Consider the following 67,984-nt stretch of genomic DNA (forward strand, 5'->3'; position numbering starts at 1 on the left):
TATATTTCTTCTCTTAGTTTGAACATAATTATGTCAAAATCAACACTAACAAAGTTAATACAATCAGTAGAGCTAAAAATAGTTGGATGAAATTACAAACTAATGAACTTATTCATGAAGAATACCCCCCTTATGAATCTATAACCCTTTCACGCAAAGGATCGCAAATAGTTGCTTCTCCTCTTAAAAAAGTAAGTCTTAGTGATGATAATAAAAATATGGATAATATTATACAACAGAATAATTTTACTAATACATGTATAAAAATTCTTGGCGAAAAATTAGAAAGAATTGAAAATCAGATAAATCCATTAACAATAAAAAATCAAGAAAAAGAAATTGAAAGACCTTTATTTATGCCATATGAAACCCCTCCAAATTTACAAATTTCTTTAAAAAATGACAATACAGAATTATTAGAAGAAATTTCTAAAAGACTAGATACTTTAAAAATAAAGAATTATGCGTCAACCTCAAATCATAATAAAGAAATTTTAACCATAAAAAAATCACATACAGAAACAAAAAATACTGATACTGAATCTTACATTGATGAATTACAATCTCAATTCAAAATTTAGATCTAAATAGAATGACTTCTGGATATTATAATGGTCCAGGAAGAATGCCTAGGAATAATTACAAAGGAAAATATGTAACGCATACTTCTATAACTCGTAATTGGTATTCTAAACCCACACCTTCAGATATACAATTTGAAGAAAGAGAATTAGGAATAAGAGTTGCTTACATAGCTGATGCTTTGTATGAGTGGAATATAGATGGTTTATCAGAATATGAAATTTTGAATGTCTTACATGAAATGATGATGGTAGCAAATGTTTATAAAGGTGCTAATAGATCAGATCATCAAGTAGCAAGTAGTTTAATAACAGGATTTACAGGTCAATTAAAAGAATGGTGGGATAATACTTTAACAGAAGAACAAAGATTATATTTAAGAACAGCTTATAAAACTGATGTTGCTGGAAATATTATAACAAATGAGCATAATCAACCTGTAGAAGATGCTGTTAATACTTTAATATTTGCAATCATAAAACATTTCGTAGGAGATCCATCAGTATATAGAGAAAATATTTATGATAGTTTAGAACATTTAAAATGTCCTACTTTAACAGATTTTAGATGGTATAAGGATGTCTTTCTTTCAAGAGTATTAATCAGAAAGGATAATAGAGCCCCCTATTGGAAAGAAAAATTTATAGGAGGATTACCCAAATATTTTGCCCATAAGGTTAGAGAAAAATTAAATAATGATGGTCACAATGATTATACAAGTCTTACGTATGGAGAAATTATTAATGCAATAAAATATATAGGATTAAATTTGTGTAATGATTTAAGACTAACAAATCAATTAAAAAATGATATGAAATATGCCAAACAAGAATTAGGATCTTTTTGTGAACAATATGGTTTTCCCCCTTTGATAGCGCCATCCACTAAACATAAGCATAAAAATATAGTGACAAGAAAATGAAATCATATAAACCTTATAAGGAATATTATGAATCAAAAAACTCTAAAAGTTTTCGGCCAAATAAATTTAAGCATAATAAAAAATAACCTGTTTATTATAAATGTGGACAAACTGGTCATTATAAAAATAATTGCAAAGTAAAAGATAAAATTAAAGAACTTAATATCGATGATAAATTAAAATCTCTTTAAAAAGTTGTGCTCCTAATTCAGGACTTCCTATTTCATAATATTTCTAATCTTTATTCATACTTTGCTTGGATATACCATAATCTTTTTCAGGAATATAAATTAATTCAAGAAAGCTGTTCAAAGACCCTAAGAGTCTTTTAACCATAGACTTTCTTATATTCTATATCTTCTTCATTTGCAATTATCATCATTCTCTGAATCCATCTATCAAAATATTCAGTATATGAAGGATTATGGTAAAAAAAAAACTCATATTATTTTAATTTTGCAATAAGAACATCTTAGAGTAAAAATAAATTATCTTCTTAATATGATAAATATAACTTGAATTATTTTTATTTTTTTTAAAGTATGTGTGATTATAAGTGTGTATATACACGCTCGTAATTTTACTAATTTGTGTATGCACTTAATGAATTTATATACATATATATAAACTCAAGGTTATATTATTTAAGATTAACGTTAATTTATTTAATGAACTCAAATAATAAAATTTTAACGATACTTAATTAATTAATGATTAATATAGATTTATAAAAATGTAAACAATCATTATATTTACTTTACATAAGAAATAAATAAGTTAACTAAGCAGCTCGTAATAAGATCAAGCTCGACTCGTATTTGAAATAAAATTAAATATGTCAAATTTAAACAAAATATCTAGTTCGGTAATAAGTTTGAGTTCAACTCGTATTCGAAATAAAATTAAATAAGCCAAGTTTAAATATTCAATACTCAACTCGGCTCGGCTTGAATACAACTGGTGCGCTTGTTCTTTGTCTACTTTTTTAACAGATTTTTGCAATATCATTCTCAAATTATAAAAATTTGCAATATGTTTCTTTTACCACTTTAAAAATCTATAAAAATATATATTTATCTTTAATTAAAAATTAAAAAAACAAAAACAAAAAATGTAAAACAACAGGAAGAAAAGAAAAAGAAAAGAAAAGAAAAAAAAAAAAAACTAAACTAGACCCACAGCCACGAGTTTGGTGACCAAACCCAATTCGTCTCCGGCGAAGACTGGACCACCTGCTACATTAGACAATCCAATGGAGACCGATGTGGTTGTGGGTCACATATTCTGCACCGACTAAGGGATCGGCGTGATCGTGGGTCAGTGTATTAACCCACGACAATTTTCACCTTTTTCTCTCTTTTATATATATATATATATATATATATATATATATATATATATAAAAGGAGCTGAAAAATAAAAGGGATAATTGCACCGTTGGTCCCTGTGGTATGTCATAATTATTTTTCACTTCATATGGTTTAAAAAGTGCATGAGAGGTCCTTGTGATATGTAATAATTATAAATCGATCCCTGACGTCAAATTCTGTTTAAATTTTTAACAGATCCTGTCAAATGCCACGTCAGCGCCACGTGTCACCATCTTATTGGCGACACGTGGCGCTGACATGGACATCTTAATAAAATAATATAAATTTATTAATAAATAAATAAATAAACTTAAATTTTTAAAAAAACAAAAACAAAAAAAAAAAAAAAAAAATGGGGCAGGGGGGCAGCCACCCCCGGCGGCCACTGGGGGTGGAGCGCGGCCACCCCCTACCCCATTTTTTCTTTTTTTTTTTTTTTTTTTTTGTTTTTTTAAAAAATAAGTTTATTTATTTATTTTTTAATAAATTTATATTATTTTATTAAGATGTCCATGTCAGCGATACGTGGCGCTGATGTGGCATTTGACGGAATCTATTAAAAATTTAAACAGAATTTGACGTCAGGGATCGATTTGTAATTATTACATACCACAAGGACCTGCCATGCACTTTTTAAACCATAGGGAGTGAAAAATAATTATGGCATACCATAGAGACCAACGGTGCAATTATCCCAAAATAAAATACCCACATTTAAGCTCTTTCAACTACTATTCGTTGGCCAAAAAAAAGAGCCCTTCCATGCCCAGCTCTAAATCAGAAAGAATCTCAATTGTGTGCAATAGACATGTGTTTTTTAAACCTATACTCTGTTTGTTTGGACGTAAAATATTTTTTGAAAAATATTTTTTCAATATTTTCAGTGTTTGGTGCAATCGAAAATTATGGTCAGCAGAAATTATTTTCAGTTTGACTGAAAAACCCTCTTTAACGTATTATGAATTTAAACTCTTCATTCTTACACGTATGTTCGTGGGAATTCGCCATCGCCATTGGAGTTTGTTGACAGCCCGAATTTGCGCCAAAGGTTTTTGAATTTTAGGATCCGGGCACCAGATGGCAACATTCGCTGCTGGATTCCGATCACTATCATCTTATTGCGATTGTGTGTTTGGTAAAGGTTTTTTAGGTGAGTTTTAATTTGAATAGTAATAAAAAGTGAATGATATGATATAAAATATAATATATTTTTTTGAATTTTTTTGTAAGAAAAGAGAAAAATGTAGTTGAAAAGTAATTGACGTGACATAAAAATTGAAAATATTGTTAAAAAATGATTAATGTGGTATAAAAAGAAAAATGTTTTGAAGTTGATTTTTTTAAAAAAAATGAAAGTACTTGTCAAACAAGTTATTATGGTGTGGGGTGTGCTTCCATATCCCAAGTTACCTCTTAATCATGGGTATATTTGGCAAGTGAGTGTAAGTTGAATTTTTTTGGGGTAATAGTAAGAAGTAATAGATATGATATAAAATAAAAAGAATTTGTATAGAAAAGTAAAAAAGTTTTGTATTTTAGTGATTATTTTTATTTAAATAGTAAAACACATTATTTATGCAATATAAAGTTTAAATGTTTCGAAGTTGATTATTTTTTAAAAAAGTGAAAATAAAGTGGAAGAATTTTTCCACGCTTGCCAAATAAGCCCCATTTCGGCTTTCCCTGAAATGGTACGAATCTTTTTTGGACTCTAAGCACAATTTCAACGGTTGTTGGACCAGCAGGAGATCATTATTACAAGAAAAAGAGAACTATAATTTTTTATTTTTATTTTTTCATTTTTTATAGTCTTATTGTTCTCAATAGATGGATGAAGACTGGGGCAGTGACCAAATCAGATGTCCCTATGAGAAATATAGCAACAGAAAACCAGCAAGTAGTTGCACCCATGACAGCTATGAACATTGATGAGGACTGTTGAATGAAGTTTTTCCTGAATTATTGATCACTCCTTTGAATACTTCAGGAGTCCATAAGCCGCTCCATGATCAACTTCGAAACAGCCGGAGCATCAACCGTGACCGCAACCTTCACCGTGGGTTTATCAGTCCATTCAGTGACTTCACCAAACCTAGTTCATTGCAAAGAAAGTAGAACAAATGAGTCCAAGCATTCAGAATGATTGTATCACTGAACTCAAGGTCCAACTTATACAATATGGCCTTTTACAAACTAAATGAGAATTAACAGCAGTCTTCTTTTCCTTATTTTTTAAGTAGCAGAATGATTGGCCTTATACATTTGGTTAAAATACTCCCTACTTTTTTTTTGTTTCTTTATCATTTGTGTTAATAATTTCAGGATATCAAGAAACAATCTTCACTCTATACTGTTTTAATCATCCAATCCACGAGTATGTCAGCATCCCACATACTAAATCATTTCAGTCATGTGGTCTACAAAAGGCACTAAGTCAATCCAGCTGCTGATTGAAGTGGACGAAAGGTCCTACCTTTTCTGTTTGTTGTATAATATTGTTAGTCCCCTTGTGATGCCACAGGTCTGGACTCTAACGACACCCTCTGTGTAAGTGAAAAGTGAAGGATCAACAGCTGCAAGTAGGACTGCTGGATCATGAAGGTAAACTCCTACAACAATATGAAAACTGGCATCAGTCAGTAAATGATAACCTACCAACTTCTTGGCATCATTAACTCATTTGAAAATAAACAAACCTTTTGTGTTGTATGCAGCATGATGATAAGAGAAGTACACCTCTAGGATTTTGCACAAGTACTGAGCAAATTTTCCATCTGACCTTGCCAACTTTTCTCTATCAGCATCTATAATGTGTCAAAATTTATGAAAGTATGATTACAAAGTGAAAGAATAAAACAAATAGAATCATGTAAGAATTACAATTTTTAAGTGTTCATTTCATAATTCTAATTAGCAACTTGACGATCAAAGCTACAATATTTTTTTACTTTGTTAAGGGTAAGGGGAACAGAAAGAACCATCTGGACTAAAGGTTATAAATATGGTTTTTGAATAAAATTGCAACAATTGGAGATACACAGTCTCATGGAAGACAAGGCTCTAAATGTACCAACTGCTGAACAGAACTATTAGGATGTGAGTTAGAAGGCACTGATATGATTCTAATATATAGAAAATGGTTGATAAATCGTCGTATACACAAATTTGCCTAAGAGTACCTGACAAGACAACTTGATGAGTAACATTTATGCCCACAGCTAACACATCTGCTCCGCTTGTAAATACAATATCTGCAGCATCGGGATCGCCAAAAATCTGGTCACCATATATGCATTAGAAAGGGAGAGGGAGGGAAAGAAGGGCGGAGGCGCATGTGGGTGAAGGAAGGGACCAAGTCAAGGACAGCAGTAAAAGATCTATTCAAGTAAAAATAACACAGATAATAAGTTCCAAAGCTTCTTTTGAGATAATAGAGAAAAATACACATAACCCTCTCAAAGTACTACCTCATTGTCAACGTCCTCCCTAAACTACCAATTATGTCAATATCTCCCCCTAAACTACCAAAAAATGTCAATGTCCCCCTAATGACAAAATTACCCTTCATAAAATTATTAAAATACAATAAAAACTAAAAAAAATTATTAAAAAATAATATAAAATAACAAAAATTTATACAAAAATAAATAAAAATAATAAACTGTTTTTTTTTTTTAAAAAAAAAAATTGTTTTTATAATTTTCAGTTTTTTTTTTAAAAAAAATTTCTTTTCTCGTTTTTTCTTTTTTTTTTTCGTTTTTTTTTTTATTATTTTATTTTTTTTTATAGTTTTTTTTTTCGAATTTAGAGGATATTTTTGTCTTATTCAAAAAATTTTAAGGTCATTTTTGTCTTTTTGTTGATCTTACGAGGGACATTGACATTTTTTGGTAGTTTGAGGGGGGATATTGACACAATAGTTTGGAGGAGACATTGACAGTTGAATGGTAGTTTGAGGGAGATATGTATACTTTTCCCGAGATAATAAGTTCAAGAAGAGAGTAACTTATAAGAACATGATTTCTAAGATTCTGAGGACAAAGGTCTCTGCTCTTGATAAGTTCAAGAAGAGAGTAACTCATCAGATCAAGATTTATAAGATTCTAAGGAAAAAGGTATCCGCTTACTTTCCTGCCTCCTCTTCCTAAGTAGGGCAGAGAGAACTTTGAGCCATATAAAACTGGCATGACCATAACCTTATTTGTGGGTTTTGATGGCCATGCAAGTTTGACAGATCATTGAGCTACATACATTATGAGTTTATGAGTTGGAAATCAGAGCCAGAATACATAGACTTTGAGCAACTTACATTGGCCTCTGCTGCTGGATTCACATTCCCATTTACCGCAAAAGCACCACCAAGAAGAACAATTTGCTCAATGTTCTTTGAAAATGAAGGATCTTGTTGAATAGCCTATTCCAATAGGTAATCTGATTTAAAACATAATCGATAATATTCAATACTAGAGACCACACAAATCATCAGGATATCTAACTAATGCAATATTTGTAAGTGGGCCCAGTGCCACCACTGTAATTTTCCCAGGATAAAGGGATGCTTGCTCAATGAGAAAACTAGCTGCTGACTGCTCAATTGGCTTTCCTTTTGGTGGAGAGAAATTTTGGTTGCCAAGTCCATCCGTACCATGGACAAAATCAGCAATACGAAGTTTTGTACCTTTCTGCCAAACAAACAAAGATGAAATGAATTGGTGAACCAGAAAATTCAAGTCGTACATCACCTTCTACTTGTACTTGAATGTTTCGTGAGTAAAAATAGTGGCAGCAGAGTTGCAATTATGTGACCGAAATACTAAATCTACAACAGAAATTCTGCTTAGAACAAGTTTAGCTGCTATCATGTAAACTTGAAGTCAGCTTCTTCAGGGAGGTGACCAGCTGAAAATGATTTTTCCAATGGAGTATGATTTTTGTTGCAACAAATGAAGCGGAAACAAATCCTTCAAAGAAAAGGGATGACATATTACTGTAATCATTAGAATACAATCTAGACACGTATGACATGTGATAAAGCAGTATGAGTTAGACGAATAGATGCTTTCAGTCATCATGAGGCACATAAGTGAGAGTATTATAGGATAGCACGCATTTCCAATAGATTTCCCTATATATTTTCCAGATGCAAGAACAAACTGGTCTTCTAACTACTAAAATATTATTGTTAATCAAAAAATCATAGAGATATTCATTGTAAAATTTTGCAGATCCTTCGTCTCTTTAATAGTTACAATGAATTTACACAATCACATAAGAAAAAGAAAAGCCGCTCAAAGATGGAAGTCATGAAATTGTCAGAAGATACGAATAATCTGAGCCACTACTCCATAGGATAATGTTTTCAATCTGTACATACAGTAATTGTGACATGAGATCCTTCCGCCACCGGGATATCAGTTCTCCCTGCAACTTCAAGCTACATCATAAACATAAGGGAAGAGTTAACACAGTTAGCATCGAAAGAAAGAAAAAGCATATCCCACTCTGCTAATGAAATGGTACAAAGAAGAATCACACATATAGATTCAAAATGCCACAAATGGAATGAACCTCATTAACTATACCAAATGCAAGGCATTTCTCGTGGCCAGTGTCGTATAAACATTCCCATATATAGTTGTAAGCCCAATCACCTCCACCTCTGGCGACCGTAATGCCAGGAAAATGGCCATGGCATCATCTGCATGCATCACCAATTCACATAACGTCACAAAAAGTATTAACACAAAAAAGAACATGAATTTTTAATGAAACACATTAAACCAGTTGCAAATTTGCGAGGAGCAATTTCGTTTCCTGGGGCACCATATCGTTTAAAGTCCAAAACTTATCGGATTTCAGACCACTGTAATCTCAGAAATACGATTACAAAAAATTGAACCATCCAATGGGTAACCAAGGAGACAGAGGTAAATGATAAACAAAAGACCATAAATTTGAATGGATTATGGAACCCATTTAGCCAGTTGCAAAACTGAATGAAGCTATCTGATTTTCTGGGGTCCCAAATGATAAAAAGAGTCCGTGATTTGATTAGAATCCCAATTCATTTTCCGGCTGCTGCATTTTCTCAGTCAAAGAAACAGAGCACGCCTGACTTCTTTGATATGAAATCTTTGAATCAAGTGGGATCACCGTTTGATCTACTATCAAAATAGGCAGAAGAATCCATGAATCATAGAAATCTCGGACACCCAGATGATTTTTCTAATGTCCAGAAATTGTTCAAAGAAAACGGGATTCATTGAGAAAAGAAAAGGTGGCTTACCAATGCCAGGGTCGGTGTCGATGATGATCTTCTTTGGTTGAGCTGCCATGCCGTATGATACGAAATGGGTACTGCAACTACGGATTGACTGATTGATAAGAGTGGCCCTAGTGGGAAAGTGATCGGTGGGTGGCGGGAGCCAATGACAGTTTTTTAGTTTTTTATTTTTTATTCTTTATTCTTTATTCTTTATTCTTTGGTGATAAAGAATGAAATGCTTCACGTTGTGTCAGACACTGGTTCACATTCCTTAAACTTTTCTTTTCCATTTAAGCACTAATAAATCACTTTCTCATCCTTTAAATGCAGAGAAAAAGAGAAAGAGATATTTAAATATTGTTTCAAATAAATATTAAACGAATAAATTATATTAAAGTAATCTTAAGATAATTATTTTTGTTTCCTTAGATGTAAGGTAAGTATTTTCTTAGTTTAAGGAATTATAAGAAAATCTGATTTAGTAGGTTTTTTAGAATACTAGAAGCAACTTTCTTGTATCGCTTCGATTTTGAACAAGCAAAACCGTAAGCGGAAACCTCCGATTTTCACATGACGCTACCACATCAGAGTTACAATCTCGCAACGAAATATTTTTTTTCTTTATAGCACTAGGGATAAACCACATAATACTTATGAACTGACTGAATTACCTCGCAACTATATAGATAAGTATTTGTTTTAAAACACAAGACATGCTCACTCAAGGTGTACTAAATATGGGCCACAAACAGCACATAATTAAACATTGACAATAATATACCATACAAACAAACAAACAAACATGATTAGTTATAATGCTTGCTTCTCCCAAAGACAAGCATCAAGCTCCTAGCAGATGATTCAGAAACCATCAAAACTAGCGAAATGATCTTCGCCCTCATCTACATTTCTTGAATCAGGATTTTTGTAAAATATGGCGTTATCATATTTACACAGAAAAACAAACAAGTGAGACTCCAAGTTCCCATAAACTATAAATAAGTCACTAAATTAAATAAAAAGAGGTAAATGTGAAGAAAGAGAAAGAGAATGCATGTAATTTTCATATTATTTATGCAATATGTCACTCACTCTAGAGGACTTCAACCTATCGACTGATAGTGGACTACAACCCCATATTTACGGATAATAACCGACTCTAACCTTTCGTTATCACTTTATTATCAGTACTTGAGACTGTAACCACCGGCCCAAACATTATTATAGAGTTTTAGCACCGGGATTCTAACCACCAGCCTGTGGACTAGAACCCAAAAATGCATTAATATTTTTTATTATTTGTTCTGAAAAATATAAGATAATATGCAATATCATATCCATGCGCATATAATCAAGCATATAATGAATAAATCAACTAACAATTATAGTAATGAAACACAAAGTCATTTCACAGTAAATACTTCCATAGTTTCATAGATGCAGGAGGTCACAATCACTTCTTCTTGAGACTCAACGACCCTCATGGGATCACCTAATTCTTGGTGTTCTAGTGAGTGCTCGCTTATGCACGCTCTCACCATCTCAGTCTATGAATGGTTTTATCACCATTTGCAAAATAACACATCAACCAATATGCTTAATAAAACTAATACCCTGATTCTATAAGTAAATCCATACTTAAAGTTCACATTTATAAAAGCTTGGTAAAATAGCATAGCAAATGATATATTTAAAACTAGTATCCCGTCTTAGTAAGTAACTTCATACTTACAGTTCTCTCAAATGAAGTCCCCAACTCCAATTCTGCAAACAATCTATATTTACACGGTATTTCATAAATCAGCATAATCATCAAACAATATGGTCAAACATTAAATATAATGTTGTTCAAAGACCCTTATTTCCTTATATATGTTTACCGTTCATTTTACTTACTTTATTTATTACTAACTCATCTACTTGTCTCTACTCCATTTGTTCATAAGTTCATTGTTTAACAACTATATCATTATTATCTTCCTAGTTCATTTTATCTTTTACCTTTTTAATTACTCTGAAACATTCATTAGGATATCCTTAAAACTTGAACTCATAATTAGTGATGAGGCTAAGACCAATACCACCAAATATGAACATTGATGATTAAAATATATCATAAGGATAGTAAAAATAAAGACGATTACTCATGACGATTCAATACCATCATAAAGATAGTAAAAGTAAAGACGATCACTCATGATGATCCATGACCATCACGAGAACAGTTAAAGGAAGCATAGTTTCTCATGCTAAAGGTTACTCGATGAAAGTCTTAAGGACTAACACAGTCGACTAATTCCATTTTCCTCTACTTATTCTTAATCCACAAGCTTATTGGATCATTAGAACAATAATAGCAATAAAATAGAACATAAATTAAATATAAATGAACATAAATGAAATATGTAATATTTTCAAATTATAACTTCAACCAATTCTCTCATGAGTTGAAATTAACTTATAGATCTCTTGGTTAAAATAAAAGAAACATCATAAAGCATCAAAATACATACCTATAAGTGATTTGGAAGAAACCCCCAAAAATTCCTCTAGGTGGCCGAATGGTGTAGTTTTGGAGAAAGGTGATGCTTTGCTAACTTATTGGTATTATAGGCTATTGTTGGTAAAATAAACAACTCATTTCATTTATATCAATGTAACGTCCTACCCCAAATTCAAGGGTGGAGTGGGAAATTTACTCAATTAACCACAAAACGCTACTCCTAAATCTTTAAACAATCATCGCAGCGGAAAACTTAAATAACTTTTGTCTTTGAATTGATTACATGAACATTTCCAATAAACTAACAAGAGCTTCTAAATCATTACATCTCAAATTACAATTACAATGTACAAGTCACTACAATCTTCCACTTATTTATCTCGCAGCCTCTCTCTCTCTCTCTCTCTCTCTCTCTCTCTCTCTCTCTCTCTCTCTCTCTCTATTGTTTTCTCACCCTCTCGTTTTCTTTTATCTCTCTCTTTGTTTTGATTCAAGAATCGTAGGGTTTGGTTGTGGGAGATTTGATGATGGGCGACGACTAATTTGCTTGTGACAGATTTGATGATGGGTGATTGGCCGATAAGGACAAGGGTTTCAAGAGTTTAAGATATTCTTCCTTCTTTTGTCATGAAGCTCTCATCAATTTGGGTCAAATCTGTTTGGGGTTTTTCTTCTTTGCTACCAAAATGTAATTTCTCATTGATTAGTTTATCATTTTCATGCATAATTTTTCTTCGCTTTTACATCAACGAAATTTAGTGTATTTTTGTTCTTTTTATTTTAGGAAAAAATACACATAACCCCCTCAAATTATCACTCAATTGTCAATGTTCCTCATAAACTACCAATTATGTCAATGTCCCCCCCTAAACTACTAAAAAATGTTAATGCCCCCCTTAATGACAAAAATACCCTTCATAAAATTATTAAAATTAAAAAAAACAAAGAAATTATTAAAAAAATTATAAAACAACAAAAATTTATAAAAAAAAAAAACTGGTTTTTCTTCTTCTTCTTTTTTTTTTTTTTTAAAAAAATATATATATATAAAAAAAAATTATAAGAACATTTTTGTCTTATTGAAAAAAATTTAGGGCCATTTTTGTATTTTTGTTGGTCTTATAAGGACATTAATATATATTTTTTTTTTATAGTTTGAAAAGAGACATTGACAAAATTGGTAGTTTGAGAGGGACATTAACAATTAAATGATAATTTGAAGGAAATATATATACTTTTCCTTTTATTTTATTTTCTGGGCTCTTACATCCTGAAAATTTGTTTTCTCTTATTCTCGCTACAAAACCAAAGTATTGTGTATTTTTGCTTAAATTTCGAAATTGTAGTGAATCTAGTGGTACCCATAAATTTAGTATATACCGATTGTTTATTGATGTCAAATAGATTGTGGAAAACTTGATAAAAAATATGTAAACCTTCCCACGTTAGACCTTTCTCAATGTTATAACATATAGTTAAATATATTATAACTAGTTGATAATATATTAATTACTGTTAACTAGTTTGTAACGACCCACCCCTAATGTCATAATATTGTTCGCTTTTGGCTCCCCAAATCAGACTTCCCAGGAGGTCACCCATCCTGGGATTACTCTCGCAGAAGCACTCTTAACTGCGGAGTTCTGATAGATTCATGACCATCACGACTTTAAAACGCGTTGTGTCATAAATGGTGCATTTATACATATAAGCACATCCTCATTCCCAGGCGATGTGGGACGTCACAATCACCCCCTCTTTGGACCCAGCGTCCCCGCTGGCGTCCCTCATTGGGCTTATGCACGCTCCCACCATCTCAGGCTGGACAATGGCTCTGATACCATTTGTAACGACTCACCCCCAATGACACAATATTGTTCGCTTTTGGCTCCCCAAACCAGACTTCCCAGGAAGTCACCCATCCTGGGATTACTCTCACAGAAGCACGCTTAACTGCGGAGTTCTGATAGGTTCATGACCATCACGACTTTAAAATGTGTTCTGTCATAAAGGGTGCATTTATACATATAAGCACATCCTCATTCCCAGGCGATGTGGGACGTCATTAGTTAATACTATTATATTAACAAAATAGTTAGCATGTTAATGCTTATACACAACAATCTTATATTTATATATGTTACTTGAAAATGTATGTGCATATATTCTAACGAGCTAGCGAGTCAAGTTGAGTTTATATGATTTGTGTTCGCAAATATTAACTAAGTCGAGCCGAATTTATAACAATATGTTCATTTAATAATCGAACATATTTTTGTGTTCATAACTTATTTATTAGGGTTAAATACACTTCTGGTCTTTTAGTTTTGAAAACTTTATTTTTTAGTCTTTGAGTTTCAATTCGCATCACATATGATATTTCAGTTTTGGAAAAAGATTAAATTAGTACCTCAGTCAAGTTTTCTGTCCAAAAACTAATAGTCCACCACGTGTCAACTCCTGAGGATTGACACGTGTTGTAGTATGAAAAATAAAAAATAAAAAGTATTTAAAAATTAAAAAAATATTAAAAACTTCTAAAAAATTGAAAAAAGAAAAAAGAAAAAAAAGAGGGGTGTCTGAGCTACCCTATTAACCGGTCTGGGGTGGCCAAACCACCCCCAAGGGCCATGGGGGTGATTTGGCCATCCTCAGGCCGGCCGGTCTGGGGGTGGTCGAACCACCCCCGTGGGACCCATGGGAGCATATATCTTTCTTCCTAAAACTATGTCGTTTTTATCAACCCTAAACAAGACACTTCTCAGCGTCTCGTCTCTCACTCTCACTCTCTGTCAGTCTGCTCTCGTCTCTCTCTCTCTCTGCGAAGTGAAGGACAACCAAGAATCGGGCGTCGCTGCCCGCAAACCGTCGAGCCAGGCCGTCGAGGAACGCCAACATCCACAACCACCGCACGCCGCCTTCTGTAAGTTTGATTTCTCATATTTCTTGGTTGAAACCCTATATATAATTGTTAAAACTTGAATGAGTGGATTTTGAGGGGGGGGTGGGGGGGGGGGGGGGGGGGGATGAAGAATTATTCGGGGGCAGGGGGTGGAAAATTTTCTCAAAGTGACTGTTTTGGATTTTTGAAAGTATAGTAAACTCGTGCACTTACAAGCACCAAATAAAAGCTCATTGGCGGGAAAGATTTTTTTTTTTCTCTCGCATTTTTTCTCGGCGCCCCAAACTAGAGTTTTGTTTAACGAAGCACTTTGAGGAACCCCGTAATTGCTAAGCGTCTCCATTTTACGTCCCAGATTGTCCTAGCAGAATCTTCTTCAGGTAACCCTCTACCTCCTCCTCCTCCTTCTTCTTCTTCTTTTTCAATGGTTTAAGGCTTTGCTCCTTGTTTGGTTGCCGAGAAAACAAAGAAAAAGAACATAAAACGAAATAAAAATTTTGAGTTTCCTCACCTAAATTAATTGTTAGATTCGATTTAATGAACGAAGCGATGTTGGGTTGATCTGGTTAGCACAATTATTTTTGTTAGAGGATAAATCTCTGCCCCACATCAACAAGTCATCCACTGCAGATCAGCATAACATCAGCAAGTCATCAGACTCAAACCATGATCCAGCAAGCTAATCATGACATCAGAAGACACTAAGCCCATTCCTTGATCTTCTGTGACAGCAACCATGCTCAGTGACAACCATATTAAAAGCTGATTTCACTCCTGACAGGAACCATATCAGAAGCAAACCATCTTCCCCAAGTTTCCCTGATTTCCTCTAGATTTCACTCCATAATTTCTGGGATGTGCTTCCCTTTACATCTCTATATATTGTTCACTATTGTAACTAAAATGTGTAATGAAAATCAGCAAGATGTAGTCCTTTACTTACCTTGTGTTCTCCTCTTCTCCTTCTTCCTTTCTCTGTTTTCTGTCTTCCCTTTATTTTCTAACATGGTATCAGAGACGCCAATCTTTCGGTCCTTCATGTTGCAGCCTTTGTTAAAAATTAAACCACCCCTTTCGTACTGCACCAGTCCTTCCTCAGCCGAACCTGTCCACAAAGCCAAGATGCAGCATCACCAGCATCTTCTCAACTCAGCCGTTCCCAGTTTTGTTCTTCTGCCGAACCTCTCTTTGAGGCATTTCTTCAAACACCTTAGTCACACCCATCACCTCTGTTTCTCCTCCTCTTTATTTCAAACACCTTAGCACCGTCAGCATCAAGAAGATATCTCCTCTTCAGCAAGTTACCATTGCAGAACACCACAAGTCTTTCAATCCTTCACATGGCAACCACAAACCTCTCATCTTCAAACACTTCACCAACACCCACATCCACTCCAAACATGGTCCCTGCAAACAAACAAACACTGCCGAGAAGTCAAACACCTTCCGTGTTTACCATTTCTGAAACCACTCTGCTCACATTCTCCCAACTCTTCAACGGCATCTCCATGTCTACAGTTGAATCGAAACAAGCTTCAAGACAAACAATCAAGCAAGCAAGAGCAGAAAAATGCAGAAATCCATCCGAGCTTAATCCCCTGCACCGGTGTCAATCCTTCCTCTCCTGCAGGTTCCTCTATACTGCTTTGCCGCCGCAACCGACCCGGCCAACCACCTCATCTTTCCCCAAATCTAATGTCCACTTCTCAAAAGTCATCCAGTGTCATCATTCTCTCAGCTGGGTGAATCACATTCGGCCACGTCTCCACATGCCAGAATCATCACATCCCTGTCGGCTCGAGACAAAGGCTTTGAGATACATTTTGAAAACCTGGGCCAATCCAAAAAAAAAAAAAATGCTGATAAGAAGCAAAAGACAAACCAAAGGAAGTTCTTCCCATCAGTTTGTGGGGGGATGTAGAGGATAAATCTCTGCACCACATCAACAATTCATCCACTGCAGATCAGCATAACATCAGCAAGTCATCAGACTCAAACCATGATCCAGCTAGCTAATCATTGCATCAGAAGACACTAAGCCCATTCCTTGATCTTCTGTGACAGCAACCATGCTCAGTGACAACCATATTAAAAGCTGATTTCACACTGACAGGAACCATATCAGAAGCAAATCATCTTCCCCAAGTTTCCCTGATTTCCTCTAGATTTCACTCCATAATTTCTGGGATGTGCTTCCCTTTACATCTCTATATATTGTTCACTCTTGTAACTAAAATGTGTAACGAAAATCAGCAAGATGTAGTCCTTTACTTACCTTGTGTTCTCCTCTTCTCCTTCTTCCTTTCTCTGTTTTCTGTCTTCCCGTTATTTTCTAACAATTTTCATGTTGAATTTTACAGTTAGGTAAAGTTAAGAATTTTGCCACTTTCTTTTTCAGAAGTTTAATTATAATTCAGACCATTGAGAATTTTGAAAAGTGTCAAAGCTTTTCTCCAGAAAAGAAAATAGCCGTACATCGAGAATTTACTATATGAATTCACTAAGAATGAAAACTTTGAACTTTAGTTTTATAACCTTATATGTTTATATTGTTACTGAAGGTATTCTTTCAATTTTTAGTTTACTTTTCCTTTTCCCTTTTCAATTCAATTTTATTTGAATAGTTGTTGTTGTTGTTGTTTTTTTTTTGTTGCTATTGAATTATTGTGCCTACTTTGCATATCTTGTATCTTTTTTGATTACTTGGTGTTCATATGCTTGTTTTGTTGTAGTTTTTGTTCCTTAATTGGTAATTTCCTAATTTGCTCTGAAAGTAAGCTTTTTCTTTCGCACATTTGATTAGATGGGTAAGGAGGAAAGTCCACAAATTACTAGAAGAACAACCAGGTCTTCTTCTTCTGTTACTGTTGCAAAAAATGGAGTCGAAACAACAAAAACAAGTGATTCACGCCCATTGACAATCAATGAACTCGTGTTTGGAGAAGGCCCCATTGGTTTGGATGATCTGTTATCTAGTTTTCCCGGTAGACGTGTTCAGATTCTTGAGCTTGTACGCCTTTTGGGTCCCTCTAATTCCCCCATGCTTCCTATCTTTATTTATGGAGGTTCCTCTACTGGGAAAACCAGCATTATTCTTCAGATTTTCAGGCATCTCAATCGACCTTTTGTTTATTCAAGTTGTCGTACATGCTATTGTCCCCGTATCTTGTTTGAATCCATTTTGAATCAGCTGTTGCTTCATAGAAAGAATGCAGCCAATGGTTATTCGAGTGTGAAGCGCTGTGAAAGGCCGTCTGATTTTGTTAATTCTCTTCATGAAGCCTTGAGTAATGTCATAAATAATCTTAAGGGGAACTCAGGGAAATCAAGCAACAAAAATTTGGTTGGATGGCCTGATGGAAATATGATCTACTTGATATTTGATAATTTGGAGCTTGTTAGAGAGTGGGATAAAAGTTCCACGATATTACCTTTTCTGTTCAATCTCTTTGACGTTCTGAAGATGCCTGAGGTGGGTCTGATCTTTGTCAGCAACACTTCACCTGATACATATTACTCAAGTATGGGTTACATGGAACCTATACCTGTTCATTTTCCTGATTACACAGAAGATGATAATCGTCAAATATTAATGAAGAACCAAGTAAACCGGAAGCTTTATTTATCCTTCCTTGAGTAAGAACACATTTTGAACGGTTATGTTGCATGTTTGAGCTTTTGCTTGATGTGATTTTCTTAATGAGCTTGAGTTTTGTGTCTTGTCAAACAGTGTTGTACTAAGGCCTTTCTGTAGAATTACCAGAAGGGTGGATGAGTTATCTACTGCCTTTGCACCATTATTTGAAAAATATTGTGAACCTGTTAGTGATTCGGGACTTGTTCCCAATGAAGAAATGAAGAGAATGTTGTTTAGTCATCTTCAACCTTATATTGCTCCTTCTCTGAACGAGGTATTTAAGGTTTCATCTCAGCCTTCCACTGAAGTTAAATCCAACAGGGAGATAAAGCAGAAGGGCAGCAGGCGAAAATCAGGTTGTGAAGAAATTGATGAGTTGGATTTCCATATGTCTACTTCTGCAAAATATCTCCTTATATCAGCATTTCTTGCTTCAAGAAACCCAGCTACGCTTGATGCCTCGCTTTTTGATCCAATGGGTGGTTTTGATAGTCGAAAACGAAAGAGGAAGTAAGTGCATGGACAATTTGATATTCAATCTATGTTGCATAAGTGTAGTCTATATTTTATAATTATTTGAGGTTATAAGGTTATGAATCCTATTTGCTTTCCTTGGCAGAGATGTTGTATTATCAGTTTTTGTTTGCAATAGAAGAACTTCTAAATCTGCGTTTGTTTTGTAATTATTCTTAGGCCCTCCCAGAAGTCATTGGAGCAAAAGGAAACTGCAGAACAAGAATTACTTATGAAGGGACCTGGAACTTTCCCGTTAGAGAGGTTATTAGCCATATTTCAGTGTATCACATCCATAGCAGAAGGTTCAATCGATGAAGAGGAACAAGGAAATGAAGGACTAGAAGTTCAAGGTGGGGATAGCAAACTCATGTCTGATGTTCTGTTGCAACTATCCAGTCTCTGCAATGCTAATTTTATAATTAAAGGAGGAAGCTGCCCATTGGAGGGCTTAACTCGGTATCGATCGACTGTGTCTGAAGACATGGTTATGAAGGTAATCTGTGTACTCTTATTATATGATATGATACCAATTTTATTTAGGTCTAACATTATGAAATGTTTTTCATTTACATTAAATCGTTTTTATAGGAAGATTTCAAATGTTTTCAGGTGGCAAGGAGCCTTAAGTTCCCTTTGTCAAAGTATTTGTATCGAAGATAATGGTTTGTGATGTGGAAGCTACTTGTAACATGGTCGTCAACTCAAAAGATTTAAGAAGTACGTGCTATTAGAAAAATATGTGCTTCTCATATGGTATGTGATACAATACATGTTACTTTATTAGACTGGTTTGTAGGAATTGGCCACAAACTAGTTTGTAGATAATTTATGTCCTGTCTTGGTGCAATGACTTAATTTCCAACTTCTTTCAAAAAAAGAAAAAGAAAAAAAAGAGACTTAATTTCCAATCTCTCCAACTAGAAGATGGTGTACATATGCATGTATTTGATTGTTGCCCTAAATATGTCAAATCTTCAAAAAAAAAAAAGAAAAAAAAAAGAAAAAAAAAGAAAGAAAGAGCTACCAGCTTAATGCTTTTGCATTGAAAAGAAACTTACTCGATCGTAATATGTAAAGACACTTTGTGTATTGAAATAGGCAACCTCAACTTGGAAAATATGTATGGCCAAGGAGGAATATCTAGGTTATGATACTACTAAGAAAAAAACAGATCTAAATAGGTAGCTTGCTATATAATATATTTATGATGCGCACCGAACTCTATATTATTTTAAGGTGGTATATGGTGTTTCAATGGAATTAAGCACACCAGTCTTAGGCACTCAAACATGAAATTGGACAAACAATGTAGGTAGTGACCTCTCCATTGTCTCTTAATTTTAAATAATTATTCATTTTAAATTTAAGCTAATATAAAAAATTTATTCATTTAATTAATATTTTAACAATCTAGATGTTCTAACGACATCACTAGAGTTATTCACCTTTCATAATCGTCCATATATTCTACATTAGGGTTTCACGAAGGACCAGTTTTCAAATTTGTGCAAGTTGCGTGCAAAGGAAGTCCACTTGATACGTGAAATCAAATCTCAATAATTACCACAATAAGGTACAGTAAACTTTAAGAGTAATGCTCTAAACTACTCCCTCATCCCCTTAAAGTCTATGTGGCGTGGTCCCTAAAACCAAAAAACCAATCTCCACGTATCAAATATTATGGGGGACCATACCACAAAGGCTTTAGGAGGATGGAAGATGGATGTGGGCGGGTAGTGTATAGCATTACACTTATCCCTCTGTGCTGAAATGATGTCGTCAATCTATTCGTGATTTTTTTTTTTTTTTAAAAAAAATGGGTGAATTGACAATGTCATATCAGTATAGTAAAATAATGATAAGATAGTGGTGTGGTATATAACAATACTCAAACTTTAATCATTATATCAATTAGTACTATTCAACCACCCAAGTTAAAAACTTGGCACCCTACCAATGACCATTTCAAGACTACCTACTTGCATACCAAAGAAAAGAAGATCATTTCAAGACAAAAGGAGGAGTACTAATGGAGGAACAAGCTAGCAGTAGACTAATTACATACTGTCACTCTTCATCTAACTATTGATACCCTCTTGCGTTGGATTCTTACACATAGATTTGGCTTAGGTGCCTAAAAAAACAACAATATATATATGTCCTAGTTTTTATCTACGGTCTAGATTGAACTTCACTCTCTTTTTTGTAAAAAATTTAAAATTAAATTTAAACCATTAAAAAAAGCTACCAGAGCTAGTACTGCATGCTACATGATTCATTGCACCGTATAAGGGATGAGTCCAACTTCTTCATCAACTACTCCTGAGATCAAATGAATAGTTCTTTTGAGTTGATGACCATATTACAAGTAGCTTCCACATCACAAAGCATTATCTTTGATACAAATACTTTGACAAAGGGAACTTAAGGCTCCTTGCCACCTGTAAAACATTTGAAATTTTCCTAAATGAAAATCCAACTCATCAATTTCTTCGCAACCTGATTTTCGCTTGCTGCCCTTCCATTTTATCTCCCCGTCGGACTTAACTTCAGAGGAAGCCCAAGATGAAACCTTAAATGCCTCAATTAGATAAGGAAAAAAATTAATCATTAAATATGTAGGACTTATATCTAAAAAAACATATGTAATTGTTAATTTGAAAAAAAAAATTGTTAAAATTGTATGAGAGTAGTATAAAGATTGGGCATCTATCATATCTATCTGGTAAGAACAATGATTTTTGCACAAGACTCATGTGCACAATAATTGCACACCAAGACACATTGGGGTGTGTGACTCATGTATGTGGGTCTCATATATGTAGGACCTACATGCATGTGTTCCACACCCGATATGTCTTGGTTGTACAATTGCTGTACACATATGTGTTGTGCAAATAACGCTCTCCATCTGGTAATTCTACGTAAAGCCCTTAATACAATACTACATAAAGCCCTCAGTACAATACTGTTTGACAAAACAAAACTCAAGCTCATTAACAAAGGCCCCGTTTATTAAACCCGTTCCCCCTCCCCTTTCCTCCCTTTCATACTATTCATGTCAGTACGAAAAGTTCAAGTTTGAAATTCCTGACTTCTTCAATGCATTTAATTTCCTATTTTACCCTTTCAATCCTTTCCCTCATTGTACGGTACAACAGTGAGGAAAATTAAAACAAACAAAACTTAGTAGTTGCAGCAGTGAGTCTCTGATATTTCTTGTGATTTGTATTTTAACCTTTGCCCCCCCTCTCTCTCTCTCCTCATTCACTACCCTTAACCTCTAAACCAAACCCACACCAAAAGTCCAAAAAGCGACCCTCGACCTCTAAACCAAACCCACAACAAAAGTCCAAAAAGCGACTATATACTTTAGAGGTTGAGGGAATTGAATGAGGAGAGAGAGAGAGAGAGAGAGAGGGGGAGGGGGGGAAGGTTGAAATGCAAATCACGAGAAATATTAGAGACTCACTGCTGCAACTATTAAGTTTTATTCGTTTTAATTTTCCTCACTATTGTACTGTACAATGAGGGGAATGATTGAAAGGGTAGAATAAAAAATTAAATGCATTGTAGAAGTCAGAAATTTCAAACTTGAACTTTTCGTACTGACATGAACAGTATGAAATGGGGAAGAGGGGGGGGGGGGGGGGGGAGAGGGGGCGAAGGGGTTTAATGAACGGGGCCAAAATCACATCAAGCAAAGGCTCATACATTGGGATTTTGGGAATGCTCTTAATAGTTTTTAGAGTTAAATTTTTTAAAAAATTGAAGAACTCATTGTAAATACTCTAAAATAAATAATTTTTTTTTTGGTTAATAAGCTAGTAGACTTGGGATCTTGGGCTGAATTGTGGAGCTGATAGCCCTGGCTAATGAGCTAAGAGTCGTGGTAAATTACTCTTCTGGCCTCGGTTATCAGCACAAGACAAAGGTATGGATGGCACCAAATTTGGGACAAAGGTGAGGGTAAGTTAGCCAAAGCAAAGAGTTGCCTCCCTCCATTCATTTTCAAATAATTTGGGCAGCAGTAGCAGCAACAGTGCAGTGCAGTGCAGCAGTAGATCTCTTGCCCCCTCTGTCTCTCAGTCTCTTTGCACAATGAACCGGACGTTCTCGTCTAAGATCCCGAAGAAACCCTCTCCGGCACTGGCACCAGCGAAGATCGAAGGGAGCAATAAGAGGAAGAAGAATCAGAGTTCCCCTCGAAACCCATTCCAGGATCTCAATGCCATTTCCAGCAGCAGCAGCAACAACAGCAGTGAGGCTTCTTCTCTGTCCATTGAAGCCCCCAGAGGTTGCCTCAGGTTTTTTCGCTCTCACCATTCTTGTTCATCTTCTTCTTCGTCTTCGTCTATTTATAATTCGAAAACCCCTATTCAGAGGCCCAAAACCCTCTCCAAGATCCCCAAATCGGCCCCTAATGCGAGGATTTCAAAGTTATCCAAATCTAAGCCCTCTAAGGAGAACAAACTGTCGAAATCAACTATTGAAGAAAACCCAGATAGACCCATATCACAGAAAGCTCATAAACTCAAGAAAAACCCAGCTTGCCTGTACCAGTGGCAATCTGGGAAAAAACCCAGTTCAAGAACTGGGAAAAAGTTGGAAACTTCTTCAGTTATGAAAAACAGTGGCGATTGTGTGAATAAGCTGGCTACTGGGTCTGAAGAAGAAGGTCTCGTGTGGCTGGTTGGTGATGTAGGTGAGGCCACTGAGCTCAAAACATTGGGTGCTGATGCAACTTGTACTCCTTTGAGTAAGATGGCAAGTGGGTTAGGTTTGGATTGTGAAGTTGGTGAGGTTGTGGAGGAGGATTCAAACAGGAGCAATAATAAGACACCTCCTGTTCAGGTCTCTGTGTCGCCTGAGATACAATGTGGAACATCCGTGGTGTCGAACACAATAACCCCTGCTTGTTATGGTGCTGGCCACATTGTTTCTGGGGTCATTGACAAGAGGAAGTGTAGGCCTAGAGGGGTTCTAACTGTAGGAGAAAATGATTTTGCCTTTGGTAAAGTTAAGCCTTTTGATAGTTTTGATGATGATGATGATGAAGGAAATGTTATAGGGATTGGAAATGATTCAACTGTGATCCCTGAACCTGCTGAGGCTTCAATGCATTGGCTTTTATCTCCGTGTGATGAAGAGGATGCGGAACAGAAGGAGAATTCTGAAAATGGGTCATGTAGATTTCGGAGGTTAGGAGGGTCTGCCATACTCCATTCTCCTTCCTCACCTTCATCTGGTCATGGGTTTTCTTCAGATATATGTAACAATGGTAATACAACAACCTCTATTAATAGTGGTAGAAGAAGGAGAACTTCTTTAATTTCTCCGAATGGACTTCCTGAATTGGAAGGATTAGCCATTATGTCTTCTCCCCATGCAAGTCCTAGTTGGGAGGCTGTCATATTAAAAGAAGGTAGAGCAAGCCGTTGTGATCTTGAAGGTGAGAATTCTCCATTCTCCATGGACTCTTTCAATAGTGGAAATGTTATGCGAACTCCACAATCAGACTCAAGCTCAGGTAGACTTGTTGGCCTATCATGGTTAAATGAAGACATTTACAAGAAACATCACTTTGAATCTGAACTCAATTCAGTGGCTGAAGTTCTTCAAATGACAAGCTTATCTCCCAACAACCATGTATCGATTGGAGATCCTGTTGATTCAAGCTTCCACTTTGATTGTCTAACTACTTCTTCCAACTCCGTCGATCTTACCCAATTTCAGAAAGTTTTGGATGAACGGGCTTCTTGGGTTTCTAATTCTACTTCAGTTAACGTGTCACAATCCCAGATGAGAATATCGTGGAGGGAAGGATTAATAAGCCAGATTTATGAGATGGATGAATTCGATTGTTGCAGATGCTTGTCAGATGAAGAGGAAGATGCCAGCAGCTGCAGGGATGAACGGTTAAAGTCCCACCGGAGTCCTGAGGCCAATGTTGATGTAGCAAGTGATCAGATGTTAACAAACAACTACAGGTCTATTGAATTTGTAGATAATGAACCAAGAACTGACAGGAAAGGTAAAGAACAGTTTCCTTCTCAGATACTATGTTCCTGTGCAGAATCCATAAGCACTGATGGAGGTGGCCTTGTTACTTCAAGGGATTCGGATTGGACTCTATGCTACGATAACAGCTTGTTTAAAATATAATTTTTTACCTTCTCTCGAATGCTTCTAATCCTATTAGAGTAAGTCTGACTAACCTGAGTTCAAAGTGGTTTTTCTTGGTGGTAACTGAGAATTACTACTTGAGGACCACTCTTTTTCTTTATTCTTTCAGTGTTTTGATTACTGTATTTTACTTCAATTTGCTTCAGTTAATTCTTAGCTATTCACTATATTATGTGGAATGCATTTTGAATTCACCAGATCTATAGTGGATATAAAATTCATTGGAAGCTTAGGAACAGAGAGATCTATTCTGCTGGTATCTTGGTGAAAAGGAAAGGGGCAAGAACTTCTATCCTAGGTCTTTTGTGAACTAATGATTCATATCACCAAGCAACAAATTAGTGAACAAGATCGTGCTACTATTAAAAATTCTAATGATCTTTGAGAATTTATAAAATGTTGTAGAGCAACTGCTGCAATTTGCGCTAGTTTCAAGTACCAGATTGATTTTTTTCCAACCAATAGATGGAAGAGAATTATATACTCAAAATGCAATTCTTTGGACCCCAAAAAAAATAAGAATTCAACTTCTTTAAGTTCTTAATTCATTATATTTGATAAGTTTCCAAAAAATGAACATGGAGAAAAGAATATGAGAATGTCACAATTGTCACAGCTAGTTGCAATTAGCATTTGGAGCCTTAACTTAGCATCTATGACATGCAATTTAGATTACAGATCATTGTGGTACTGGAATTCTTGCTTGATACTAGGTTGGCATTAATGAAAAACACATTTCCTTTGACATATAGTGAGGGACAAAAGCCGATGAGCTTTATCTCAAATGACACCTTCTTTCCCCAACAGAACATTGTGAGGAGTGAAGTCATGGATTCAAGATTCACTGATGCATGTATAACTTACAATAAAGAAACAGAAAAAAGAAAACTGAGGAACAAAACTGGAAAAAAGTGGATGTTTATTTATTTCATCATCATAATTATCATTTTTACTATTATTATCGATACATTATATTATTGTTATTAAAAAGAGTAATGCTATACTTCACACCCATTTTATTACACCATGCACACATTGGTGACGTGACATGAGTTGAATGGAAGTAGAAATTTTTGTTTTGTTTTGTTTTGGTTTTTTTGTTTTGTTTTGTTTTGTTTTTTTTTTTTGTTTTTAAGTGGCCATTCAACTTATATCATGTTAGCTGGTATGTATATGGTGTAATAAAATGGGTACGAAGAATATAATTATTCTAGTAAAAAAAAGTGCATGTTTACAAATTGCAGTAGCCATTCTCTGTACTTTTCTGCAGTTACATAGTTGTTTTAGTAATCAATCTAGTTCGCCATTAAACATTCTCAATAATCCTTTGCGATTTATCACTTCATTCAATATATTAGAATGCCCTCATATGTAAGTTGCCAACTATTACTTTATGCCATAACATAACAATCTCTCTGCATAGGCCTTAAAAACTATGATCAAAACATTATAGAATTGAGGGGTGAAAATAAGTTAAAGCAGGAGGAAAAGTTCAGAAGCAATTGAGACAAGATAGAAGTAAGGGGCTGAGTATCCAATCCTACTCACTAAAGTGCTGTGTTTTGGAATTGAAGGAGAAAATGGGTAAGATTTGATTTAGATTGAGGATTTGGGAAAAAATGGTCTAGGAGGGGAACATGTTTCCAAAGTGATTCTATAACACCACATTCCCACATTAGAAAGATAAATTGCACACATGGAGTAGGTAGATTATAAAGGACTCATCAACTCACTCATGGGTGCTAAGTCTCGCATGGATTCCTTATTAGGTGAGACTAGATTTTATAAGTGATTTTAGGAAGTTTCAATTGTAATTTGACTAGTTATTTTTTAGTGATAACGCAGATATAACCATCGCTTTTCCTGGGTCATTACAAGTAGTGTCAGAGCAACCTAGTAATGGAATGTGGTACTGGAGCACCACATAATGTGACCATGACGATGACATTAGGGGGAGAGATGGTAACACCCTAGTCCCACATTGAGAAAAGATGAATTGCCCACATGAAATATGTGGATTATAAAGGAGCTAATGAGCGCTAAGTTCTACATTAATTTCTACATTAATTTCTTAGTAGGTGAGGCCGTGCCTTATAAGTGATTCTATAGAGCTCAAATTACAATTTAACTTGACTTTTTAGAGTAATAACACATATATAACTAGTGTTTTTTATGTTCGTTATAGGTTCCTAGTAGGAAGGTCGTATAGTAGTGGATGACAAAGTAGAAAGAAGTGTTCCGGATGTGTCATTAATGAAGGATGAGTAGGAGGGGGAAGTGGGTGCTTTTTATGTTGGGCTCTCTACTTCCAGGGTTAGGTATGAGTGTATGGGCTGGTCATGTATAAATTGATTCATAGGGTTGTGAGAGGTTGAAAGTTCTTTAATGGCGAAGTATGATATGTTACGTGGCAATGGAACACTGGAAAACATGGAGTCTATGGACGAAGGTTGAAGAAGTCCAACCTGGATAGAACATGCATTATCTATTGATTCAGCAAAGACCAAATCAATCAAATCCAAACCAACTACTTGTGCAAATTTTCTTGTCACGTGCGTGTGCAGAATAAGACAACTAAAATGCATACAGGAATGGGAAACATTCAACTTAAGTTCTGTGTGCTCAGAGTAATAACTAGGAAGTTAACTTTAGGGAAGCCCATATGCATTGATTATTATTTTATTTTATTGTTTTTTTTGAGAGCCATCATTAAAAAAGTTAAAAAGACCATATATATATATAAAATTTTGGTTGTCAATTTTTGATACGATCTGTGAATTCAACATGAATACGGCACGAAGTTATAGGGTTTGTGTTTAGTCTAAACGGATTCGCGTTTATGACACGTTTATAAACAGGATGTGTTGGATCAACCCATTTATTTATATTTTAAAAAAAAGAATCGAAAGAACAAAAGAATGAAAAATAAAAAAAATGGGAATTTGGGAAACAGGAAAAGTGAAACTGTGAAACCTAGCCGTCAGAGTCTAGACGCTCATCTCATAGTCTCATTCCATTTCTCACTTTTCCATTTCCCATTTGAGTCATTCCCAACCCAACTTTTCCATTTCTCATTTCCAACCCTAGCCGAAATAAGATGAGGTCCGGGGGCTCAGCCTACTCGCCCCTCAACTCTGGGTCCAACTTCAGCAACCCTCCACCCACTAAGATGGCCTCGCTGTTCCTCGGCTCCGACTATGAGCACTAGCTCATCGTCATGGACAAGCCTGACGGCGAGAGAGCCACCAAGCAGCAAATGTCCAGCATCTCGGCCTACTCGCCCCTCAACTCTAGGTCCAACTTCAGCGGCCGGCCCCCCACCGAGATGGCCCCGCTCTTCCTCAGCTGCGACTATGAGCACTGGCTCATCATCATGGACAAGCTTGGCAGCGAGAGTGCCACCAAGTAGCAGATGATCGATAGCTACATTCAAAATTTCAAACCCTAGCCAAAGTCCTCAGTAGCTATTTCCTTTTTTCTCTTCTCTGACTGGTTTCCTAGAATGTCGGGTTGGGTCAACTCGATATGACCCATTAACTAAACGCGTCAATTGTGTCATGTAAACCGGCTTATAAATGTGTTGTGTTTAAGTTTTGTGTCTCAACTCGTTTAACTAATCGTATCGGGTTCAGGTTGGCCTAAATAGGTTAGTGGGTCAACCGGGTCGATCCGAATCTGACACAGTAACCCGTTTGCCAACCATATATAATAAAACTATTCTAGTGGCAATCACACATCAATACATAAATTTTATTGATGAAGTAGAAACCTTTTTAAGAACACCTTTAAAAAATAAGAAGAACAGTTATTTTATTGTAAAAGAAAAAGTTACTTTATTTTGAAGACTAGCTTGTGTTTTAAATGATTTTGATAAACAAAAGAGAGTGATGGTTTATAGTAAATAGGGGATCATGGCACACGATATTAGTTGGTTGTCGTTGCTTACTAAGTTGTTGACTCACCATTTTTTTCCTGTAAGATTGTTTAATTTTAGATATAACTAAAATGGGCAAGGAAGAGCCCCATGATCAACTAGACTATTGCCCCAAAGCTTAGTAAAGGTTTTAGCTTTTGAAGTGGGCTAAACTTTTTGTAGTAAATAAGCCAGGTTTGGGGTTTTGCCATTTGGGCACCCTTTTTGTATATGTATGAAATATTAGTAGCATGAGGTACATGACAATGATATGTTTATACAAATAAAGTTGTGTTTATGTTAGAGCTATGGTATTTTGTTTATATAGTAGGTGGGTTTGTAGTTTAAAAAGAAGAAGAAAAAAACGACCTAATATATATAAATTGCTGTTGCATGAATTATAAGGCTTAGTAGTAACGCCACATATAGTATGCGAATGATCACATTTAATAAATGACGGGGCGTTACAGGTAGAGGCAAAGCGCATGGGGTATGACCTAATAACTTAATTGTTATTTTCTCTTAAATGTCAGAGTGATCCCTTGTCGGCACACTCGACAAATTGGACCTTTGTGCTTACTCTCTTGTCATTACTAACTTGTTGAATTATAATATGAATTTGTGATTATGTAGTGAGTATTGTTGGAACACCATGGAAATGACTTTTATCCTTTTGTTTTTTAAACTAGAAGAAAATAGTTTGCTTCAAGCATAAACTAAATGTCATCAAGCTTATCTAGAGTTTTTGCCACGTCATCCAGAATCTTAGATTGACATGATCCACAATTTGCCTATTGACTGTAACAATCATGTGGGGTCCTATTAGAGCTTATTATATGGCAATTATCTTTGTTGCAAGTTCTATGTTCATGATGAGCCTTATAGAAACCTTCCAATTTGATTAGGTAAGGAAGAAAGCCAAGGAGTGCACGACTTCTATTAGTATACTTATAATATAACATATCTTGGTTTCATTGGTGTTTTGATGGGTTGGGTCAAGCTATAGCTCGGTCGGACTTGAGGGAATATCTGCTGTTCTCACCGTCTAGGCCTATCCTATGCGGCTCCCAACGAGCAAGTGCAACTATCGTCACGCCCAAGAAGAATAACTATCGTTGACCTTCCTCGCTTGTCTTTTTAATTAGAAAAAAAAAATGAGAAACTTTGCTTAACTTTCTGAACTTCTATCACTTTTGCAATATCCTTCAAAAGTCTTAAAAACTCTTAATTTAATGTATCAAACTTTAAATTTTTTTTTTTTCAACCTCATTTCTCATTTTAAGGTTTTTGAGGCTAAATCAGACGGTCAAAAGATAAAATGACCAGTATACTCATGTTCAACTCTGTAAAATTATAGAATTACTCTTAAATTACAATTACAATTATTATTTTTAAAAAAATAAAAGTATTTTGAGAATTTCTCACCCTCCGTCATAAAATCTTAACGGATGGATGAGATTGTAAATTTTTTAAAGTTCAATATACTAAACTAAAAGTTTTTAAATTTTAAGAAAGAGATTACAAAAATTATAATTAAAAATCCAAAAAAAATTAAGTCAAATTTTTCCAAAATAATAATACAGCACATAACTTGTTCAACTTGTATTCTGTAATAATATAACCCATATGTCCAATCACCAAATAAAAAAAAAAAAAAAAAAAATGTTGCAGAAGATTATCGTGCCATAAACAATCAAATCAAAGTAGAAAAATGTGAGTCGCAGTCAGACAGAACCGGTGAACGATGAGGATCAAGACACTAGGGGTCAATGTGCCTAGAAGGCCTGACTTTCCTGTGTGAGTTCTAGGGATAGGAACCCCCCATCTACCGCCACTAGGTAACAATATTATATATATTAAATATAACTATATTAAAGTTATTAATTAAAAATGTAATTTAATAAAAATTTCAGACTTTTTGCGTGTCCAATTACATCGACCCACTAGTTATATTAATTAAAAGTGCAATTTATGCTCCGTTTGTTTCGGCGTAAAATGATTTCCAGAAAATGATTTCGGTATTTTACGGTGTTTGGTAGGGGCGAAAATAATGGTTAACGAAAACCATTTTCGGTTTGACCGTAAAACCTTCTTTAATTTTTGGAAAACGATTTACGGTTTTTAAAACCGTAAATCGTTTTCCAAAATTATATTCTTCGTTTTTACACGCACGTTTGATATTTGACTGGTCGAATCCGACAATAGTCGGTCGTTCGAAAATAGGCAGCACCGGAATCCGGTATCATCGAGTCACTGGAATAATGCCAGCGTCGGAATCCGACCACCGGAATTCTGCCGGCCGCCGGAATCCGGCGACATCCGGCAACTGCGCCGAATGCCGGCGGATCTGGCCGGAATCCGGCCATGGATAGAAACCGGCCGGAATCCTGCCTGATTTGACCGGATCCGGACACTGATCCGGCTGGATATGGCCAAAATGGCCGGGATCCTGCCGGATATGACCGGATCCGGACACTGATCCGGCCGGAACTGGCCGGATACGACCGGATCCGGCTATTGATTCTACCGGATCTGGCCGGAACCCAGCCTGATCTGACCGGATCCGGCCACTGGTCCTGCCGAGATCCGGCCAAAATGACCGGTTCCGGCCGGAACTGACCGGGCCCGGAGGTTTCCTGCCGGAATCCGGCAATTTTAGCAGGATCCGGCCAAACATGTTCGCCGGATTCAGGCGACGGCGACAGTTGCATTTTTACTTTTCGTAATTTTTTCGTGCGAACCAAACACCGAAAAATATTTTCGAGAAAATAATTTCTTTTGAAATTGATTTCGTCGAAAATATTTTACGACGGAAACCATTTTACGTCGAAACAAACGGAGTATTAATAAAATTTGTAGACTTTTTTGCGTGCCCAATTACATCAATCTACAACTTGCTACGTCTTAGAGATTACGACCAATATTACTTACAATAATACAACTTCAATATATGCAACGTTCCCCAGCCTTAATAGTTAATAGTGTTCTTGATCCCTTTTTTTTTTTTTTTTTTTTTTATTATTTATTTTTTTAATCGGTTTGCCGTCTCTAATCGGACTTCATTTCGGATTGGTCGGCCTATTTGAAAAGTTTATTGTAGTGTCAATTAGTTTGTGCATAATCTAATCCGATGAGCCGCCTCTAATAATCAAAGTGGGGATTAGATCTCTATTTATCATGTTAATTAGTCTTATGCGATTTTCCAAAATCTTTTCTATTATAAATGTGAAAATATATAATAAAAAAATAATATGAAAGAGAAAGGGCGGGAGCAGAGAAAGAGATTGATTGGATACAACTTTAATATATTGAACATAAATGTTTTATTGTAAAGAAACTTTGGTTTTATCCTCTTACGTAATTATTGTTTATTTCCGTACAAGAAATTAATTTATAAATCATATTTAATAGTGAATTTATAAAAGAGATGTGTAAGAAAATGACACTAAATAACTCTTTTTTGTATTCTCATATCCTCCCATTTTTTAAAAATCAATCATTGAATCTGTACGACCCATACGTGAATCTTATACCCTCCATAAAATTATAAAAATTCTTAAGGAAGGTCCGGGAGAGAATAAACCTAAAGAATAATATGAAATATTCTTATATAAAAAAAAAAAGAAAATAAAAAGGGAAATCTGTGGGCAAATTATTTAATCTCAACTGTCAGAGTCAAAAAACAAAAATGACGTGTCAAAGACTTTTGCTTACTTGTTCAAAGGAAAGCTGTGAGAAGTATGGTACCACACACCAACCAACCCAGTCCCACATCGCTAATTTCCTTCATATATATTGCCTTTGCCTTCCTCATTTTACCTCCCAGCAGAAACGTACCACAGAAATGGAGGGTCTCATCCCCATGGTGTTCAAGGCCTTGAAGAAAAGTAGAGTTCGCCGGCAATACAGCCATCTCTCCTCCGGGGTTGCTCAGAGTTACAACATAGCCGACTTCTACACCAGTGAACAGAGTCCTGTATACATGATGCCTTCAACCGAAAAGATTGGTGGTTTGCATATTGAGAGCAACGGTACTCACCACCGGCGACACAAGTCTGTCGGAGCCTATGCTGTCGGGTTCTCCTCGGCTGAAGATAAGAGAATGGAACCTCCCCCCAAGCAACTTGTCCGGTTCAGGAGCCACAGACTGTTCTCATGCGTCTCTGGTGCCTAGAAATGCATCGATCCCCCCTTAATTGGTACCCATGTTATAAATATTCCATTTTTCTTCTTCTTCTTCTTCTTCTTCTGCATGCTTTGGTAAGGTAAGATAGATTTGTTTGTTCAATCCCCTGCAATTAGAGGGAGGTAGAGAAAGAGACAGAAAATGGAAGTCTCAAGACTAAATGCAAACTACTTTTATATATAATATGCAACTTTATCATGTTCATTTTTTTTTTTTAATTTTTTTTTAATGATCAAGTTACAGTATTAGTCTTTCAGAGGAGATTCTCTGAAGCAGAAAAAATAATTGAAAAAATATATGGTGATGTCCAGCTTATGTTGGGTGACCAAAATTGAGTCCGACCAAGAACACGACATGATTAATTTTAGAATATATACCAATACAGCTGCGCGGCATTTGTTTGGTCGCCTGTACGTGAATAAGCCAAGAAGCCGTGTGGAGCCGTTGGCTAGCTTGTGCGCTGTGTTGCCAGCCTTGGGTGTGACATGGCCGTACCGGCCCGCCGGTGACCAATCTAGAGACGACAAGATCGATCAAAGCAGAAGTAGATCGAATATCGGTAGGTAGAAATCAACCCAACACTAGAAAACAAAATAAAAGTCATAAATTTGCATCAAGGGGGTTAACCAAATGGGTGTGAATACTGAATAGTTGTTTTATTCAAAGTTCCACACCTAAAATGCTATGACATGTCAAAGTCATTCCATTAGCCATTTCTCCGAAGAAAATGATTGCTAGAACCGTTCCAGCACCCATTAATATTAAAAAATTTGATTTTAATTAAAAAGTTGTTTATGATGTCACATCATAAACAACTTTTTGATTAAAATCAAATTTTTTAAGAAAAAAGGGGATGTTAGGGGACGGTAAAGTTTATCGGCCTCTTTCTCCAAATAATTGTCCAACTTCTCAAGCATGATTTTTGGGATCAATGTTTATAACATCACCCTTGATTTTGTTACTCAATTGGGCTGCAAAATATCAATTTGTTCATCCATCTAGTTGTGAGCAAATCGGGATTGAAAAGTCTCTTTATATTTAAATTTTCTTGATATGTGTTGAGGTTATATGTGATTTTCACCCATCGATATGAGTGGGCCAGGCTCCTTATTCTACTTGTTTTGTGAAAAAAAAGAGGATAATGCTATTAAAATATAAAATGGAAAGCGGAATTATGAAGATAAAGAAGAGGTTTTACGTGATTCGGTCTATGACATAAGTTTACAGGATAAAGCTCAAAGGGCTACATCATACTTTTATTTCTCTTCATATTTTTACAATATATTAAACTCCTATTTATAGGAGAATTTTGGTAGATAAGTATGGTAATCAAATCAATGTAATTTGATTACCATCAAATCTGATTTATAAAAGATAACAACAATTACAATAAATTTCTAAAATCAAATCCTCTAATATACTTTAACAGTTTGGAGTGGTAATCGACTTCACCATGAAGTCCAACATGTTTTTGGAGTCCTTTGTGTCCTTGTAGTAGGAGAATTGCCTACCAACCTTGCTCCTTATAAAAGGAGTGCTGCATGGAAACTTTAAGTGTGCAAAAACGTGAGCATCGGTGCGTGTGCAATAGAGGAGCTTGTTAAAGTATTGATTAAGTAACTAAATTTACCTCTTCCTATCAGCTTAAGCTTTTAGGATAAGTGGTGATTTAGTATGATATCAGAGCCAAATGTCATGAGTTCGAACTTTGGCTCCGTCATTTACCGCTCGTTTCAATTAAATATTCAATGTGTTGGGCCACATCTATCAAAAGGAAGTTTGAGCCCACACGTGAGGGGGAGTGTTAAAGTATTGATTAAGTAATTAAATTTACATCTTCCTATCAGCTTAAGCTTTTAAGATAAGTGGTGATTTAATAAAGCTGCACGATATTTTTCTTCTTGGTTTTAGAGGAGCCAAAACAAGAGAAAAAAAAGGGAAAGGGTGCTATAATTATGAGAGAGAAAAATAAAAAAGAGACCAGCTACCATCTGTTTTCAGTAAAAGAAGAGTTTGTATTTTTGTTTTTTGTATTTTTCTTTGGGAATAATCTCTATTGTGTGATAGCGAGATTTGACTGTATTGAGGCTTTGGGTTCTTAGCGATTTTCTTTCTTCTATTTTTTTACTCCATCTTCATAGTGAATTTTTTCGTGATTGTCTCTACCAGTGGACGTACCTCATATTGAGGGAACCACTTAAATCTGGTGTTGTATGTGATTGATTTAATTTTGATGTCTTCTTATTTTTCGCATCTCACGGTCTTAAGAAATAGTATAAATTTCCTAACAACATGCATGTATGGTTAACTTTCCCTCAACCCTTTTGACAACGCCGTCCTAAATAAGGATTTTTATTGGGACAGAATATAGGGTAAAAAAAAGAGAAACAAAGAACATATGGGTAATGGTAATAATAAGAAGTGTTTTAAGAATATTTGGAATTTCAGCATATCCATTACGTTGTTACCGTGCACAATAATGATGAATAATATGAAATTGAAAAAGAGAGAGCAAGAGAAAATCAAGACACAGATTTACGTAGTTTGACAATATGCCTACGTCCACATGAGTGTGGTTATATTTTAGTATATGATTGAGGGTTATAACATAACACATTTTTAAGAAAATCTTAATTGTACGGACATATTTTGAAAACTTTTAGGGGAAGGGTCAAAGCATAATGAAAAACATATCGTTGTAAAACGAACTAATTGTCAAAACTTACAAATATTTTAAAATCTAATGAAAACCTAGAGAATAAATGTAATTTTTATCTTGTTATATATGCATTGGACCTTTAAAACTTCCTTGGAAGTTAATTGATGGCCCTTTATATAACCTGTAAAGTGAACAAACATATTAAGGATCGGACCGAGATGACACCCAATTTTTATCCTTTTTATTTCAAAGTTCAAACAAATTTCGAACCTAACTTAGGCTACCTAAACCTAAGGTATGGCTGCCTGATATCTTGTTGGCACTTTGAGGCTTAATTATGCTCATTTCGGCAAATTCCTTCTTTTTTTGCTGACCATTTCGGCAAATTCTTGAGTGACACTCATGGAGATTCTAAATCAAAGCTACGGAATCACTAAATAAACGTTAAAAGCAACTAAAAATAAAATAAAATAAGATAAGAATGGAAAAAGGAGAGATGCTTCGGCTAATAACACCAAAAATAACAGCAGCTTCATGGATGTTATCATCTAATTCCATAAAATAAAATATCCACCAACGTACAACAAAGTCCAAAGTCCAAAGTTGCCAACCATGCACACAGGATTACCAAAAAAATTCCATTCATCTGAAAGAACGCCGATGAAAGCAAGAAAAAGAGAGCATATAAACGCATGAATATTCTCCACTAGAGAATCATAGAACAGGAAATAAAACCAAGGAAGAGAATTATCAAACACATGGCTAAAAACTGCCTCTCTCTTTGCCTGCAGCTTGTTCTGGTGATCACTGTCAATGGTGGTGGTGGTGATGATTTGAAGAGTGATCGGCTATGCAGGCAGTGCTCAAAATGTGATGCAAGTGAATGCCCTCCCAGTGAAGATTATCCCCACATGACAGCATTTGATGACACTCTTATCGCAGGTTCTTTGCAATCTGACTTTGTGGATTTGAATGATAGAGGAGTTTACTCTGTTCCGAATATCAAAGGTGGCGAGTCTGCTACTTACAATGCTTATTTTGGGTGGAAATCTACTTCGGGTTCAGCTTCTGGCTATCATAGGTATACGTACTTGTGATATTAATCCTTAATTTGTTCCTTTTTCTGAAAAAATATAGGACAAATTAAAATAAAGAAATTGCTTAATATATATTGCATGTCTCTGAAGAAGAATTTGAATTCAATCTTTTGTGCATAGAAGCACCAATTAATGATGGAAAACAAAAAATCAAGAAATCAGAGTCCGGCCAAGAAAGCCTATTTTAGCGACAAATCTACCTTAATTTTTGGCACATGCATTTAATTAGGATCCAACACAATATTATTGTTATAATATAAATTAAATGATTAAATTCATTATCTCCCATTACCTTAAGCTTTTAGGAATAAGTAATGATTTATCATGGTATCAGAGCCAAAAGTCATGAGTTCGAATCTTTATTTCGATCCATAATTCCCCTCACATTTTAGTTAAATATTTCATATAGGGAAATGCTCACTGCACAACTGTTTGTGCACAATTTGTGCACAACCACTTACATTGGTGGGACCCATGTGAGTAGGTAGGCCCCACCAATGTGAGTAGATTGTGTGCAAATTGTGCACAACCTGTTGTGCAAGGATCAATCCCCTTTCATGTGTCCCGCACATGAGAGGGAATGTTATAATATAAATTAAGTGTTTAAATTAATCAATTCCTATTAGCTTAAGCTTTTGAAATAAGCGGTAATTTAATAATTATTATTAGAATAATCACTTTATCATTTATATATAGGGTGAGATAATCTGGACATATCTCATTGCCTTCACCAGACAATGTGAAGCTAGCTAACACAGATTCTCTCCTTTTATGTACTACAGGTTTAGCAATTACATGGATAAATGCTCAGGGGCTGAAAGCTATCTCTCTGTGGACAAGCATGGCAAGGTGAGCCTTCGGTCGTTGAGCTCATTGGAAAGCTTAGCTGAGGTCGACTGGAAATCCATTAATCCACCAAAGAAGCTAAACCACCGCGAGTTCCGATTCAGGCAGTCTCGTAGTACAGGAAAATGCCTGACGGTTTTCGGAGGGAAGAGTAGAAAAAGAACAGTGGGTGTGGCTGAGTGCAAGTTTGATGGCTCCAACCCTTACCAGCTCTTTGCATTCCGCTTCCACTATCACAAAGCATTTTGTTGTTGTGGACTTCATAATGAGTAATTTCTTGAGAACTCCCATGCAATGCATTAGCCTTTTAAGTAATAATGCATTTGACGTTATAAACTTATAATGATATAAGAAAGAGATGATCTCATTCTAATAACTAAATCGTCGTGTGTACTCTAATTAAATGAGATTTCATGCTTGGATTTATAAATTTAATCATATCTCACAGTTCATCTCCACTTTCATGATCACAAGTTGCTTTAACTCAAGGTGCAAACCATGACTTATGAGGCTTATATAGATTTTGAGAAAAGTAAGGTTTAACGTGCAAGTAGGTTAAGAAATAACACTATCTGAGGCGAGCATTTGAAAGGGAGTAAGTCACATTTGAACAACAACGTACTGAGTTTAAGAACTTATCACATGCGGCGTTCAAACATTGTTACTATCGAGTGTCTCAAATTTGGCTTGATTACTATCGTGTTCAAACTATCTTCGAGCGTCCTTGCGAATGGGGTTCTCGAGGAGATCCTTGCGAAATATTGTGATTAAGCCACGTTTGAACCAAGTGCAATCGTCCTTGTGATCGAGCCTTTCGGGAGCTTGAAATTTTGAATCCTTGAAGTCCTTCGTTCGAACGGCTTGCGATCAGTGTATTCTAGAACTCCATTGTTGAAGTGCATTTATGATCTTGTTCGAATGCCTTTCGAATGGGCTTGCAATCAAGGTATTCTGCCTTGAATTTTTGAACCTTGGAAAATTGCCTCGTTCGAACACCATTTGATCGAGGTTGCAAATGAATTATTATGATCTGCAATTTGAACCAAGTTTTGAACCTCATCCTAACATCCAACTTAAAGCCTAAACTTAGACTTAATTACCAACCAGGGGCGGGGGGTCGAGATGGGGCATGCAAATGCCCCATCTCAACCCTCAAAATTTTTCCTTTTGCCTTGAAATAATTCTCTCGGGAGATGGGGCATGCAAATGCCCCATCTCAACCCTCAAAATTTTTCCTTTTGCCTTGATATAATTCTCTCGGATACTCGATCTAGTTGCCTCCCACCCCTCAACTAGTTGCCCCCCTCAACCACAAAGCATTACAAGTAGTAGTCTTACACCACGAAGCATTGCAACTAATTAACAGGGAATTTTATTTCCGATTTATTCTCGGCTTAGCTAAATGCTTAGTCACATTCAAGTGGCTATATATAGAAACTTCAATTGTATCTCTCCAATGAGAAAGAAAGTTGTTCGTTTTTAAATGAAGGCGGGAATTAATACAAGGAATTTCATTACAATTAACAACCTGTAAAATTTTTCCTTTTACAATTGTAATAATTTGAGGAGAAAAATAAAAATAAAAATTAAGGACCCAAAAATGACAAACCAGAAGAAAGTCATAACAACATAAAGTACTCCTAAGTGTTTGAGAAAGAGCTTTTTTAACTTGTTGACAGCATTGCAAATCCTTCTTATCTGCCCAGTTGAGCAAGTGAGAGGCTCAATATCACTCATTTTAATCATGGCATAGGTAAAATCAGACTTAAAAGCGGCATAGGTGATGCTTGGATCTGGTGTGTTTGTTACACCGGAAAACACTAGGCAGTGTAATCTCGTCCAAATTGTAGGGTTCATGTTTGAAGGAGATGAGCCCCGAATGCTTGCCTTGTAACCACAATCGAAGACTATTAAAACGTGTCAATCACAGTTATAATGCCTCAGATTTTAAGACATAAAATATAATGTCTTAAAATAAAATTTAAAACCTAATAATAAGGTAAAAAAATAAATACGAATATTTATGAAAATAAATATTCATTAATTAAGAAACGTTTATAGTTTCAATATGATAAAAGTTCAAACGGACGTATAACTTTGGAACAACAAAAACAGGGTCAAACAAACTCTATTTTAGTTGATTCAAAAACTAGAAAACTCTATTTAACATCCTTTAGCTACCTTTCGAATTTTATAATTTTTAGACTCCATTTAAAGTTTGAAAACATTCGTAAAAATTACTACCCTTAATTTGAACGAAAATTTATCATTAATAATTTATGAGCCATGAACCCAGCCCAGCCATACGTGATGCCCAACCCACACACGTTTTCAGCCTATACACATTAAAATGAAAAAGAAAACAAAGCCCAATTCACACACAGCTTCCTTTAACTAAAAAGTAAGCAAATTAAGCTTAAAATGTATAGTTAGAGAGTTAGCTACTAAGTTAGAACTCAAGTGTTAGTTTATTAAAGATAAGAGATTTTTATAAGGCTTCAATATGGTTGCTGGATGCATGGACCAATCACAGCTAGAACACCAACGCCCACGTCTTCTACTTGCTGCCCAAGAAGATGCTCCAGCCATTAGATCAAGATTCTTCCATCCAAGCCACTCGAATTCCCTGTAAATTAAGGGGCTTTCTTCTTCTCTTTATGTCTCTCTGTTCGGTGTATACAAGAAGCAGAAGATAGAAACTCTCAACTCTCTCCTCTTCTCATCCCGCCAGTAGAGAAACCCACGGCCAAAAGCTGCAGAAACTCCCTACTTTCTCTTTCTTGATCCTCTGTTTTTTTCTCTTCTCTGAGTGTAGGTGTGTCTTCGGTGAAAGAAAAGTAGAAAAGACGAGAAAAGCAAAAGAAAAGAAGAGAAGACGGAGAACTCTCTAGAAGAATATAGGTAAATTAAAGAAATGAAATAAAAAAGAAAGAAAACAAAGAGGAGTGGAAATGTCTGTGTCTCGTCAACTAAGCTAGAAAGAAAAAGGAAGAGAACAAAAGGACAAAATAAAAACAAGTCAAGAAAAGAGAAGAAAATAGGAAGAATTCTCTAGAAAAAGGATCCTCTCTCTCTCTCTGATCTCGCGTAAGTCTCTCTTTTTTCCTTTTGTTTTGTTTTAAGTATTTCCTTCCAGAAGAGAGCTAGGGACCAGTTAATATATATATATATATATATATATATATATATATATATATTTCTCTTTGTGTCTCTTTGTGTTTGTGTTTATGTGGGTAAAATAAAAGGAAAGGGATAAAAGAGGAAAAATAAAAAGAAAAGATAAAGAGAGAAATAATAAAAGAATAAGTCGGGAACTTAGTTCCTTTAATATCTTAAAATGCAAGTTTTTAAATAAGGCTTTGATTTATTTTGAGTTATTAACTTTGTTTTAATATTTTGTGATTTTACAATTTTTATTATTTTAAGTATCTAACGTTTTAAGTTGTATTTTAACAGGGTATTTCAAGTGACGTATTTAGATAATAAATTACGCTACGCCGTTGTGATGCCTGAGTAAAAAATAGATATTTTTATAAAAGCGCTGTTGCGCCGCCCAAATATTTTAAAGTAATATTAAGCATTATTAATACTAATACCGTTATTCTCCTTAATTTTTATAAAGGTTTAAATAAGAAATAAATACGAAGTTATCTTATTTCACTTGTGTTTAAAGTATAAAACTTATTAATTATATTAACTTATTTTTTAAGTTTATTTGATATAAAAATAAGTCAAAGATTGGCTTAAAATATATTTTTGTATCTCATTGTTTCGATTAGAATAACCGAAACAATGCCTACTTTAATAATATAAAAATTCAGTTATTTTGGGTTGCAAAACTCTATTGTAAAATCATGAGTTTTGACTATTATACCTATTTTTATAAAAAATGCATTTTGGTTATTATTTATAAATATTGTTATAATACCCGTGTGAAATATGTGACATTATAATTAATCCATTTTATATGACATTGTAATGTCCAAATGACATTATATTAATTAGAGATCAAAAGTGGTGAAAATGAATATTATGTTTAATGACCTCAATAAACGACGTGATAAAATCCGCATAAAAGATTAGTAATACAATGTAATTGGATAATTTTATATGTTGTGATAATGTTAAATAAGAAATTATATTAAGGTTTAGAAGTCAGAAATTAGAATAGTGTCAAGATGCATTTTTAGTGAATTATACTAATTCACTATCACTTGTATTAAATTATATTGCAGTGAACAACTGTCTTTGAAATACTTTCTGAAGAAGGAACAAACTGTTGTGACTATTTTTTTCTCACTGGGGATGATACGTCGTGGTCTTTAGTAATGTAGTGATTTCTGTTTTATTTAATTGTATGCGAGTTGTTAGGCATTTTACATGTTACTGTTTTGCATATTATATTGTTATGCATATTTACCTGCCATAGATTATGAATCTGTTAATCAATCAGTAAGACCGAAGGGTAGAGTACTAAGGAAAAGACCCTAGGTTAGAGGTCCTTGCATGGCACCAAAGAATAAATAGACCCTAGGTTAGAGGCCATTGGCACTAAAGAATAAATAGACCATAGGTTAGAAGCTTACAACACCAATAAATGAGACTGTGCTTATAGAACTATTAATGGAGATTGTGCATATGTATATATATAACTGTTATCATATTGTTGCATAGTATATGTACTTTTAAATAGATCACTATTTCAATATGTTATTGAAGGCTGTTGACTCACTTGACCACAATATGAGATTGTGGTGACAACCATAATCACATGCAAGTTTATGCAGGTCCGGATGAAAGATGGAACATCAAGAATTATTATTTTAATTTTATTTGAGACTTATTATATTGATATATAATATTTAATAGGTTGAATAAAACAATGGTTATTTATTATTAAGTGCCGTATGGGGCACATATGTTATTGCTTTGTGTGTATTTATGATATTAGAACACATGGTTCGTATTTTTATATAATAAGGTAATTCAGTTAGCTCTGAAGTGTTATGTTCCTAGTTGTTAAGAAAAAAATATATTCCATTGTCAATTCTTAACTTTGATAGTGTCGTAATGTCACGTGAAAATCAAAATTTTTATTTACGTTTTTTTTTTTTTTTTTTTTTTTTTTTTTTTTTTTTTGTAAAAAGTGGGCATTACAACAATGCCTAACGTGCGAACCTGCAATCGCAAGCCACTTGAACAAGACTGTCTGAGGTTGAAAACTATGGTTTTTTTCTCAAGGAAAGAGGAAGATAGGTTTCCAAAGGAGGTTCGAATAAGTGTAGGTGTAAAGTAAAAATTAGGGTATTGGTAAGTTGGAACCCTAACTAACATAACAATTTTAAGCAGTTTTTTGCAAAGATGATTATCATAGGGTAATAGTCAAAGAGTTTAGTACTTTGGCGTTTGGAGTGTGATCAATTGCAACAATGTAATGACAATGATCACCATAGGTTTTTCTCTTATAACAAGTGGTAGTCTTGCACCACGAAGCATTGCAACTAATTAACCGGGCGTTTTATTTTTGGGGTTTATTCTAGGCATAGTTAAATGCCTTGTCACACTAATTCCACAAACAATTACATACTTGTAGGGTAATATCGAAATGGCTATATATAGAAACTTTTATTTTGGATCTCTCCAATGAGGATGAAAGTTGTTCGTTTTTAAAGGAATGCGGGAATTAATACAAGAAATCTCATTGCAATTAACAAATTGTAAAATTGAAAATGCAATAATTCAAAAAAAGAAGAAGAAAGAATTATGAACCGGAAAATGACAAATTGGAGGAATGTCCAAACGAGTTAGGTAGAATACTCCTAAGTATTTGAGAAAGAGCAATTTTAACTAGTTGACAGCAATATTGCAGATCCTTCTTATCTGCCCAATTGAGCCAGTGAGAGGTTCAATTTCACTCATTTTAATCATGGCAGAGGCAAAATCAAACTTAAAAGTGGCAGGGCTTTTAATATATTCCGAAACAACACTGTCTATCGACCCTCCTCTAAAGAGGATTTGATCCGATGCAAGGAGACCCTTCTTTTGAATTAAATTCTTGGAGTAGTTGTTGTCAAAAGAATTTGGTGTCACCAAGTCTAGCGCTGCCAAGTTTTGATCACCACCTGTAACAAGACAACGATGCTTGCGAGTGCTGGCAAATCCAGCATCAATGTCACTCTCGTTGTCGTATATCTGGTCTCGAAATGAGTTGCATTGAGCTTGCCCTAGTGTGTGGGAAACTGCATTAATTTGGACACTAATTTTGTTAAAGTATTGATTAAATGATTAAATTAACTATTTCCTATCAATTTAAAATTTTGGGATTGATGAATGGTGATTTAAACATGATATGGGAGCTGATCAGGTCCTGAGTTCTTGCCATTTCTTTATTATCCACCTCTCATTTCAATTAAATATTCAAATCTGATAAAGCGACCATGTCTCTTGCACTAAGGCCTTTGCCAGCAAAGTTAGAAATAAGTTTGTCAAGGTTGTTTGCGGTAGTTGGAAGTTCTCTCTTGGCTAGAGTTGAGCTTCCAATGGTGGAATCTCTTCTTCCAAGCTTCACCATCCAAGATGGGCCACCCACCTGTTTTTTCAGAGAGAAACTCGATCATCAAAATGCATGTTATCTTTGATTTTGCAAAAGATATATCCATAACGTACAAGTGAGAATAATATATTGAGAGTTTGAATAATCAGAGCTATATATATATATATGTGTGTGTGTGTGTACTCACAGCAACTGATACCTCTTGTGCTGCTAGCGCAAGAATATCTGCGCAGGATACAACTCCAGGGCATGTCTTCTCTACCTCAGCTTTGGCACTGTCAATGATTTCATAACCTCTAACAGAATCCTTATTTTGCAATGCGTTCCTTTCGCTTGTAATAGAGGCCGAGTGCGTTCTTCAGTAGAATCAATGCATCACAACCCTGCACAAAACAATCATGGAAATGGAGACGAACAAGAGATGCCGCCATCCGACGTTCATGTGAAACTGCTTATTTTTGCTTAATGCTATGGATTTGATATGCATATAGATTAATTTTTTAATATTTTTATTATTTGCAGGTAATGCGACGACGATTGGGCTGCTGTCGCCCCAGGGTCCGGTCTCGCCCCTTGGACGACAGTATCTACCATCGCCGCTAGGCTAGCACTCTCCCACTGGGACACCCTTGCCAGTTACACTGTTCCTTGTGCATCAGTTGCCCGTTGGCGAGTCAACGCCTGGTACGGGAAATTATGATCTCCAAAAACGACGACGTGAAGATTTGTAGAGTTTTTGTAGTGAAATTTTGTTAATAACAATAACAATAACATTTATTTATAAATAATTTATTGTTGTTTTGATTCAGAATTATTGCAATATTGTTCAAATTTATATTTATTGTAAAATTTTAAATATTTTAATAATATTTTGGGGATATTTTGGAAAAAATGAATATAATGAAATATAAATATAAAATTGCCAATTTTTGCCACGTGGCTGGCTGTGGTGATGTGGTCCAAATACACGTGGCCACAGTCAGCCACGTGGCCGAAGTTGGCCATGTGGGTTTCGGCCACGTCGTCCACGTGTCGTGACGTGGCCCAGTGGCGACGTGGCTACGTTACGAAATGTACATTTTGCAACACCCTGATCTGCCATGCTGTGCCCACGTCACCACTAGCACGTGGCTTGCAGTTAGCCACGTGGATGACCCCCATCCACATGGCGAACTGTAGGTGGCCAATTTTTTTTTTGGTAGTGACACCAGATTGCATTATTTTCTTAAAGTCCTTCCAAATTGGAGAAGCCATCTTCCTCGGTTTCTTTCATAAGCATGCTTTTGAAGATCATCCTCCTGAACCTTCTCAGCCACAAAAGCGCCTTCCCCACTGGGGACAACATCTCCACCAGGACCACCACCATCAGATGATTCAAGACATTCATGTCCTTCATCATCTGATGTGATATTCATGAGTTTAGGTTCATATCAAGTGAACCTTCGTCTATAAGGGCAATGGCTACCAGTTTGTCTATGGACAATTTTTTAGTAACTGACTACATTAGAATAATAAACACAAACATATACAGAGCATTAAATAAAAATAATGAATAATAAATCAAACAAAAATATTTAAATAGCATCATATTCATACTACAAATTAAATGGTAAATGATAAACAACATCATATTGTGTCATTTTTCCCGATTTTTTCAGAACCCAAACAGAGACAAAGAGTTAAAAAAATAATAATCATAGTATATTATACAGAGCATTAAATAAAAAAGAAACAATAATAAATCAAACTTAAATATTTAAATAACATCGTACTGCAAATTAAATGATAAACGATAAACAACATCATATCAGATTGTATCCTTACTCCTTAGGGAAACAGTTTCTCAGAAACCAAATAGAGACATAGAAATAGAATTGAAAGAAAAAAAAAAAATCATAGTATATATACGGTAATATACTAGTTACAAAGAAGTTGAAAGAACCCAAACATTTTTCTCATCATACATCAAACAACTGAAACAAATCAAACAAGGAAAAAGCTTTCTTAAAATATATATATTCTCTGTCTCTGAATCTCATAAGCTTTCTTAAAAATCTCATAAACTTTTGAAAAAAAAAATATATCTTCTCTATTTGTGTTTTCTAAAAAAAAAAAAAAAAAAAAAAATCACGGATAAATGAGAAAAAAATGATTTTTTTTTCTTTTCTTTCTTTCTTGGTTATCTTAGGACCCAAAACTTAGGGCACAAGTAATGGTGAGAAAGAGTCACAAAAGATGAACAACATCACAAGATAGGCTAAGAGGATGAAGGCGAATGAGAGATTAACCAAACAAATCATAACGCCTATGAGATTTTTGGAGAAAGCACTCAAATCTCAGAGTTCTTTCTACAAGAGAGTAATCGAACTGAGTAACAAATAACAAATAACAAAAAAAAAAAAAAAAAAAAAAAGAAAAATTTATACAACCCATAAGATGATGAAGCTAAAGCATGCGATTGTCGTTACTAAAGATGTGTTGATAGAAGAAAAAAAGTTGGTTTGATCTTTACTAATTACATAAAAAATAATTCACAAAATTAACTATAAAAGAAATTAATCCTCAAAATTACTTTGCAAATATAAAAAATAACACAAACAAAGCAATATCATTATGACGTTATCAATATTCAATAATCATAATCTTTGACTTACAATACGTTGCTCAGGATTAGGAATTGAGCTTAAAAATCTAACCTAAAATATGGTTCTGAGTTGAGTGACTTCGGCCTTAGGGTTGCAGCGTTGTTATTCTACTTTCTATGTTTAGTGGTTGAGAGGTGTTAGGTGCACAACTTGTATACAACAATCCATATGTGTAATGATATTTCAACATTTTTTTTTTAATCATTAACCATATGGATTGTTGTGCAGAAGTTGTGCAAATATCATTACACTTAGTGGTTTAGCACCCTTGGAATTATGTTGCTAATTGTGTTGGAGCATGCTGCGTTGGGTTTTATGGTGTTTGACATAGAAGATGTTTGCTTTATAGACAACTTTTTTTATTTTGCTACGGTTTGCCTTAGCCAAGGGCCAATAGGGCAAGTCCTTTAATGACAAGACCAAGCCATTTAATAGGTGGGGCCAGGCTTTTTAATGGGTAGAGGTGAGACAATTACTTTGACCCAGAAACAATATTCCTTCACCTTTTGATTTGAGATTTCAAAGAATTGAGAGGAGGCCATGTGTACTTCCTAGCATAAATTAATACCAATATATATATTTTTTAAATATATATTTTAATTAAGACTATGGAAATTAACCCGAAATATTTTGGATCATCAAATATCTTTCAATTTATATACATAACCTTTTTAAAAATACTTTGAACGTTCGCTGCTAGCCGAACGATCATACATGAACATTTGCGTAGTTATACACATTACAAAAAAAAAGAGCATTTATGGACAGTTTTTTTAAAACCGTCTGTAAAAAAATTATTATATAAAACCGTCCATAAAATTTCATACGGTTTTAAATAAACCGTCTGAAAATTTTCATTTCCAGACGGTTTTATAAAAACCGTCTATAAATTTATAGACGGTTTTTTTCTAAACCGTCTGTAAATAATATTTCCAGACGGTTTAGTTAAAACCGTCTGAAATTTTATGGACGGTTTTTACCAAATCGTCTGGAAAAACTTTTTCCCATCAATCCACGTTATTCCCCTTTATTTCACAATATCCCTCCGATTTCTTTCTGAACCAAAATCACAACCGTCCGATTAAAACCTTCACGCACACTAGCTGTATTAGTTACATCGATCTCTTAAAACCAGTTTTTAAAACCTTCAATTCACGCACACTGTATTCGTAAAACCAGCCATCGATCTGCTTCTCTCTCTCTAGCTCTCTCTCTCGTTCTTCTTCTTCCTCCGGCCCAATCCCCAAATTTCTCTCGTCTCTCTCTGTCTCGCTATCTTACTAATATTTCTTCTTTTGTTGTTGTTGTTGTTGTTTTTTTTTTTTTTTTTTTTTTTTTTTTTTTTTTTTTTTCCAGAAGATGACGACGACTCACCCCACCGCCTCTAGACTCGTTCGCCAGTGACAGAGATCTAGGCGTCGAGGTCTCGCTGAGGGGCTGATTTTGACGTCGTGGTGATGGAGATCAAGGCTTCGAACTCCGATCCGCTCCAGGCCCAATTTTTGGAAGATGGGGTTCGATCTTCCACTTTTTCTCCCCTTTTGAACTTTCTTGGAACTGTGTTTGCCGGATTTTAATGTTGGGTTGGATTTTTTGGGTTAGATTTTATGGGGGGAGGAAGGGGAAGATTTCGTCGGCCCTTGAAAAAGCTTTCGGCGAGAGAGAGAAAAAAAAAAAGGTTGTCGGCGAGGGCCAAAAACAGAGCATCGCTGGCGATGGAAAAAAAAAAGGCAATAATGTCGGAAACGATAAAAATTCTGGACATATTTAGACATTCTGGACGATATTTAGACATTTCTGGATATATAAGAAATAAATAGAGACAGAAGGGAAAAAAAAAAAAAAATTAAGTCTGGACGATTTTGGGCAAAACAGTCCAGAACTGTTTCTGGACGGTTTGGACCAAACCATCTGGAATTCCGGACGGTTTTGCCCAAACCGTCCAGAAATTCATTTAGCGACTTTATATACTGGATAGTTTAAAACCGACCAGAAAAAACCGTCTGAAATTGATTCCAAACGGTTTTTTTTGGCATTTTTGGATGGTTTAAAACCGTCCAGAATTTGGTTTTTTTTTTTTTTATTTTTTTTTTATTTTTTTATTTTTATTTTTTTGTAGTGACACAATCATTCGAAGGTTGTCGTATACTACTAAGAAAGTACATCCCACGCATTTGGTGTTTACGTCATATCGTACCATGAACGTTCGAGTCGTACATCGATTGATCGTGAAAACCCTAATAGTACACGAACGTTCGACAGATGACAGTACTACAAAAATCAAATCATCCTTATCCTCAAAACCTATTTTTCCTATAAATATGATCCCTTTTGCCCCTTCAGACACAATCCCTCTCCCAGGCCTCCTATAACCCCATTTCCTAGAGAGAGATATTTTAGAGAGAGAATGAGGAGCTTTAGAGGTTGTTTCACCCTCACTAAGATAAACCTTGATGCCTAAACTCGTTTTTCATATTATTAGTACTCAATCGTTATGATTTATTGTGTTTTTACAAGTTTTAAGCACACCATAGTGAGTGTTATAAATTGTTCATTTTAAAAGAAAATGGTTTAATTTTTTTTTAAATCAATTTTAATTTCAACGATCAATCACATTGATATGTTTTAACATATTTTTATTAGGCTATTAGAAGCTTTGGTTAAAGATTGATACGTTTTGGGTAGAAGTTTTGGGTCGTTCATTCATTTTAGTACCATTCGAAACGTTCGATAGTCCCTAGCCAAACATTCGATACTCGTAGAACGAACGATTGATGCTAAGGCTGAATGTTTGAAGAAACTCAAAATCACTGATTTAGGATTTTTAATAATGATTTAGTGCATCTAATTCTTCATTAGGGTCTTACGTGCTTAGCTTAGACTTTTGAGTGATTATTTATAATATAGGATGTGCATCACAATGGAAATCAAAGATGTCCGAACTTATAGATGGGCAGACGAGGTAAGTAAATACTTACAAAAACTGGTCTCACTTTAACGTGCGATATGTCAACGGATTGAGTATGCTTTATTTTCCTTAATAATATCCATGAGCCTGCTAATTTTTATAACATATTTATAATTGTTTCAAGACGAGTATTACTTATTTTATGATTACAATAAATGAACTATAATCACATCGTATGACATACTACACCAGTACGTGCGGTAAGATGGCCATGGGCTTTCTATTTGGGCTTGACCCTATGGTCACATAGGGTACTTTGATGTTATGATGAGCTTTGGATCCAATGATTGTTTTGTGACCGGCACACCATTTACGAATGGGGGTTACAATTATTGCGTTACTCGTAACGTGGGCTACCTGAAGTCGAACTTGGTTGGACTGCTAGTATATGATGGTATGCTCACAATATCCATGTCACCGATGTTATAGTACAGGTCACTCGGGACAGCCTCAATCTTGCCGGGAAGTGGTTAATATCATGGGTGGCTTTTACGGAGAACAACTATGACCTAATATCTATATATATATATATTACATATTTTCTCTACATTAAAATATTAGTACTTGTCATTGGAATTAAACTATCAATTATTAAAAACAAACTACTTTTTTTTTGGCGTAATAACGGAGGCAATATACATCATTTTGTGAAAAACAAAAAACCCAAGTTTATATTTCCATAGTCATTAAAAGTCACTTAAGGCTTATAAGATAACAAGTTTTGTAATGATTTATTAACTAAGTCGTAAACTTACGTGATTATTTTCCTTTCCCCATGAAACACCTCGGTGTTTACAATTTAGTAGGTTACCAATATTTAGAACGAAAGATTCGCTAGGATGAAGACTCCAATTGAATGGCTCGCAGTAGTATGTTTGGTTTATTTAAGTCCTATTAGAGAATTATATTGGAAGCTCTAAGTTTGTAATCGATAATACGTTAAGAGATGATTAAACTTAATAATCTGATATCATGATTTCCGCTTTCTGCATACCTTTACTTTGATAAGATTATAGGTAATTGAACAAGTCAATTACCAGTTAATTGATTTGGAGGAATCGTCAGTAAATACAATAACATAATTTTGGGCTCATTACACGATGGCCTATATTAGCCCCCTTCTTGCCCCGCCTATGATATGGAGTAAAGGATTGGTGAAGACAATGCTTAGATTTGGTGTGTTTTTTACATGAAAAAACACTAGGTAGACTAATCTCGTTCAAACAATAGGGTTCATGTTTGAACAAGACGGCCCTTGAATGCCTTGTAACCATGATTGAAAACCACTAAAATGTGTCAATCACATAGTGCCTCGTTCGAACCCACAATCACAGCCCGCTCAAACAAGATTGTCTAGGGTTGAAAAATATGTTTTTTTTTTTTCCAAAGGAAAGAGGAAGTTTTAGGAATTTAGGAAGATAGGTTTCAGAAGGAGGTTCAGAGAAGTTTAAGAGTAAAGCAAAAATTAGGATATTAGTAAGTTGGAACCCTGACTAACGTAATAAACTTTAAGCAGTTTTTAACCAAGACGATTATCATTGGGTAATAACGAAAGAGTTCGCTACTATGGCATTTGAAGTGTGATCAACTGTAACAATGGAACAACAATGATCACCATAGGTTTTTCTTTTACGACAAGTAGTAGTCTTGCACCACGAAGCATTGCAACTAATTAATAGGGAGTTTTATTTCCAGTTTATTCTCGGCTTAGTTAAATTCTTAGTCACATTCCACATACAATTACATGTTCTTAGGGTAATATCGAAGTGGCTATATATAAAAACTTAAACTGTATCTCTCTAATGAGGAAGAAAGTTGTTTGTTTTTAAATGAAGAGGGGAATTAATAGAAGGAATCTCATTGCAATTAACAAACGGTAAAATTTTCCTTTTTACAATTGCAGTAATTTGAGGGGAAAAAAACAAGAAAAAGAATTAAGAACCCAAAAATGACAAGTCAGAGGAAAGATAAAACAACATAAAGTACTCCTAAGTGTTTGAGAAATAGCATTTTTAACTTGTTGACAACACTGTAGATCCTTCTTATCCGCCTACCTGAGCTAGTAACGTTTGGGTGTTGAATTTTTTAGAATTAGAATTTAATTCTAATTCACTGCCCGAATCTCGAGGTTTGACTTTGTGAGATAAAATTTGAAAAAGTTAAATAAAATATAATTTGTTTTGAGAAAAGTAGAATTGAATCTTGATTCAATTCCATACCCAAATGAACCATCAATAGGTTCAATTTTTCACTCATTTTAATCATGGTAGAGGCAAGATTAGACTTAAAAGTGGCAAAGGTGAGGCTTGGATTTGGGATGTTTTTTACATCGGAAAACACTAGGTAGTGTATTCTTGTCCGAACTGTATGGTTCATGTTTGAGGGAGACGAGCCTTGACAGCCTTGTAACCACAGTTGAAGACCATTAGAACATGTCAATCACAGAGCCTACTGTTCGAACCTACAATCTCAAGCTGCTTGAACAAGATTGACCAGGGTTGAAAACTACAGATTTTTTTTCCAAGGAAAGAGGAAGTTTTAGGGAATTTAGGAAGACAGGTTTCGAAAGGAGGTTCGAATAAGTTTAGGAGTAAAGTAAAAATTAGGGTATTGGTAAGTTGGAACCCTGACTAACATAACAATTTTAAGCAGTTTTTTACAAAGACGATTATCATAGGGTAATAACAGAGAGTTTAGTGCTTAGGCGTTTGGAGTGTGATCAACTGTAACAATGTAATAACAATTATCACCATAGGTTTCTCTCTTATAACAAGTGGTAGTCTTGCACCAGGAAGCATTGCAACTAATTAACAAGGCGTTTTATTTCTAGTTTATTCTAGGCATAGTAAAATGCTTAGCCATGTTAATTCCTTGAACAATTACATACTTGTTGGGTAATATCGAAATATATCTCTCCAACGAGGATGAAAGTTGTTTGTTTCTAAAGGAATGCGGGATTTAGTACAAGGAATCTCATTACAATTAACAAACTATAAAATTTCCCTTTTTACAATTGCAATAATTTGAAGAAAAAAAAAACAATTAATAACAAAAAAATGACAAACTGGAGGAACGAAACAAGTTTTATACTCTTAAGTGTTTGAGAAATAGCATCTTTAACTAGTTGACAGCACTGCAAATCCTTCTTATCTGCCCAGCTGAGCCAGTGAGAGGTTCAATTTCACTCATTTTGATCATGGCAGAGGCAAAATCAGACTTAAAAGTGGCAGGGCTTCTACTATATTCTGAAACAACATTGTCTGTCGACCCTCCACTAAAGAGGACTTGATCTGATGCAAGGAGACCTTTCTTTTGAATTAAATTCTTGAAGTAGTTGTTATCAAAAGAATTTGGTGTCACCAAATCCAACGCTGCCAAGTTTTGATCACCACCCGTAACTGGACAACGGCGCTTGCGAGTGTTGGCAAATCCGGCATCAATGTCACTCTCGTCGTCGTATATCCGGTCTCGAAATGTGGTGCATCGTGCTTGCCCTAGTGTGTGGGAACCTGCATTAATTTGAACATTAATTTTGTTAAAGTATTGATTAAATGATTAAATTTACTATTTTCTATTAATTTAAAATTTTGGGATCGATGAGTGGTGATTTAAACAGGATATATATGAGAGCTGATCGATTAAGTCTTAAGTTCAAATCCTATCTTTATCATTTTACCTCTCATATCAATCAAATATTCGAGGTGCATGTTGGGCTAACCTGATAAAGCGACCATATCTCTTGCACTAAGGCCTTTGCCAGCAAAGTTAGAAATAAGTTTGTCTAGGTTGTCTGCAGCAGTTGGAAGTTCTCTCTCGGCTAGAGTTAAGCTTGCAGTGGTGGAATCCCTTCTTCCGAGCTTCACCGTCCAGGATGGGCCACCCACCTGTTTTTTCAGAGAGAAACTTGATCATCAGAATGTTATCTTTGATTTTGCAAAAGATATATATATCCATAGCGCACAAGTGAGAAGAATATATATATATATATCTATATTGAGAGTTTGAATGATCAGAGCTATATATGTATACTCACAGCAACTGATGCGTCTCGTGCTGCCAGCGCAAGAATATCTGCGCAGGATACAACTCCAGGGCATGTCTTCTCTACCTCAGCTTTGGCACTGTCAATGACTTCATAACCTCTTACAGAATCCTTATTTTGCAATGCGTTTCTTTCGGCGTCCTTCAGTAGAATCGATGCATCACAGCCCTGCACGAAACAATCATGGAAATGGAGACGAACAAGAGATGCCGCCATCCGACGTTCGCTTGAAACTGCTGTTCTAATAGCAGTCCGAATAGTGCTCAGTGCATTCGGACACGTGTTGTCATAAAACTTAGGAGACAGATGGGCTTTGCAATCGGTGCTCAAAAACAGCAACATAAGCAAAACAGCTGCAACGTTGAAAGAATTTCTCGTCCAACTCTTTTTAACCATTGGTGCTGCCATATCTTCGAGCTTCCAATGATCAACTATGTTATACGTTAAGCAAAAGAAAGTAGTGGAGAAAGAATGAAAGATGATGTTGGATAAAGCTGAATGCTCCCATCAATTTATATACAGCACAAATATGGGATACAGTTTGTCTGGGTCACTACTTTCGGCAAAAATTAACGCGCAATTGCCACTCTCAGGCTAGCTTGATGACTACTTCTCCTTTGAACATTCTTAGCTCTTAACTACATATAATAAAATAAGAATACAAGTCAATGATAAAATTCTTTACGTTATAATATATCTATATATATATATAGAGAGAGAGAGAGAGAGAGAGAGAGAGAGAGGGAGAGAGATACATATATGCACAAAGTTCTCGTAGATGTAAGTTTGAACTGGCTCCTTGGCATGCAGTTGGAGCCCGATCCGAAGAGTTCAAAGTTTGAAATTTTGGACCAAAATTAATGCAGTAGGGCCTTACAATTAAAATGGTCGGCAGGCTTGATTTGTTCTCTTCTCTTTGTCTGTACGTGATGACGGCAGCCCACGTTAAACAGTACTTACGTTTTGTTTTTAAACTTACTGCTACAATTTTAATATTATTTTCATGGAAAGGAGATGATGAGAAAATTGTTGGCAAGTACTTGGCTGGTACAAATTAATACAGTTAGGGGGGAGAGGCTATGATTAATTAATATTTTTCACTCCTCCAGCAAAAAGAAAATGGAGAAAAAAGTACTGTTAGATTTTGTTAATTATTATTCAAACCGTTTAGGTCGATCAATTAAAAATTTACAATACTTAATCTTAATCTTAAAATTTATTTTTGTAGGACAGTATGTGTAGCATTTGATCATTGGTACGTAAAACGCATGGTGGTCAAAGAATCACGACTTTTGGCTATTACTTTTCTTTTTTTTTCCTAATAAATAAAAAAGTGTTTCTATTCATCAAGCCTACGGAAACTTTCCACTGTCATTTAAGTCTTTGGCCAATATTCAGCCAGCGACAATTTCAAGTTGATCAATAATATATATATTGTCAATGATATATAAGGTAGTTGCAGGTAATTTAAAAGCAATATAATTTGTGGAGAAGAGAAATTAATGATGAGGCATGAAAGTTTGAAATCCGATCCCGGCCTGCCAAATAATCATACATTAATTATCCCACAATCACATGCATCTTAATGTTTCAAATATTAATAACTGGAAAATTGCAGCAGCAAAGTCTGAAAATTGTAGCTATATATATATATATATATCTCCGATTACTTTACGTACTCTTCTTTTACCGTGGATTCAAAAGTCTATTCAGTTCAGCCTTCCGGATTCCTCAACCCTAAAACCGTGTGCGACGTCTTTAGCTTAGCTTGTTAGAAAATCATATTTTTCTATTCTAGACAGTCTTGTTTGAAATTTGTTCGGACAGAACTTCTAACGGTACTGCATTTTGAGTATACCCTAAACACTTCTGTTTGAACGGCCATTACATAAAAAAGAAATAAAAGAACAAAAAAGAAAAGAAGAGAAAAGACCCACACTACAAAAGAAAAAGCACTTCTTGGCATTAATAACAAATGGTATCTTTTCTATTGTGGCACATTGTTGGAACATGGCTGGTAACAAAAGAATCATTTATGGCGTTTTACAATGCGCCAAGAATGTACAACTTTCTTGACACATAATTTTATTTGCCAAGAAAATTGTAAATTTATTTATTTATTTTACATTTAAATGTGTCAGAATATTATAATTTAATGGCATATAAATTAAAATTCCTGCCATTTAGGCATATGCCAGAATGTTTACTTTGTTAACATGCATTTCTCAACAAATTTTTCAACTTCTTTTTCTCTATTCTATAGGTAGATATACAATTTTTTACAGTTGCACTGGATATATTTTGCCAATAAGGTGTGTTAGCTCTCATAAACTTGTTAAACAAAACATGTTCCATTTGCATAAAATGATACTCGTGGTAAAGTATCATATGAGAAGCAAGCTCTCTTATATTCTTATGATTATAAGAAAAATTTGAATTGGAGCTCGCATTGCCACCATCAGAATCGAATGTAAGCACCTTCTGCTTCTTGTTAGCTGCTATGTGTGGAATACAGTTATTCAAGTGCCTACAAAATTGAGTTGTGGCGCCCGAACTAGAAATGCCAATGATGGATTTATAGTGAATGCATTGAGCTTTCTTAACACCAGATTGCACTACTTCCTTAAAGTCCTTCTAAATTGGAGAAATCATCTTCCTTGGTTTCCTTTCATAAGCATGCTTTTGAGGATCATCCTCTTGGACCTCCTCAGCCACAAAAGCACCTTAATTCCCCAATGAGGACAACGTTTCCACCAGGACCACCACTATCAAGTGATTCAAGACTTTCATATCCTTCATCATCCGATGTGATATTCATGAGATTTAGGTTCACATCAAGTGAACCTTCATCTCCATGGGCAATGGCTACCAGCTCGTCCATGGACAGTTTTTTAGTAATTGACTGCATTAGAATAATAAACACAAACATACACAGAGCATTAAATAAAAATAATGAATAATAAATCAAATAAAAATATTTAAATAGCATCATATTCATACTACAAATTAAATGGTAAATGATAAACAACATCAGCTTGTGTCATTTTTCCCGATTTTTCTAGAACCCAAACAGAGACAGAGAGTTGAAAAAAAAAATCATAGTGTTTTATACAGAGCATTAAATAAAAAAGAAACTATAATAAATCAAACTTAAATATTTAAATAGCATCGTACTGCAAATTAAATGATAAACGATAAACAACATCATATAAGATTGTATCCTTACACCTTAGGGAAACAGTTTCTCAGAATCCAAACAGAGACATAGAAATAGAATTGAAAGAAAAAAAAAAATCATAGTATATATATGGTATTATACTAGTTACAAAGAAGTTGAAAGAACCCAAACATTTTTCTCATTGTATATCAAACAACTGAAACAAATCAAATAAGGAAAAAGCTTTCTTGAAATATATATATATCTTTTGTCTTTATTTTCTGAAAAAAAAAAAAAAATCATGGATAAATGAGAAAAAATGATTTTTTTTTTTTTTTCTTTCCCTTTCTCGATTATCATAAGACCCAAAGCTTAGGGCAAGAGTAATGGTGAGAAAGAGTCAAAGAAGATGAACAAGATCACAAGATAGGCTAAAAGAATGAAGGAGAAAGAGAGATTAACCAAACAAATCGTAACGCCTATGAGATTTTTGGAGAAAGCACTCAAATCTCAGAGTTCTTTCTACAAGAGAGTAATCGAACTGAGTAACAAAGAACAAATAACAAACAAAAAAAAATGAAATATTTATATAACCCATAAGATGATGAAGCTGAAGCGTGCGATTGTCGTCCTCATACTCCAGATTTGACTGCCAAATCGTAGAGGTGAACCTTCGAGATCTAGTTCTACAGAGAGAAGATGAGAGAGGTTGGATTCTTGAGGAAAAGCTGCTGGCGGTGACGGATAGAGACGCTTGTAAAAGAGAGGCATATCAAATCTCATTGAATGTAGGATGTGGGTAGTTGAGGGCAATAAGTGCTTTAGTCTGTTGAGGTGAGAAACCAAAGAGTTGAGAAGATGAGTGAGTGGTGAGAGTCTCGAAGACTCTTCAAGTCTTCTTTAAGCGTGAAACACTGAAACCTCTAAAAACTAAAAATATCTTGCTTTTCATCTTTATTTGGCTGTGAAGATCCAATGGCCAAATAAATGATGCTTTTCGAATTTCAATCTTGTTTGGCTGTCGGTGTCTGTCGATGAATCTCGAGGTCTATTGAAATTTGGAGAAAGTTAGAAACCAAAGAGGCTAACAAGTTAACACTTAACGACAATTAAGTGTCTAACTATCTAAGACAAATAGTCTTTTAGTTGATAGATTTTAACTTTTATATATATATATATATATATATATATATATATATATATATAAAGTACTCCTAAGTGTTTGAGAAATAGCATTTTTAACTTGTTGACAACACTGTAGATCATTCTTATTTGCCCAGCTGAGCCTGTAAGAGGTTCAATTTCACTCATTTTAATCATGGCAAAGGCAAAATTAGACTTAAAAGTGGCAAAGGAGATGCTTAGATTTGAGGTGTTTTTTACATCGGAAAACACTAGGTAGTGTAATCTCGTCCGAACCGTATGGTTCATGTTTGAATGAGACGAGCCCTGACATCCTTGTAACCACAATTGAAAACCATTAGAACATGTCAATCACAGAGCCCATCGTTCGAACCTACAATCGCAAGCCGCTTGAACAAGATTGACCGGGGTTGAAAACTATAGTTTTTTTCCCAAGGAAAGAGGAAGTTTTAGGGAATTTAGGCATATAGGTTTCGGAAGGAGGTTCAAATAAGTTTAGAAATAAAGTAACAATTTAGGTATTGGTAAGTTGGAACCCTAACTAACATAACAATTTTAAGCAGTTTTTTACAAAGACGATTATCATAGGATAATAACAAAGAGTTTAGTGCTTTGGCGTTTGGAGCGTCATCAACTGTAACAATGTAATAACAATTATCACCATAGGTTTCTCATTACAATTAACAAACTGTAAAATTTCCCTTTTTACAATTGCAATAATTCAAAAAAAAAACAATTAATAACAAAAACATGACATACTGGAGGAACGAAACAAGTTGCATACTCCTAAGTGTTTGAGAAATAGCATTTTTAACTAGCTAGTTGGCAGCACTACAGATCCTTCTTATCTGCCCAGCTGAGCCAGTGAGAGGTTCAATTTCACTCATTTTAATCATGGCAGAGGCAAAATCAGACTTAAAAGTAGCAGGGCTTCTACTATATTCCGAAACAACACTGTCTGTCGACCCTCCACTAAAGAGGATTTGATCTGATGGAAGGAGACCCTTCTTTTGAATTAAATTCTTGAAGTAGTTGTTGTCAAAAGAATTTGGTGTCACCAAGTCCAGCGCTGCCAAGTTTTGATCGCCACCAGTAACAGGACAACGACGCTTGCGAGTGCTAGTAAATCCAGCATCAATGTCACTCTCGTCGTCGTATATCCGGTTTCGAAATGTGATGCATCGAGCTTGCCCTAGTGTGTGGGAACCTGCATTAATTTGGACATTAATTTTGTTAAAGTATTGATTAAATGATCAAATTTACTATTTCCTATCAATTTAAGATTTTGGGATCGATGAGTGGTGATTTAAACATGATATGGGAGCTGATCAGGTCCTGAATTCTAACCCTAACTCTATCATTCATCTCCTATTTTAATTAAATATTCGAGGTGTTGGGCTAACCTGACAAAGCGACCATATCTCTTGCACTAAGGCCTTTGCCAGCAAAGTTAGAAATAAGTTTGTCAAGGCTGTCTGCGGCAGTTGGAAGTTCTCTCTCGGCTAGTGTTAAGCTTGCAGTTGTGGAATCTCTTCTTCCGAGCTTCACTGTCCAAGATGGGCCACCCACCTGTTTTTTCAGAGAGAAACTCGATCATCAAAATGTCATCTTTGATTTTGCAAAAGATATATATTTCCAAAGCGCACAAGTGAGAAGAATATATATATATATATATATATATATATATATATATATATATATATATATATATATATATATATATATATTGAGAGTTTGAATGATCAGAGCTATATATGTATACTCACAGCAACTGATGCGTCTCGTGCTGCCAGCGCAAGAATATCTGCGCAGGATACAACTCCAGGGCATGTCTTCTCTACCTCAGCTTTGGCACTGTCAATGACTTCATAACCTCTTACAGAATCCTTATTTTGCAATGCGTTTCTTTCGGCGTCCTTCAGTAGAATCGATGCATCACAGCCCTGCACGAAACAATCATGGAAATGGAGACGAACAAGAGATGCCGCCATCCGACGTTCGCGTGAAACTGCTGTTCTAATAGCAGTCCGAATAGTGCTCAGTGCATTCGGACACGTGTTGTCATAAAACTTTGGAGACAGATGCGCCTCGCAATTGGTGCTGAAAAACAGCAACATAAGCACAACAGCTGCAATGTTGAAAGAATTTCTCATCCAACTCTTTTTAACCATTGGTGCTGCCATATCTTCGAGCTTCCAATGATCGACTATGTTATACGTTAAGCAAAAGAAAGAAAGTAGTACTGGAGAAAGACTGAAAGATGATGTTGGATAAAGCTGAATGCTTCCATCAATTTATATACAGAGCACAAATATGGGATACAGTTTGTCTGGGTCACTACTTTCGGCGAAAATTAACGCGCAATTGCCACTCTCAGGCTTGATGACTACTTCTCCTTTGAACATTCTTAGCTCTTAACTACATATAATAAAATAAGAATAAAAGTCAAATGATAAAATTCTTTATATATATATATATATATAGAGAGAGAGAGAGAGAGAGAGAGAGAGAGAGAGAGAGAAAGAGAGATACATGCACAAAATTCTCGTAGATGTACGTTTGAACTGGCTCCTTGGCATGCAGTTGGGAGCTCCGAATAGTTCAAAGTTTGAAATTTTGGACCAAAATTAATGCAGTAGGGCATTATAGTTAAAATGGTCGGTAGGCTTGATTTGTTCTCGTCTCTTTTTCTGTAGGTGATGACGGCAGCCCGCCTTAAAAAGTTATGTTTTGTTTTTAAATTTGCGGCTACAATTTTAATATTATTTTCATGGAAATTAAGGTGATGGTGAGAAAATTGTTGGCAAGTGCTTGGCTGGTACAAATTAGTACGTACAGTTATTGGGGAGAGGTTATATATGGTTAATTCCTAATTTTCTCGATCTCCTCGAGAAAAAAGTACTGGTAGATTTTGTTAATTATTATTCAAAGCGTTAAGGTCGATCAATTACAATACTTAAATCTTAATCTTCAAATTTATTTTTGTATGACAGTATGAGTAGCTAGCATTTGATCATTGGCACGTAAAACACATGGTGGTCTAAGCTAAGAATCACGACTTTTGGCTATTACCCTTCTTTCTTTTTTTCCTAGCTAATAAATAAAAAAGTGTTTTAATTCAGCAGGCCTACCGACACTTTCCACTGTCATTTAAGTCTTTGGCCAATATTTAGCCATGCAGCGACAATTTCAAGTTGATCATTAATATATATATTGTCAATGATATATAAGGTAGTTGCAGGTAATTTAAAAGCAATATAATTTGTGGGGAAGAGAAATGATGAGGCATGAAAGTTTGAAATCCGATCCCTGCCTGCCAAATAATCATACATTATCCCACATGCATCTTAATGTTTCAAATTAAATATTAGTTACTGGAAAATTGTAGCCACAAAGTCTGAAGATTGTAGCATGCAGTGGTGTCTAAACTGTAAAGGTAACAAATTATATAGCCAATTACTTTACGTACTCTTCTTTATTTGTGGATTCAAAAGTCTATATATTCAGCCTCTTGCGGATTAATTCCTCAACTCTAAAGCCGTGTACGACGTCGTCTCTTTAATTAGCTCCTTAGAAATTAAACCATATTTTTCTATTCTAGGCAGTCCTGTTTGAAACTCTTGTTCGGACACAACTTCAATTCTAACATGATGGGTATTGTAGTCTAAGTAAACCCTAAACTCTTTCATAAGTCACAAGTATGTTTAATTATATCTCCTAGTTATTTATTATCGCTCATTTAACAACAAAGGAATCTAACTTTTGTTATCATGGTTGGGTATTGTGGGCACCAACTATTAAATTTCATACAGTTAGTCAACTTTTTTTTTTTGTAAATTAATTGCCTTGTAATTAGGGACGGATTTAGGGGGCTGGGGCCGTATAGGCCATCCCCACCCCCACCCCCAAATTCCAAAAAGAAAAAAAAAAAAATAATAAAAAAAAAAAAAAAATTAGCCTACTAACCCTTGCCCATAAAAGCATCTGGCTCTGTCCCTGATAATATTCCTATATATATATATATATTAGGGTCTTTCTCTTCTTTATTTGTTATTTTCTATTTTCCTTAATTTCTTTTTCAATCTTCAATTCTCAATTTTTACTATTTTCATATCCTGTCAAAACAATTTTAGTTCTGCCTAGCGTCATTTTTGCTAAAATTGGTGATTTTTAATCTAGTAGGGAATTGCTAAAATCAGTGATTTTGATGTGATTGTGAAAGGGGAAATCAATTTTAGCTTATTGTTAATTGCAAGGTGTTGGTTTATTTTATTGGTTACATTCTGTTGACAAAAACACTACCTTATCAGGAACATTGTAATTCAATAAGACTTTCAGAATATTATTGCAAGATTATTAATCAAGAAAGGAAATGGTTGAACAAGGAAAGATCTAAAGTATTTATCAAGAAAGGCAAGTCCATGTTGAAGAAAGAATCTCTGAAGACTTTTCAAAATCAGCAAAGTCGGTTTTCCTGCAGACCATCCGAATGGCCAAAATCAGCGTCCAGACGCCAGTCACAGAAAGTCAATGTTCGATACTTGTTCGGATGGCCCATCGAACGTGAACCACAGAGAGCTCCTGTTCGCTACCTGTCCTAACGTACGGCCCAGTGGATGCTAACCACCTCGCACCCGTTTGCAAGGATGTCCAGATGCAAAAGTGAAGACAACGGACGAAGAAGATTTTCCTTGCGACCGTCCGGAAGCTAGGTCAAGCCGTCCGGACACCCTTCAGCAAAACATAGGGTTTGTTGTTGCCCGTCCGGACGCTCAAAGTCCTGTCCCGACGCCGCCAAGTAAAAATCCAAATTTTAGCAGAATTAGAATTTCTGAAGCCTATTTAAAGGGGCTTCTTGGCATTGTTTATTTAAGAATTCCTGAGAGAATTCCAGTGTGCTAAGAGAAGATTTATTAGGCATAAAAGTTATATATATCTCTCTTAGAGTTTATTTTGTGTTGTAACCGCTCAACCGTTTGAAGTCTAACTAGAGAGGAGCTATAGTTAATGGATCAATTGAAGAAACTCTACATACAGGTCTGGTAGAGAGGCGCTCAAGTATAGGTACTTGTTAGAGTTCAAGGTATGACTACTGCAAAGGTATTGTAAGTACGAATGTCCTGTAACTAGCTATTTCTACTGATAGTTGATTTCCTGGGTTTGACTGCCCCGGAATGGTTTTTCTCTTTGGTACAAAGAGTTTCCACTTCGTAACTAAATATCTGTGTCTATCTCTTTATTGCTTTACATATTTGGTTGCATGCTTGGTTGCGGTTAATATTAGGAGTCTAATTTTATTTTCACAGGGAATTAGTTTTGGGGAGTTAGAGATGTCCAATTCTATGATCTTAGGCACTTGGGACTAAAGAACGTCGTAGTCTTGGGGACTCTTTGTGGAGTTCCTTCTACAGGTAGAATATTTTGTGCATTCAAGAGTTCTGTTTCTTAATTTATTTGCGTGCTTTCTTTTCTTTTTGTAACTACTCCCATATCTAGAGCCAATTTAAAATGCTGGTAAGCTTAATTAATTATGTAAATACTCTTAAAGTAGGGGACATGAATCTCTTGTTGTCCATGCCCATGCTATTCTCTCAAAGATGCTAAAGACTAAGACATGCATTATCAGGATCAACTCTATTTTGTGAGACTAGCTAGTTAAGTGTAGCATTCAAAATTACAAACATTGATTAATCAAGAATGAAGAGAGTAATCTCATAATAGAATTTTTTACAATATAAATCACGAAGACAGATTATATATGCTTGCATTGCATCCCAAATTAGAGTTGTTTCAGTTTCAACATTAATTAGTTTGCCTGCTTAAGCTTTTGCTTACTAACTATTTAGGAATCTTATAAAGGTAGAATATTGTTGCTTTTGTAAATGGATGGATATGACAGATGAAAAAAATTTGGTTTGGATCTTTACTAATTACATAATAAATAATTCACAAAATTAATTATAAACTAAATTAATCCTCAAAATTAATTTACAAATATAAAAAACTAACATTAAAAAGAAAAAGAAGCAATATCATTACGACATTATCAATATTCAATAATCATAATCTTTGAATTACAAGAAGTTGCTTAGGATTATGAATTGAGCTTAAAAAATTAACATAAAATATGGTTCTGAGTTGAGTGACTTTGATCTGCCTTAGGGTTGCAACGTTGCTATTATGACTTCTATGTTTAGAGGTGTAGCACCCACTTGAAGTTCTGTTTCTAATTGTGTTGGAGTGTTGCTGTGTTGGGTTTTACGGTGTTTGACATAGAACATGCTTGCTTTATATATAGACAGCTTTTTTTTTATTTTGCTACAGTTTGCCTTGGCCAATAGGCCAAGTCCTTTAATGGCAAGACCAAGCCATTGATGTGTTAAATTTTAACATGTTTTTATCAGGCTATTAGAAACTTTGGTTAAAGATTGATACGTTTTGGGTAAAAGTTTTGGGTCTTTCATTCATTCTAGTACCATTCGAACGTTCCATAGTCCCTAGCCAGACATTCGATACTCGTTGACCAAACGATTGATGCTAAGGTTGAATGTTCGAAGAAATTCAAAATCATTGATTGAGGTCTTTTAATGATGATTTAGTGCGTTTAATTCTTCATTAGGGTCTTACATGTTTAGCTTAGACTTTTGAGTGATATTTATGATGTTAGGGTGTGTATCACTGTAGCGTAAATCTAAGATGTCTAAGCTTATATATGAGTAGATGAAGTAAATACTTACAAAAATTGATCTCACTTTAACGTGCAATATGTCAATGGATTGAGCATGCTTTATTTTCCTTAATAATATGTCATGAACCTGCTAATTTTTAGAACATTTTGATAAGTGTTTCAAGACAAGTATTACTTATTTTATGATAGCAATAAATAAACTATAATTGCATCGTATAACATGGTACACCGGTATGTGCGGTGAGACGGCCATGGGCTTACTATACGGTCTTAACCATATGGCCACTGAGTTTACTTTGACGTTATTGATAGGTTTTGGATACAATGGTTATTTTGTGACAGGCACATTATTTCTGAACAGGGTCACGATTGCTGCTTTACTAATAGCGTGGGCCACCATCGGTCGGGCTGCTAGTATATGACGGCATGCTTACAATATCTGAGGCACCAGTATTATATTACAAGTCTCTCGGGACAAGGCGCCAACCGTGTCGAGAAGGGTTTAATATCATGGGTAGACCATAAGGTGAACAACTATGACCTATTTTATATATATGCATATATAACATATTTCCTCTACATTAAAATATTAGTGTTTGTCATTAAAATTATGGCCTATCAATTTTTTAAAATAAACTACATTTTATTTGGCGTAATAATGGAGGCAATACAAATCATTTTTTGAAAAAAAAAAAAAAAAAAAAAAAAAAAAAAAAAACACAAGTTTATAGTTCGAGAGTCATTAAATGTCAGTTAAGGCTTATGATGTATGTAACCAGTTTCGTAATGATTTATTTACTAAATCGTAGACTTACGCGGTTATTTTCCTCTCCCAGTGAAATACCACGGTACTTATAATTTAGCAAGTTACCAATATTTAGAGCGGAAAATCGGCTAGAATAAAGATGCCAAGCGAATGGCTCGTAGTAGCAGTTTTGGTTGATTTATGTCTTTCGTGCTGCCACCCCGGTGTTGCATCTGGGGTGGCTCGCGCATTATAGAATTATATTGGAAGCTCTAAGTTTGTAATTGATAATACGTTAAGAGATTATTAAATTTAATAATCTAATATCATGATTTCCGCTTTCTGCGCGCATACCTTTACTCTGATAAGATTATAGGCAATTCCACCAGTTAATTGATCTAGAGGAATTGTCAATGACTCTCTAAGTTAAGTAAATACAATCACCAAATTTTGGGAGTGTTACACCATGGCCCATATTAGCCCCCCTCCCGCCCCGCCTCTAATAAGGAGGAAGGGATTAGTGAAGACAATGCTTAGATTTTGGGTGTTTTTTACATCAAAAAACACTAGGCAGAGTAATCTCGTTCGAATAGTAAGATTCATGTTTGAACAAGATGACCCTCGAATACCTTGTAACCAGGATTGAAGACTATTAAAATGTGTCAATCACATAGCGCCTTGTTTGAACCCGCAATTGTAGCCCGCTCAAACAAGATGATCACCATAGGTTTTTCTCTTATGACAATTAGTAGTCTTGCACCACGAAGCATTGCAACTAATTAATAGGGAGTTTTGTTTCCGGTTTATTCTCGGCTTTGTTAAATACCTAGTCACATTCCACATACAATTATATGTTCTTGGGGTAATATCGAGATGGCGATATATAGAAACTTAAATTGTATCTCTCCAATGAGGAAGAAAGTTATTCGTTTTTAAATGAAGGGGGGAATTGATACAAGGAACCTCATAACAATTAACAAACTATAAAATTTTCCTTTTTACAATTGCAGTAATTTGAGGGAAAGAAAAACAATTAAGAACCAAAAAATGACAAACCAGAGGAAAGTTAGAACAACATAAAGTACTCCTAAGTGTTTGAGAAATAGCATTTTTAACTTGTTGACAACACTGTAGATCCTTCTTATTTGCCCAGCTGAGCCAGTAAGAGGTTCAATTTCACTCATTTTAATCATGGCAAAGGCAAAATTAGACTGAAAGGCGGCAAAGGAGATGCTTGGATTTGGGGTGTTTTTTACATCGGAAAGCACTAGGTAGTGTAATCTCGTCCGAACCATATGGTTTATGTTTGAATGAGACGAGCCCTGACATCCTTGTAACCACAATTGAAAACCATTAGAACATGTCAATCACAGAGCCCATCGTTCGAACCTACAATCGCAAGCCGATTGAACAAGATTGACCGGGGTTGAAAACTATAGTTTTTTTCCAAAGGAAAGAGGAAGTTTTAGGGAATTTAGGAATATAGGTTTCGGAAGGAGGTTTAAATAAGTTTAGAAATAAAGTAACAATTTAGGTATTGGTAAGTTGGAACCCTAACTAACATAACAATTTTAAGTAGTTTTTTACAAAGACGATTATCATAGGATAATAACAAAGAGTTTAGTGCTTTGGCGTTTGGAGTGTCATCAATTGTAACAATGTAATAACAATTATCACCATAGGTTTCTCATTACAATTAACAAACTGTAAAATTTCCCTTTTTACAATTGCAATAATTCAAAAAAAAAAAAAACAATTAATAACAAAAACATAACAAACTGGAGGAACGAAACAAGTTGCATACTTCTAAGTGTTTGAGAAATAGCATTTTTAACTAGCTAGTTGGCAGCACTACAGATCCTTCTTATCTGCCCAGCTGAGCCAATGAGAGGTTCAATTTCACTCATTTTAATCATGGCAGAGGCAAAATCAGACTTAAAAGTAGCAGGGCTTCTACTATATTCCGAAACAACACTGTCTGTCGACCCTCCACTAAAGAGGACTTGATCTGATGCAAGGAGGCCCTTCTTTTGAATTAAATTCTTGAAGTAGTTGTTGTCAAAAGAATTTGGTGTCGCCAAGTCTAGCGCTGCCAAGTTTTGATCGCCACCAGTAACAGGACAACGACGCTTGCGAGTGCTAGCAAATCCAGCATCAATGTCACTCTCGTCGTCGTATATCCGGTTTCGAAATGTGATGCATCGAGCTTGCCCTAGTGTGTGGGAACCTGCATTAATTTGGACATTAATTTTTTTAAAGTATCGATTAAATGATCAAATTTACCATTTCCTATGAATTTAAGATTTTGGGATCGATGAGTGGTGATTTAAACATGATATGGGAGCTGATCAGGTCCTGAATTCTAACCCTATCTCTATCATTCATCTCTTATTTTAATTAAATATTCGAGGTGTTTGGGCTAACCTGACAAAGCGACCATATCTCTTGCACTAAGGCCT

At 35.1% G+C, this 67,984-nt stretch overlaps 8 protein-coding genes and 1 pseudogene across 9 annotated transcripts in view; 4 read left to right on the plus strand and 5 right to left on the minus strand.

The window, feature by feature from the left end:
- Nucleotides 1-4,626: 4,626 nt before the first annotated feature.
- On the minus strand, nt 4,627-9,301 carry LOC133875945 (probable uridine nucleosidase 2). Its single transcript, XM_062314233.1, has 9 exons — nt 9,161-9,301; nt 8,457-8,572; nt 8,249-8,308; nt 7,371-7,556; nt 7,184-7,288; nt 6,054-6,150; nt 5,571-5,678; nt 5,348-5,483; nt 4,627-4,966 (listed from the first exon to the last, which is right to left on the minus strand). Exons 1-9 carry the CDS (start codon nt 9,207-9,209, stop codon nt 4,858-4,860), a joined length of 966 nt encoding a protein of 321 aa, XP_062170217.1. The 5' UTR covers nt 9,210-9,301; the 3' UTR covers nt 4,627-4,857.
- Nucleotides 9,302-14,371: 5,070 nt separating this feature from the next.
- Nucleotides 14,372-19,559, plus strand: LOC133875953 (origin of replication complex subunit 5). Of its 2 annotated transcripts, none has more exons than XM_062314245.1 (5): nt 14,372-14,565; nt 17,348-18,180; nt 18,275-18,691; nt 18,875-19,190; nt 19,307-19,522. In XM_062314245.1, exons 2-5 carry the CDS (start codon nt 17,348-17,350, stop codon nt 19,355-19,357), a joined length of 1,617 nt encoding a protein of 538 aa, XP_062170229.1. In that variant the 5' UTR covers nt 14,372-14,565; the 3' UTR covers nt 19,358-19,522. The 2 variants fall into 2 exon arrangements, with proteins under 2 accessions (XP_062170229.1, XP_062170236.1); XM_062314252.1 differs by lacking the exon at nt 14,372-14,565 and adding an exon at nt 14,732-14,924 and having other exon boundaries at nt 19,307-19,559.
- A 3,116-nt stretch (nt 19,560-22,675) lies between these two features.
- On the plus strand, nt 22,676-25,003 carry LOC133875969 (uncharacterized). The gene has a single exon (XM_062314263.1). The coding sequence runs from the start codon at nt 22,799-22,801 to the stop codon at nt 24,860-24,862; it is 2,064 nt and encodes a 687-aa protein (XP_062170247.1). The 5' UTR covers nt 22,676-22,798; the 3' UTR covers nt 24,863-25,003.
- Nucleotides 25,004-32,595: 7,592 nt separating this feature from the next.
- On the plus strand, nt 32,596-33,186 carry LOC133875980 (uncharacterized). Its single transcript, XM_062314273.1, has one exon. It carries the CDS (start codon nt 32,641-32,643, stop codon nt 32,968-32,970), a length of 330 nt encoding a protein of 109 aa, XP_062170257.1. The 5' UTR covers nt 32,596-32,640; the 3' UTR covers nt 32,971-33,186.
- Nucleotides 33,187-36,399: 3,213 nt separating this feature from the next.
- Nucleotides 36,400-37,857, plus strand: LOC133881838 (uncharacterized). The gene is made up of 2 exons (XM_062320921.1): nt 36,400-36,722; nt 37,521-37,857. Exons 1-2 carry the CDS (start codon nt 36,400-36,402, stop codon nt 37,855-37,857), a joined length of 660 nt encoding a protein of 219 aa, XP_062176905.1.
- A 5,574-nt stretch (nt 37,858-43,431) lies between these two features.
- LOC133881926 (lignin-forming anionic peroxidase-like) lies at nt 43,432-45,239 on the minus strand (annotated as a pseudogene).
- Nucleotides 45,240-52,420: 7,181 nt separating this feature from the next.
- LOC133858633 (lignin-forming anionic peroxidase-like) lies at nt 52,421-54,267 on the minus strand. Its single transcript, XM_062294108.1, has 3 exons — nt 53,784-54,267; nt 53,469-53,634; nt 52,421-53,259 (listed from the first exon to the last, which is right to left on the minus strand). Exons 1-3 carry the CDS (start codon nt 54,198-54,200, stop codon nt 52,871-52,873), a joined length of 972 nt encoding a protein of 323 aa, XP_062150092.1. The 5' UTR covers nt 54,201-54,267; the 3' UTR covers nt 52,421-52,870.
- Nucleotides 54,268-58,777: 4,510 nt separating this feature from the next.
- On the minus strand, nt 58,778-60,297 carry LOC133858634 (lignin-forming anionic peroxidase-like). Its single transcript, XM_062294109.1, has 3 exons — nt 59,859-60,297; nt 59,496-59,661; nt 58,778-59,299 (listed from the first exon to the last, which is right to left on the minus strand). The coding sequence occupies exons 1-3, from the start codon at nt 60,273-60,275 to the stop codon at nt 58,911-58,913; spliced, it is 972 nt and encodes a 323-aa protein (XP_062150093.1). The 5' UTR covers nt 60,276-60,297; the 3' UTR covers nt 58,778-58,910.
- Nucleotides 60,298-67,186: 6,889 nt separating this feature from the next.
- LOC133858635 (lignin-forming anionic peroxidase-like) overlaps nt 67,187-67,984 on the minus strand; it is a 1,564-nt gene continuing 766 nt past the window's right edge. Inside the window, exons 2-3 of the mRNA XM_062294110.1 lie at nt 67,950-67,984; nt 67,187-67,752 (exon numbers count right to left, since the gene is read on the minus strand). The exon at nt 67,950-67,984 is cut by the window's right edge and continues 131 nt beyond it. Coding sequence (XP_062150094.1) covers nt 67,364-67,752; nt 67,950-67,984 — 424 coding nt within the window. The 3' untranslated portion in view covers nt 67,187-67,363. The remainder of the gene's footprint in view (nt 67,753-67,949) is intronic.

Source organism: Alnus glutinosa, chromosome 1, assembly GCF_958979055.1.
Source record: "Alnus glutinosa chromosome 1, dhAlnGlut1.1, whole genome shotgun sequence".
In the NCBI taxonomy this organism is placed as follows: domain Eukaryota; kingdom Viridiplantae; phylum Streptophyta; class Magnoliopsida; order Fagales; family Betulaceae; genus Alnus; species Alnus glutinosa.

Coding starts and splice junctions, on each gene's coding strand:
- LOC133875945 (XM_062314233.1), bottom strand. CDS start 9,209: ATGGCAGCTCAACCAAAGAAGATCATCATCGACACCGACCCTGGCATT. Junction 7,557..8,248: donor GATCTCATGTCACAATTACT/GTATGTACAGAT, acceptor TTTGTTTGGCAG/AAAGGTACAAAACTTCGTAT. Junction 7,289..7,370: donor CACTTACAAATATTGCATTA/GTTAGATATCCT, acceptor CTATTGGAATAG/GCTATTCAACAAGATCCTTC.
- LOC133875969 (XM_062314263.1), top strand. CDS start 22,799: ATGAACCGGACGTTCTCGTCTAAGATCCCGAAGAAACCCTCTCCGGCA.
- LOC133875980 (XM_062314273.1), top strand. CDS start 32,641: ATGGAGGGTCTCATCCCCATGGTGTTCAAGGCCTTGAAGAAAAGTAGA.
- LOC133875953 (XM_062314245.1), top strand. CDS start 17,348: ATGGGTAAGGAGGAAAGTCCACAAATTACTAGAAGAACAACCAGGTCT. Junction 18,692..18,874: donor AGTCGAAAACGAAAGAGGAA/GTAAGTGCATGG, acceptor AATTATTCTTAG/GCCCTCCCAGAAGTCATTGG. Junction 19,191..19,306: donor CTGAAGACATGGTTATGAAG/GTAATCTGTGTA, acceptor AAATGTTTTCAG/GTGGCAAGGAGCCTTAAGTT.
- LOC133858634 (XM_062294109.1), bottom strand. CDS start 60,275: ATGGCAGCACCAATGGTTAAAAAGAGTTGGATGAGAAATTCTTTCAAC. Junction 59,662..59,858: donor CACGAGACGCATCAGTTGCT/GTGAGTATACAT, acceptor CTGAAAAAACAG/GTGGGTGGCCCATCTTGGAC. Junction 59,300..59,495: donor AGATATGGTCGCTTTGTCAG/GTTAGCCCAACA, acceptor AAATTAATGCAG/GTTCCCACACACTAGGGCAA.
- LOC133858633 (XM_062294108.1), bottom strand. CDS start 54,200: ATGGCAGCACCAATGGTTAAAAAGAGTTGGACGAGAAATTCTTTCAAC. Junction 53,635..53,783: donor CACGAGACGCATCAGTTGCT/GTGAGTATACAT, acceptor CTGAAAAAACAG/GTGGGTGGCCCATCCTGGAC. Junction 53,260..53,468: donor AGATATGGTCGCTTTATCAG/GTTAGCCCAACA, acceptor AAATTAATGCAG/GTTCCCACACACTAGGGCAA.
- LOC133881838 (XM_062320921.1), top strand. CDS start 36,400: ATGGCTAAAAACTGCCTCTCTCTTTGCCTGCAGCTTGTTCTGGTGATC. Junction 36,723..37,520: donor TCAGCTTCTGGCTATCATAG/GTATACGTACTT, acceptor TATGTACTACAG/GTTTAGCAATTACATGGATA.